At 53.1% G+C, this 69,659-nt stretch overlaps 2 protein-coding genes across 2 annotated transcripts; both read right to left on the bottom strand.

Annotated features, from left to right (window-relative positions):
• Positions 1 to 34,731: 34,731 nt before the first annotated feature.
• Positions 34,732 to 42,314, bottom strand: OPTC (opticin). Its single transcript, XM_015539418.2, has 7 exons — positions 42,047 to 42,314; positions 40,397 to 40,628; positions 39,534 to 39,672; positions 37,857 to 38,024; positions 36,776 to 36,978; positions 35,509 to 35,604; positions 34,732 to 35,066 (listed from the first exon to the last, which is right to left on the bottom strand). Exons 1-7 carry the CDS (start codon positions 42,238 to 42,240, stop codon positions 34,896 to 34,898), a joined length of 1,203 nt encoding a protein of 400 aa, XP_015394904.1. The 5' UTR covers positions 42,241 to 42,314; the 3' UTR covers positions 34,732 to 34,895.
• A 2,873-nt stretch (positions 42,315 to 45,187) lies between these two features.
• LOC102957408 (proline and arginine rich end leucine rich repeat protein) lies at positions 45,188 to 58,786 on the bottom strand. The gene is made up of 3 exons (XM_007086490.3): positions 58,643 to 58,786; positions 50,281 to 51,260; positions 45,188 to 47,752 (listed from the first exon to the last, which is right to left on the bottom strand). The coding sequence occupies exons 2-3, from the start codon at positions 51,242 to 51,244 to the stop codon at positions 47,577 to 47,579; spliced, it is 1,140 nt and encodes a 379-aa protein (XP_007086552.2). The 5' UTR covers positions 51,245 to 51,260; positions 58,643 to 58,786; the 3' UTR covers positions 45,188 to 47,576.
• Positions 58,787 to 69,659: the final 10,873 nt, after the last annotated feature.

Genomic DNA, 69,659 nt, shown 5'->3' with positions numbered 1-69,659 from the left:
ACTCAGGTCTTGATCTCAAGGTCTTGGTCTCAGGGTTGTATGTTTAAGCCCCGCGTTGGACTCCATGCTTGGTCTGAAGCCTACTTTAAAAAAAAAAAAAAGATGGCTGGGGTTTAAAAAACTGCTTAGGAGGCAGCCTCAATGTGGCAGATTCCTAAACTTTCATGGCAGAAAGATGGGTCAGTTGGTCTGCTCTGCCCACACCTGTCCTAACCATTTGTGTCTTCTTTTAACACTCTAAGAGGAGCTGGTGACGTACGAACCTCCCTGACCCTCGTCGTTGCCTTTTGGACCAGGCATGGCTAGAGCGGCCACCTGGCTCATGCTAGGTCAATTAGATTGCTTCCCTCAGGATTTTGAAACAGGGGGCTCAGAGATGCTAAACTTTCTGGAAGTGAGAAGTTATGTAAGTTGAGGTGTGAGGTAGATGTGTTTGGTGTAATAAGCAAGTGGAATAGAAAAGGTCTATTAGGGAGTAGGACTGGGAGAAAGAGAGAAGTTGCCAGTTCCCATCCTCTCTGAGGCCCACTTGTGTTTCCTGTTTTGTTTCCTTGGCTTTATGAAACTCCTCCATAGTCTTTCAATAAATTCCTCTTTTTTTTTTTTTTTGCTAAGTCTGAGTGAATTTTACTTCTTACAATCAAATGAATTTTTACAGTGCTTCTAGAACTTTACTGCGGATAGAAAACACTAATACCCATATGGCATACTCTTAGACCACGGTACAAGCACACTTGTACTGTTCATGGCACCACATCTGGGGACCTTTGCTTTACTAAGACATCAGGTAGTATAAGGAAGAGGGTTTGTAATCAATGGACTGACAAAGAAAACACAGAATGGCTGTGGAATTGAGGGGGATATGGGTTCATGCTGAAGTGCAATGGGGGTGTGAACATCCCTTCCTTCCAGGACAGGTGACCAATGGCCTTGAGTACTGTCACTGTTACTGTTTTGGGACCTAAATGTGATTTGGATCCCTGAGGTCAAAGCTTTGGAGGACTTCACAGCTGCAAACACTGGACTAACGGATCGTGCTGGGTCTTTCTTGCAGTCATGCACAGAGTGTAGCAAGAAAGGGACAAACTCCAGTCTAGGTTGTCCAGCTGAAAGCACGTGGGGCAATTATGTACTCACCCCCTTTATGGGATGCCCTTTCTGTTGTGCCAGTATCGAGAGTTCTGAGCTGCTAGGGGCCATATCAAGAAATTATTAATTTACTTTGCCAAATTGCAACAGTTGACTTCTCTGCCATGCCCTTTCTGTGCCTCAAGTCAGTGCCTTGATTAGAAAAAGAGAGGGATCCCGATAACTAGAAATGCATATAATTGAAAAGTAGGGGACTTGGGCCCCTCCAGAGAGCTTTCCACTGTATACCCTATAAACAAATGTTATGATGCATTCCATTGTAAAATGCATTCTTCTATTGGGACATCATAAACAAAATCAAAAGACAAGAAGCAAACTGGAAAAAAAATATTTGTAGCATGTAAAGCAGAGAATAGGTTACCATCCATTCTATGTAAAAAGTTTCTGTAATTAATAAGAAAAAGTCTAATTATTTAAAAAGATAATTTATGAAAGAATACAAACAACTTAGGAGTACCTGGGTGGCTCAGTCAGTTAAGCATCCAGCTCTTTTTTTTTTTTTTTAAGTTTATTTATTTATTTTGAGACAGAGAGAGAGAGACAGCATGTGTGGGAGGGGCAGCGAGAGAGGGAGAGAGAGAGAATCCCAAGCAGCCTCCGCATTGTCAGCACTGAGCCGGATGTGGGGCTCCATCTCATGAACCTTGAGATCATGATCTGAGCAGAAATCAAGAGTTGTATGTTTAACCAACTAAGGCACCCAGGCGCCCCAAGCACCTGACTCTTGATCTCAGCTCAGGTCTTGTTCTCAGGGTGGTGAGTTCAAATCCCTCACTGGGATCTGTGCTGGGTGTGAATCCTACTTAAAAGAAACAAAGAGAGCACACAAACAACTTGGAAACTCATCTCACCAGCAAACTAAACTAAGACTGACTTACTATTTTCTATTCATCACATTCACTAAAGTTAAAAAGCAAAATGGTTTATAATTAATGCTTTTGAAAAATGAGTGATTACATATATCATTGGTGGGAATGGAAATGTAAATAAATACCGAGTTTTGGGAAGGCAATACGTAATATCTGTTGCATTATAATTCCATTTCTAGGAATTTACACTATAGAAATACTTACCCATGTACAATCCTAAGTAATGGATGGGTACAGGATGTTTCCTTTGGCAGCTTATAAGGATAAAGAACCAAAACAAAACCAGGTCATTCCCTGTTTCTGTCACACTGTCTTTCTTTGAACAGGGTACAATTGATTAAGTTTACCCTCAACAAATTACAATTTTATTTTTCTGAAATTACGCCCAGTTTATGCTGATTAGAGTCCGGGGTGTTTCTAAACTCTTGAGTCACACTTTCCAGAAGCCATCTCAGTTTATTCCCACATTCACTGTGTATGAGTTTTACTATTTTCACTGTCAGAGGGCAATCTTATTTTCTAGTACCCTTGTAAGAGCAATCAGAAATTGGGTAAAATGCCCCATGAATTCAGCATAGTATTAACCCTCCTTTCACATTTTTGAGTCAAGAGGGCTGTTGCTCTAACAGACTCATTGTCTTGTTGCTGAGACAGAGGAATCCTGGGTGGAAGGTGTGGACGTGGGGGATCCAGAAGAGAAGGGAACCAAACCATATTCAGTTACTGCTAAGTGCTCGGCACCATAAAAAGCAGACAGTCACACTCATGGGTGATTTTACTCCGCAAGAGACATTTGGGGACATGTCCCCCACGTATGGGGACATTTTTAGTTGTCACAACCGGGAAGCTGTTACTGGCATCCTGTGAGTAGAGGCCAGGGATACTGCTCAACAGCCTACAATGCACAGGACGGGTCCCCACTACAAAGGATTATCCAGCCCAGAATATCAGTCACCCCAAGGTTTGCTATTGATATAAGGTGATATAAAGCATCTTACATGGATTATCTCATTAATATTCCCAACAACCCTATGAAATAGGAACAGTAGAAAGTCTCTTAGTAGATTGCACTAAATTAATTCGCTAACCCAATTAACTGTTGTTCTCTGTTTCCTCCATAAAACATAATGAGTGATGAGCATGGAACATAAAATGCTCAAGGCCGCCCACTGTCTACAATGCTCTACACTTCTGCTTTATCAATAGAGCTGTGCTTACCAAATTGCTTTTGTTACTGATGCTTGTAATTTTCTTATCATTGTAATTATGTCATTTAGTCACATATTACATAAATCAGAGTTTCTCAGTCTTGGCATTGACGAAAAAATCAGAATATGGGTGCAAAGATAGAAGGAGTTGTTTCTGTGATAGTGGATATGGCAGAGGTTGCCTAGCCCTTACAAACCTGTCTCCTCTGATTCCTGGGTAAAAGCTGGACTACATTTCCCAGATGCCTTTGCGTTGGATGGGGCCATATTTCTACTTCTCACCAATGGAACGTGAGCCAGGTGATACTCATCTCTTCTAGGCAGAGGTAGTTAAGGAGTAGGTGTGCCTTCATCACCCTTTCCCTGCTTCTCACTTGAGTCATCCCCAAAACAAGCCACGTGCTGAAGATTGCAGAGCCAAAAATGAAGGAGCTCGCATTCCTGAATCACGCTTGGAGGAGAGTCATTCACCAATTAGGAACAACTGTTTGGCCTTTATATGAATAAGAAATAAACTTCTATTGTTCTTGAACCATTATACATTTCTGGGTTTGATTGTTAGAGCCAATAGTGTTTCCTTAACTAATACAACTGGGTTGAAGACTTTGGAAATTCTTGTAAAAGTGAGTCCCTCAAAACTTACCATTAAATTAGGTGTGAGGGAGACAATGGTAAAATCTTAGAAATAAAGTCATAAGCATCTCAAAGAATTTTATAGTCATATTTCTTTCCAGGAGTCTTTGAGTTCTTGCCCCATTTTGAAGTAAACACTGATTATGCATTGCTAGCATGGTTCATGCAAGAAAATTATCTTGGAATCCAATCAGCAAACCCCAAAGGCCTGGTCTTACATCAAAAGATTGGCCTATACAAAAAAAGGGGGGGGTGGTGTATGGGTGGCTTAGTTAAGTGGCTGACTCTTGATTTCAGCTCAGGTCATGATTTCACCATCTATGAGATCGAGCCCCACACTGGGCTCTGTGCTGGTGGTATGGAGCCTGCTTGAGATTCTCTCTTTCCCTCTCTCTCTGCCCGTCCCTGACTCTCTCTCTCTCTCTCTCTCTCTCTGTCAAAATAAATAAACTTAAAAAAAAATTGACCTATACCAATCCTTAAAATAAACATTTAAAGTAACTATGTATTGTTTTTTTTTTTTTTTTTTTGATTTCTTGCTTAGGCTGACCACTTAAGATAACTTAATTACCACTAGTCTCAATGCCATCTAATGAGAGGACTTCTAGTGTTCTACCGTTTTACAAATGAGGCAAGTAGGGTTCAAGAGTCCCAGATCATATGGCTAGCAAGTGGCAGAGTAAGAATCCACTTCCGGACTCCCAACCGTCCACTGTTAGACATGTGGCTAACAGTGGCTTTCTTTCCTCTTGAGAGCTCTGAGATTGCTGAGCCAGACACAGGTAATGGTGACCTCTCTGTACAATGGAGAAGCCAGCTCTGGCTTCAGAAGCTTATTACACACCATGAGTAGCAAATGTTCCCATGGAGTTTGGTCATTTGACAAAAGCTTTAGCTATAGGGTATTTAACAGCATGGAAAATGGAGCCCAGAAGCACAGGCCCTGGCTCCATGTCAGAGCCCTCAGCCTCGGCTCCCCACAATGTGACTGGTACCCCTGTCCTTCCAATGCTATGGCTGTCAGTCCTCAGAAGATACTGAGTCTTGGGCTCCCTCTCACTGACACAAAGCTTTCTTTACAGTTTACATGTTACCTTGGTTAAGACTCTCAGCCTGTAAGGTAGGTGGGGGGCAGATTTAACTTCATTTTACCAAAGTTGAGCCTGAGGAGGGTTTAATAATTTCCTGAAATCCCATGGCTACTGAATGGCAGCGTTATAGCTGAGATACAAAGCCAGGCCTGCTCTTGCCAGTCCCATGATCGTTCTGCCATCACAACCCAATCCCATTGACCCAAACCCTGCGTCTCTTCAGTGGAGGCCACTTGGTGACAGTACACCTTGGGAGGCGGCCACGCCTGGATTGAGGCAGGGTTCTCTGGCTCTTATCAGCCTGAGCGGCATCTTTTCATCTTCTGCATGGGAATGGAGAATCTTATCAGCTCATACATGGCGTGGGGAGGGACGTGTGTACATTTGGTGAAGGCCACAGTTTTAGCGCCTGGCTCCCATTAGGTGTTCCGTCACTGCTCGCCCCTCACCCACATGCTCTCTACAGTTGTCCCGTGTTTGCCCATAACGGAATGTTGGGGTCTGCACTCTGTGCTTGCTTCCGGCATCCCACCCTCACAACCGGCTACCCGTGAGGCCTTCTATACCTGCCGGGAGGTTTCCTAAGAGCAGGGACCATGCACCCTCCACGACAAATGCTGTGAAGTGGCTCATGTCGTTGACCAGGAGCCAGGAGATTTCGCTTCCAGTCTTGGGTCACTTCCTCTGAGCTTCAATTTTCCCATTTGTAAAATGAGGGGGTTCGACTAGATGATCTCTCAGATCCTTTAGAATGAAGGTATTCTATGGTTTCTAGATCTCTCATACAGAATGGGAGCTCCTGAAGATAGAAGAACTGTGGCTCCCCACCCCCCCTCCCCATACTCTCTATACCCAGACAATTGATAAATGTTTGGGTGAGCTGAGCGTGGTGCTATAATCTTGAAAGAGACTTGAGGAAGACAGAACAGCTACGGCTCAGGAGTCTTCTCTCCCTCAGGAGTCCCATGCACCAGACACATTGAAGAGACCAAACAAATAGACATGGTAACACTAAGGACCCTTTGTTCAGGCCCTGGGCCTCTCTCCCTTGGGGGAATACAAAACAAACGATCTTCTAACAGACCTCCTTGCTTCCAGCGTCTCCCCTTGCTAACTCATCCCCCACATGGCTGCTAGGTATACAAAAGCCAAATCTGGTCAATCCACTCACCTGCTTTGAATCCTTCAGTGCTTCCTTTCTTTCTAGAGAAGTCTGAATTCATTACATGGTACCAAACCCTTTGCCATCTGATCCCTGCCTGCCTGGCAGGACTCCAGTTGTCATCGCTCCTCATTGGCACCCTTCACACTGGTCATTTGGAACCACCTGCTCCCATCACCTTCCCTGGCCCCTCCCCCAGCATGCTGGAAAACCCCTCAGCCACGGTGACTTGCTTGACCAGCTTGGGTACAATCCGATCACATTTCTTTCACTTATCTCAACATTTCAGCCTAAGATGCCCTTATCAACAGGAATTCCAGAATGTTCCTCTTAGGGCTTCTCCTCCCCCACTCCTCTGCACACAATTACCTAACAACCTGGCAGAGAGTCCAAAGAGATTAGTGTGTGAGAAAAAACAAAGTATAGGAAAGACCAGAGCCATGCAACATAAACCAAGACAGGTTTCCTGGAGAAAGAGAACTTTCATCAGGATTTAGAAATGGACCAGAACTCGGGCAGGTAGATTGTGTTGGCGACGGTGATGGGAGGGCCCTTGAAGTATAGCAGCAAGAGTGAAGAGGTGGAAAAAAAGCAGCATCCCTGGATCAGAATTCAGCGACTTGAAGTTGATAAATTCCAGTCTGGTAAGGCTTTCAGGAAATGGGTGCACTCATTCAATGCTGATATTGTTCCAAATTGGTGCAGTCCTTAAGAGCCATAAACATGTTCATGTCTTTGACAAGTAATCCTGCTCACGAAAATTTAATGCTTAAGGAAATAACTCAACAGAACACCAAAAGCTCTTTGAACAGTAGTGTTCCTAGAGGCATTCTTTACAGTAGAGAACATTTGAAAGCAATCAAAAGTTCAACAATGGGAGCTGGTTAAATAAAATATGAACCGTCCGTATAATGAAGTGGAAGGAAGACATTAAAAAAGATTATTTCAAATTTGTATTATTCGAAAACAATTCAGCGAGTGTTGATGGTGGGGGTACATATTGGTCCGCTAAGGCTGCCGTAACAAAATACCACAGACTGGATGGTTTAAACAACAGAGAGTTCTGGAGTCTAGAAGTCTGAGGTCAAGGTGTTTGCAGGCCTGGTTTCTTTGGAGACCTCTCTCCTTGGCTTACGGGTGGCCGTCTTCTCCCTGTGTCCTCACACGTTCTCCTTCCTGTATGTGTTTGTGTCCTGATTTCTTCTTCTTAGAATAACACCAGTCTTTAAAAAAAAAAATGAAACAAACAAAACAAGAACACCAGTTTTATTGGATTAGGACCCTCACTAATGGCTTCATTTTAACTTAATTACCTATTTAAAGATCCTATCTCCAAATACGGTGCATTCTGAAACATGATAGATTAGGACTTCAACCTATGAATTTGGGGAGTGCATAATTCAGCTCATAACAGGCTTATTCTGGGTCTGGGACTGTGCTATGGGTTTGGGGGACTGATGGGAAAAAGTCCTCGCCACCGGTTGCCAAACATCTGTGGAAAAGACTGGCTTTAATGGAAGGATAGAACTCCATCAAGGCAAGGGGGTGAGCTGGGCAGTTTCCACAGGGAACAATTAAGGCAAAGATCCAGAAGTAGAGCTCAGATCACATTTGGCCTCTATGAAGTGGGACCTGGATGTAGTATACACAGGACCCAAGGGCTATAATCACAAAGTGACTTTATTTTGTCTCCCCTTTCACATTCATTCAGCTGGGAAATTTCCTGCTTTGCTCCTGCACAAAAACTCTTATGACTTTCTGATCACTTTGAGGTAATAAGTCCTTTGGGTCATGTTATGTTATTGAACTCTGTCCCAATTTAGAAATTGATATAATAGTCAAGGCTTCTCCCTTAAGTTGCAGCTCCCCCCTCCCTGGCTGGGCCTGCTATCGGTGGGCTATCTGGGGCGGGGTGGGGGTTGGTAATGTTAACCTTTTCCCTCTACTCGTCCTCCCTCTCTGCCTCTGTTTCTGGCCCCTGCTAGCCTGGGGTTGAGGGAAGAGAAAAAGGATAGACCACTCCTGTGCACACATCATCTCCATGGATAGAGGAAGATTCGCAGGCTCTCATTTGGGGAGTGGTAACACTTACTGGGCTGTGGAGGACAGAGTGTCCTACAAGAGGGTTTCACCAGGTATGGACCAGTCTGCCAAGAGCAGGAAGCGTAGGGGGTCATCACGCAAGGTCTCTTGGCTCCTAAAGAGGTGACACAGCCTGGTCTGTGGTTTCTTAAATGGCCACCTGAAGTTCAATCTGCTCCAATCACTAATTATCTTATGACTGTAGCTAGCTCTCTGAGAGCCTTTCAGGGCAAGAAACAAAGTCACTCCAACAGAAACTGCAATGGAAATTGATTGGGCTTCTGGGACTATATATGGTTTTCCATTCTCCATGGAAGTGGTAGGAGAGGTCAGAGGTGGTGACACTCGTGGACGAGAAACAGGTTCAGACTTTGTTTGAGGTCTCACAGTGGATAGGAACCAGACCTACAGACCTCTGACCCCTAGAGTTGCATTAGTTGCTCAGATGAGACAGCGTGGTGTTAAGAGCGTAGGCTTTGGGGCCAGGCACCTAAATTCTTACCCCATCTCTATGTTAATTAGCTCTGTGGCCTTGAACGAGTCACTTGGCCTCTCAATCTTATTTTATCTAGTAGATAATAAGTTCTCACTGACAGAATTGTCATGAGGATTGCAACATATGAAATATACAAAAGCATCTACCCTGTACCTGGTCCGTGAAAAAACCAGAATTAACATTTTCTTCTCCTTCTCTGATGAAGGCTGACATGCAACCTTCTCCCTGGTCTAAATGAAAGACCACTGAGACGGGGCTGGGTTGATTCCCCAGGATGCCAGATCATATTTAGAGTTCCCAGGACCTCAAGTCACCCAGGTACTACCAGGGAGAAGGATGGATTAGGAGTTGTGTAGGTAGTGATGATGCTCAAGGAATCCCTATCGAGACGTCCCTGATGTCTCATCCCAGCCCTCTCTTACCCTGAGGAGCAAGGGTGTGACCCCCCCTGAAGAAGGGGCCGCGCATGAGTGCTGAGCCCCTCCTAGGTTCTGTCTCGAGATCCACACTCCGCGTTGCTGTCTCCTCTGTGGTGAATTTAGCAGAGCGTGTTCTGGCTCGTGCTGCTTGGGGGTGGAAGTGGGTCAAAGTACACTTTTCGGAAAAGTGAAGACATTACTTGCATGCAAATATAGAACGAATATGTGTCAAAGATCTGTTTAGCTCATTAAGGAGGAGACTTTAAAGTTGGTTCTTAAGATGAAAAGATTTACATAGCTTGGAAAGGAAGACTGAACGTTTATTAAATTAGATGCACAGCTGGTTAGTATCCTACGGAGGAAAAAACTGTGGCCCCTGCAGTTATCCTTCCCCCAAAGGAAACCATTTGCACCTCTGTTAGACAAGGATCTGCACACTGACATGTACTGTTAGTGACTGTTAATGAATCTGGGCCTTAAAACGTAGTCAACAGAAGTCAAGCAAAGACTCGTTTCTCCTAGAGAATTCAATAAATCTTGGTGGGGCTGTTAGACAACTGTCCAGTCTAACATTGGGAGGACAAAGCAGTCATGTTTTGCATTATTTTCAAGTTTTTTATGAGCCAGGGTAATTTTTGACAAGGGATAACTTCCGTACTGGGGGCGGGGTAGTAACAAGCATGTGTGAATATTTTGTTAAAATAGTGTTTTGCGCTCCCCATCTTTGGAAAGCCTGGGTCCATCTCTCCTCAGGCGTGTTAATTATCGGCCTCCCTGGTGGCCCAGACCTTGCTGTCCCACCCTCCCAGGCTAGGAGGCAACAAGGCTCATTCAACTTTCAGACTAGGGAGGCACAGGAGGAAACAGACTTACTCATTTTCGGCTATAAATTTGCGGAGATGCCAGTTTAATAAACAAAATAAATATCTCTTCCCAGCATTTTCTCCCCTTGTAAATATGCATGAGCTCTTAGAACTTAGGGAAGAGGCAGCCTTCTAGGGACAGCTCCTGGATTTAAACGTCCCTAGACAGAGAGTGGCAGAGGGCTTGGCTGCTTAACCTTCAACTCTCCACTCTTCCATTCACTTAGTAGGCCTCTGAAGATGCTGAGGAGGACACAAGAGGAGGTGAATGGCCATATTATATAATCAATCGCTAAACACCCAGTGAATGCCTACTATATGACAGTCACAGAGATAGGACCAAGATGCATAGTCCAAAATGACCAAGACGTATAGTGTCAGTACTTTGCAAGTTCATGGTCTCCCAGGAGGGAAACCCAGAGACAAGCAAATTGCAGGTGCAATGTGACAAATACAGCCACAGAAGCCTGTGTGTGGCAGAGGGATTTGTTTATAAGGTAACTCACCGTAGAGAGAAAACCTAGACTGTGTAAGCAGGCACACCTATTTTCAAATTTCAGCTTCATCACTTAGTTAAATGTTTTGGACAGCTCATTTATAAAAGGGGGTCGGTGCCTTCCTGTGTTTGTGATTATTGAAAGTAATGCATTTAAAGCACTAAATATAGTAAGCAGCACCTTGTTGGCACTCAGTAAATTATAGCTATTAATAAGAAGCATCGATCTTTTTCTTCCCCCCGTAGTTACAACAAACAGCTCACCAGAGAATTGCCCTTTGCAATGTATGAAACGCTTATCCATCACCTCAACACTGGGAAGGAGGTATTTGAGGCCCCATTTCACCAAGGAAGGATCTGGGGCTCAGAGAGGTGAGGTGTCTTGGTCAAGGCCCCAAAGTTAATGCAGAAATGCTAAGAAAGAATAATGCTTAGTGACAACAGAAACTAAGGGACCAGGTGTCACGCAGAGGGATAGGAACTGTTGTGCCTGAGCCGTCTTTTCAGGCCCAAGTGCCAAGAGGAGAGACTTACAGGGGACAGGGATCAGGGTGGTTTGGGCTAACGTAGGGATGGTCGGCTGGTGGTGGAGGTCACGTAGCCCACCTGGGGAAGTACAAGCAGAGGACAGAAGCAAGTGGGGCCCCTTTCTTTTCTTACTATCTTAGAAAAGAGCCTCAGACGGGAGAGGCCAGACTACCTAAATGCCCACAGGTTTTGGAAGCGTTGTCACTTTCCCTTGCTTGATAATTTCAGCTCCATCCTATTCCCATAAGAGATGAGCAGTAAAGTCCTAATAAGAGAAATCACTCTCTGCATAATTTGGGGGCAGCAAGGAAACAAGAACTAAGGAGACAGCATCCTATCCCATGGGAAAAGGGGAACCCCGAGGGATGCGTGGGTGGTGGCAGCTTTTCAGCGGAAAAGGAGGCAGCCTCTGTTCCAGAGGCTGGGAATGGGAGGTGAGCAAAACACCAGAGGTGGGGCCAAGAGGAGTCCTGGGGCAACACAGTGGAACAGCTGCCTGGACGTCCCCAAGGTCTTCAGATTCCAGACTTGTCATCACACCATCTGCCCCCATACAAATGCTCCATCTCAGCCATCACCACAGGAGGGAGGGGCTCAGAAGCAGAAGACCTCTGGGAGTTTCCAGAAAAGTTCCGGGAAGGGCGGCGTAGGGGCTGAAGAATGTTCCCTTCCTCCCTTCTAGGTTCTTGGGCTGGTCTAATAGTTAAATTGATATAAGACAGATTAACAGGAGAAAAAGAAATTTGATTTCATTCGTACGGGACCCCCAAAGTTATGAGAGTCCAGGAGAGTTGAGGCTCATATGCCGTCCTGAGCCAGGGAATGGGGCAGGAGACTGGGACTTCCAAGGGGAGGAGGGTCATTCAAAGGATGATAAGAAGTTCAGGTGCTTGGTAATGAGATATTTGCCTTTACAGACAGGTCCTTCAGATAAAGAAAAAGTTATATCTGCTAATAGCTCTCTTTCTGGGCCAGGCCCCCTATCTGAATCCTTTCAAGCAGTCAAGGGAGAGGTCAAAACTCTTCCAGGGTCTTTGGGGCCTTGATTGGCTTTAGATCAAGGTAATCCACGGGCCCAAGTGGCACATTTCAGGATGGCATAGTTTGCTCAGTGGAAAAGTGGGGTGTTGGCTGGATCTTCTGCTGGCCAAGAGAAGAGATGATGGCCCAGAGAAGATGACCCAGAGGTTCGCAGCTCAGAGACGCGGTGCCCAGTGGCAGGTGCCTATCTGGCTGCGAGACCTTGGGAAGAACAGTGGCGTCGGGAGCCTCCTGGGTCCTGGTGCCTCCACTGCCACTGACTAATCTATGCTGCTCATTTACACAGCTTCTCCAGCCTCAGTGTCTCCATCTGTAGATGGGGGACAAATATTTCCAGCCCTAACCATTCCATAGTACTGCTGAACAAGAACCGACGGAGGGGATGGGTATAAAAGAACACCGAAAATGGTCACCCAAGTGCCAAAGTGCCAGGGGAGAATTTTGTGTATCCAAGATTTTAATTAATTAGGTTTTTTTTTTTGCTCACTGTCTAACCCACCAGTGGGGTGTCTGCCATTTACTGCTGATTTGGATCTCGCTGATCCTCGGTGCTCCAGGTGTGTGTCTCCATCCAGAATGCACACGGGCAGAGAAGACCAAATGTCATACTTTTCCATTTTTCTCCCATCCCTGTCCCACCCCTGCCCCCGCCCCAGCAGCTCAGCAGGACAGCTGTGCCACGGTGGCTGCTGAGTGGCCGACTGATAGTTTGTCAGGAAGGACGCTGAGGCATCCAGTCACTGCCTCCTTGTATGTTTCCAGGCCTTGGTGGGGTGGGGTGGCCGGTGAGCAGTTTCCAGGCCAGCCATCGTCAAAACAGAATGGCACCTGCTTCCTCTGCAAGGGTATGGATTTAGGCTAGACTTTACATAGATTAAGGTAGCTAGAAGGTGTGATGACCGAAAAGGGAGAGACCATGGGTAGTTTTGAGGATTCTCATTGAAGACTTTTTTGGTCTTTTTGATTTTTTTCCCTTAAGCATCCTGGAGTAGATGACAGATATTACGATTTTTCATTTCTAGATGTTTCAGTTTGCACGTGTAAAAAATTAGGGCATTTTTGATGACGGTGATGTCGGTGGCGGTGGCGGTGGCGGAGTGTTTGTAAACGCAGGCAGCTCTTTGGGGGAGGATTTGGATACCGCTCTACTCGGAGGCAGGAGAATGGACCACATACGTTCTCTTTGCATCCTTCCTGGCTTTCGGAGGCTGCCATCTCATGCCTGGCCAGGGTGTCCCCACGCCCTCAAGGAGGCGGTGAGGGGAGCAAATGGGGGAGCCGACTCAAGGGAAAGGCCCCTGGTTCTTGGCCTCCTGGCACAGCCTCTCCCTGAGGCCCTTTGTACCCACTGCCACCAACACCACTTTGTCTCTCACTGAGAACCCTGAACCAAATCAAGTGCCAGAGTGTGGAACCCAAATTGCAAATCAATGAAGTCTGAATTAGATATTGATTTTCCCCCCTTTTCTTTCACGGAAGCTTCTTTAGAGTAATTGCCTTGCTGGTTTTGTTTCTTACTATTTAATTTTTCATCCTGATCTTTAAACACTGTAGTGCTGAGAGACTAATAATCCTGCAAGGCAGAGCTCAGTCCTCCCCACTCCCACCCCACCCTCCTCCCGACCCTCCTCCCTTCTCCTCTTGGTAACTTTCCTCTGTGAAGATGGAATGCTGGGAAGTGGGAGATACGGCTCATAAAGTATGAGTGTGTGCCATCAGCCCACGAGGCTGTGCTGGGCAAAGGGCAGCCGCCCCCACCCCCAGCGGCCCTTGGTGTGGATGTCTCTTCCCAGAAGGGAGGGCAAGGCTCCAGCCCAGGCCAGGGAAGAAATGCAGACTAAGCCTTGCAGGTGCTTGACTTCGCTGGGATCCACTAGGCTGCTCGCTTTATCTCCCACATCCCCGAGTCACAGAAAATGAAATATAAGATAAATGAAGAGCAAGGAACTCCTGAAGAGTTCTAATTTTCCCATAATGACGACGAGGACGTCAAGCAGGGAGTCACTTGGGTATGATTTGGGCGCGCTTGCTCTGCTGGGATTCCTTAAGCGTCTGGAACGCTGGGAGTGGCAGCAGGACAGGCCCACGTCTGAGGGGAGGCTGGAATCCAGGTGCCTGTTGCCTGGTGGCCTTTGGTCCTGGGGGCTCCTCTGACCTCCCTGGAGAAACTGTCAGTCCCGGGCTCCAGAGGACATGGAGAGCTTCCCCCAGCCCAGACCCCGCCATCTTGCCTGCTGTGTTCCAGCAGCTCCTGGGGCCTCCAGCGCTTCCAGTCAGCGGCTGGCTCCGTCAACCTAGCAAGAAAACAGCCAGGTCCCTATTCCCGGAGGAACCGTCTGGAGGGGAGGCTGTTCCAGGACGAGCTTGTTAGCAGAGAAATCTAATTACCCGCCTGCCGCCAGGCTGAAGGCTCTGTTTCTGTAGCATCTCCCTCCCGAGCACCCCAAAGTGCTTTGTGAGCTGGTCTGTGGGCCTCAAGGTGAAGGAGTGGAGAATGGAAAGATGGTGACTGGCCCAGGAGATTTCAGAGTCACCCCAGGGGGGAGAATCCAGCCGTGTGCTCCTCCGGCCCTGCCTCGTTCATTTTGCTAGAAATCCCTCGGCCTCAGGAATGGGCCAAGTCACAGTCTGAAAGGCAGACAAAGCCTTCATCCACGAAACACTTGTTGAGACCTACTGTGTGCAGCAGCGTTAACTAATATGAAGGGATACGGAGATAGAAAACACAGCGTGTAATCTTAAAGACCCTGGTCGGGGAGACAGACACCTAAGCAAATCCAATAATGTGTGCGGAGTGCTATGGAGGGTCCATCACGAAGGCGCATAAAAGGGACACCTAAACCCAGTGTGGGGTCAGGGGGTGGGTGCTGGGGGCCAGGGCCGATTTTGAGCTGACTGTTACAAACGGGTGAGCCAAGCCAGGAAAGGCTGGGGAGATAAGGAAGGGTGTTCCATGAAGAGGAAATAGCACAGAACAAAAAAGGGGGGCAGGGTGCTGTCTGGATTGGGGTACCTGGGGCCGTGAGAGATGATGGAGGTGTGCAGGTAGGCCTGGGAGTCAGACTGCCCGAATATGCACCCACGTCCCGTGATCTTGAAAAGTCCATAAATCGGGGCCAAATGGGACCAGCTTTAGGACATTTGGGGAGGTAGTGAGTAAATGAAATGATCTCTACGAAGTGCTTAACACAGTGCCTAGCATGTAGCTGGCAGTCTATGGTGCTAGTACCGGTGAATTGTATGACCTTGCAAGTTATCGAACGGCTCTTATCCTCAGTTTTCTCATCTGTAAAACGGATTTTTTAAAGGAGTCTATCCGGTCGCGAGCAGATCGAGGGCCTGTCTTACAGACTTTGACCCCCTGGCTCCTGGAGCGGTATACGAGTGCCGGTCTCTTTTCCTTCCCTTGCTCTTTCATTCTTCCAGCCCCACTTGAGGCTGAAATACTTGAAAAACAGTAGCGGCTACCTGTTTTCCTTTCAGTTCAGGGTACCTTATGCTTTATACTCACCTTCCAAAAATAGATCTGACTCCCTCCAAGTTCAGCCCTGATTCCACTAAACCCAAGTTGCCACAACATATTTTTAGTCTAACAGTGACGTATGGATTTTTGCCCAAGAAATTAGCAATGCGTTTAAAGAAAAATCCAGTGGTAGTAAGAATACAGAGCAATGGGCACATTTACGCATTGCTGGTGTCACGTGCTAGATGTAATATACAAACTGCTAAGCTCCTTTAGGTTAGATAACTGACAATATGTATCAAAACGCTAACTACGTCTGAGTTATGTTTTCCCCAGTAATTCTTGATTTTGACCATCAAACCCAAGGTAATAATCCTAAATACACATTAAAAAAAAAAAAAAAAGCTTGTTGCACAAATATATTTGTTGCTGCGTTACGGATGCTAAGAAGAAAATTGGAAATAACCTATTTGATCAATCCCGAGAGAACAATTAAGTAAAGTATGGTAGAGCCATCTACCCAAACTTAGGCAACTATGGGCTACCTAGAGTCACCAAATTCAGAGAGACCAGAAGTGGAGCGGTGGCTGCAGGGGCTGTGGGGGAGGAGGGAATGGGGAGCCGCTGGCTAATGGGGACAGGCTTTCAGTTTGGGAGGGTGAGAAGTTCCGGAGACGGATGGCAATGATGGCCACACAGCACGATGAATGTGCTCCAGGCCACTGAACAGTACACTTAAAAATGGTTATAACAGTAAATTTTATGTTATTTCTCACAATGAAAAAATGCATTGGGGGCACCGGGATGGCTCAGTCAGTTGAGTGCCCAACTTTGGCTCAGGTCAGGATCTCACGGTTCGTGAGTTCAAGCCCCACATTGAGCTCTCTGTCGTCAGCACGGAGTCCGCTTCGGATCCTCTGTCCCCCTCTCTCTCTGCCCCCTCCAGCTCTCTCTCGCGCTCTCTCAAAGGGAAAAATAAACGTTGAAAAAAAAGCCCTAAAAAAATGCATTGAAGAACACTAAAAAGACATCAAAAATTCTCTTTTCTAAGACCCAAATAGAACTTGTCTGGAGTCTGGAATAGGAGCCAATGAATGAGACCAAGGAGAACATTCGTTCATTCATTTGTATCGTGGAATAAACACATATGCACCGGGCACTGTGCTGGGTACGGGGCGCACAGTGAGGCACGACAGAGCTGGACCTGACCCCATGTGCTCCTCAATATTGATCTGAACTGGCGGAGTTGCAGTTCGAGGGAACCTAGAATTTAGTTAAGCTGAGATAGAATATCAACTCTGTCTTGCGTGCTTTGATTTTGCAGGTCGGGGCTGGGTTTCTCTGCCAGCTAGGCAGCTAGGTCTCAGGTAGGTAAGGTGGGCCAGGCCATTTCCAGTGAACCTCTCTGTGATGTCCCATCCCCAAGAAAACTCCTCTTGTTGAAGATGGCAGCTTCCGGCTCACTTAGGTTTAGGCTTTTGAGAGTGGGTGAGACACATGGGTTGGCTAGGCACGTAAATCCAAAGAGAAACACTCTGGGGGACTTCTGGGTTAGTGTCATGGACCCAAAGCCATGAGGAGGGCGTGGCCAGCATTCAGGACCTAGCCAGAATGCAGGAGGAGGGATGGGAGGGTGCTCTCCCACAGGCCAGGGCCTCCGGCTCACCGATGCTTGCTAGAAAAACATTTTAGAACATCCCCAGACTCTGGAGTCAGGGGCGAGATACGATAAAAGAGGGGATGCGTAGTGCTAAAGGTCATAGTTAGGAGGGACGGGGAGAGCACGTGGAAATAGGATCCCGGGGACCTTACTGCTCCAGACAGCCAATGACACGTGCGAGGCACAGGGGGCGGCAGAAGCCACACAGGAAAGGGGTTTAAGTGCAGAGAGTAACGTGGGGTCCAGTTCGAGTCCTTGATCTGCCACTTAGCATTTGGTCAGCTCGGGCCGATTCCTTAACCAGCTGTGACTCAGTTTCCGCATCTGCAAGAGGGGGCTAAGAATAACATCCACCTTGTGGCTTATTAGGAGGATGAACTGAATTTATATTTGCCAAATGCTCAAAGCAATGCTCGGCAGGCGGCAAGCACTACGTGGGTTTCTATGAAATGAGGTTCAGTAAGTTATTGACTCCACAGAGCTCACAGAGAAAGAAACTCTTACAGCCCAAACAGCAAGCCCCAGACTCAGACCTGGCCGTTGCCCCGCCCTTCTCCCTGTATCCTTTTTCTTTCCCTCTCCTTCTTCCCAATCCTCCTCCCTGCCACCACCCACCCCCCTCCCCCAGCCTCCTCAGAGATTCCCTTGGCCTCCTCCCAGCCCGGCAGGAAACTTTCATCCAGATCAGTGAAAGAAGGGGGTGTTGGGGGCTGAGGAGCCTGCAGAGGCTGGGAGCGGAGTGAAGCCAGGCTGCCCGTTTTGGCTGGCAGTCCCTGCCCCTCGTGGCGGGCTCCAGGGGAGGGCATGCCAAGAGCAGACGGATGCGGATCGAGATTAATATAATCACTATATTACCAGCCCCGCTCACTCCCCCACTCTTTCCCTTAATGGTGATGATTATACTTATTAGAGGCTCAGCTGCCAATGGTTACTGAGTCCCCCCGCTGCAGCATTTTAATCGGAGCTGTGCAGCTATTGCTGGCAACATAAGTCTCCGAGGACCCCAGGACAGGTGTGGAACTAGGCACCGGGACCTTTTCAGCCAAGGCAGGCGAGGTCCCTAGGGTTCCAGAGTCATGCAGAGCACTTAACTCAGAAACATCCAGCTTCAGCCTGGTGGCAGCAAAACGGGGGGGTTGGAAAGGGCAGCGGCCCCACCCTGGGCTTCTCTCCGCAGAGGCCGATCGGCAGTGTTTTCCAGCTGGGGCGTGGCTGGCGCTGGCTCTGCCGGGTGGACGGTCTCCTCCCCTGACGCATGGGCCTTCTCTTCCCTGCATCCCTTCTTGACCATCTCACTTGCTCATTCGCATCCCTCCCAGCTGGTGCAGAGGGGTGGGCTGAATGGAGCTCGGTCGACTGCAGAGCCAGTAAGGAGCAGTGATCGTGGTGAGGTGGGAGTGGTCATGACACCCTGGCCCGGTGTCTGGGGTTAGGGGTGAGGGTGAGAGAACGCACATTGGTTGAAGTCCTACTATGCGTTAGGCACGGTATTAGGAGCTTTGCCCCTGTTATTTTCTTCAGTCTTCACATCACCCTTCCCAATGGCACGTTACTAAACCCACTGTACAGAGGAAACTGAAGCTCAGAGTATCAAAGTGGCTTGCCCAAGGTCACTCTGCTAGAAGGGGCAAAGCTGGGCTTGGCCTCAGGTCTTCAACTTTGTAGGTGAAAAAAAAAATTTTTTTTTCGCAGATTGGTGGTGGTAGAATCTTCTAGATCTTGGTGGATGTCAGTTCTGCTCATCCCCACCCTGATCTGTGCAGGCACTGAAGACCTTTGACGAGCTTTAGACTCACCACACACTTGAGCCCAGGGGAACGGAACCTGTCCTGTGTGAGGGCCGCTGGCCTGGGCTCTGGGATTGGGCAATAGCCCTGGGTTGCCGAAAAGAGCTCGTGGGCCCCCCCACCCTGGGCTTCAGCTCTGGCTCCTGGTGTGCCCTCCAAGCCCCCTTCTGCACTGGTGTCTTGTGGCTGAAGCCCTTGTCCCTTACTGCCTGGGGGCCTCTCACGGTCCCAGGGTCCTGCTTCTGGCTGGCACCTATCGCTCCCCCACCGCTCAGGATGCCATCCTGTCTTCCGGCTGCCTCTGTGCAAACCATGGCCACGTGAAGCTCTTGAAGCAAATGCAGAAGGGGAGAGGGGCCAATAAATGTCAAGTGACAATTTGATAACTCAAAAATATTAAACAATATGAAAACGGATTTCATACACCCACAAACAAATGAATGTATAATGTGACCATTTTTCAGTTCAAGTGAAAATGTTAAGTGAATTAGGTGTTAACAGTTAAAAATGATTGCAGGCCTTTGTGGTTGGTGCTGGCGAATTCTGGGTCCTTCTGGGGGCCTGCCCAACCGCCGGCTTGTGCCTGAGGGGCCAGGACTAGGCAATGTCCCAGGCACAGTGTTGCTGAATGCTGGAACTGGAAATGTCACAGAAACCCCGTAGCGGGGATTTGTCCTGGCACACGGCTATGCTTTGGTGCTCTTTTGACACGGGGGCCTCCCTACTTTCTGAGAAGGCGGGATGGAGGAGGGAACATAAATGTCTCCAAGCCGTGCCCCTCCACCCCACCAGAGGGGTCCCTCTCTGAGCTCCTGCTTTCCTCCTTGTCTCCCTGCCCCTGCCCCCCTCGTCTCCTCTGAGAGTTGCCTCAGAGCCTGGTGCACTGGCGGGCCCACGCTGCTATCTCTGACCTCCCGCTGCAGGTGACTTCTGAGCCTCGGACAGGATGGCCCACGTCCAGGGCCCCTGCTCCACTGGGGGCGGCTGCGGCCTTGCAGCCGAGGCTGAGTCTCTTTGGCGCTGGGGCCCGCCCTGTTATTCTTGTTATTACTATTTTGATTGGTCTGTGCCCCTTTCTCTGCCCACCCCCCACCCCATCTCTCAGAACACTGCACACGCACCCTAGACCCAGCTCCCCACTCGAGGGGCCTGGGGTGCTGGTTGGCCCCGACACCCTCCTTTCCCCGCAGGGTGCGGCTCCAGGCCTCTGCCGTGCAGGCCCAAACGCCACCAGCTGGACCGGCCCACCGAGCTTCACCCTGCTCTTGTCCAGCGACCTCCATCGTTCCCCTGCCCGAACCCCCTCTATGCTCGTGGTGAAGGTGCATTCTTCCCGAGGAGGACGCAGCTGGGCGAGTAGAGGGGCAGGGCTGGAATCCCGTGGATCAGCTGTGGGTCATGCGGCAAAGCACATCAGCCTTCTGAGCCTTAGATCTGGTCAAGGGTATGGATCAAATAAGCACCTCGCCTGGCATCTGGTACACGGTGCCTGAGTCCGTCCTACCTCTCCAGTCCCCTTTCCTCTTCCGAGTTAATTTATGTCCTTCTGGCATCCAGTCGGGACGGGGATGTGCCAGGCCTGGGAGTCAGCAGCCGGGGCGAGGGGTGGGGGGCTGATAGTGGCCGGAGTGCCGTCACCTCGGCCTCACCTGCGTTACCTGAGCAGGCCTCAGTTCCTGCTCCTAAGAAGCGACGTTTCTGGAGCCACACAGCCCCGGTGGCTCCTGATGCGCCCTGAGACTTGGCGCGTGAGTCAGAGCAAGCTGATACCACAGAAATGAAAGGAGCCAGCCCTGTGATCTTGCTGTGATAATGAGCATTTTATGAGCTTCTCCCGTGGAACTTGGAAACGCATCAGAGAGGCAGGCTGCTCTCGGTCCCTGCGCTGGATGCTTGGGATTCCAGCACAAAGGGCCTTTGTGAATTTTCCTTCCCCTTCCACACACCTGCTGCTCCTAGGCTATTCTAGTGGCACCAGGGGGGAGGTAGGGGAGTCCTGCGAAAGCAGCCTTTCAGGGGAGGGGGATCTGGCCCCCCCCACCCCGTTCGAGAACTGTCTTGTGGTCTCGCAGAGGCCCCAGAGCAGCTCCTTGGGCACCACGACTGCTGGCTGGGTTCCTGGGGGGGGGGGGTCCCAGAGGGAGAGGTTAGAGCACGTCATATTTCTCTTACGGCACAATTAACGATGGCTTCTGTTCGTTGAGTCCCGCGTGCCAGATAACGGCAAGCACGGTGTGTGCATACATTAACTTAATCCTCGTTAAGAACCCTGAGAGGGAGCGGTGTCCCCATTTTACAGACGAAAGAAAGGAAACGCGAGAAGGGTAGCTTACCTGGGGGCAGAGCGACGATTCGAGCCCAGGTTCCCCTCCACGAGTTACCCAGACGGAACCTTGTCCCGGGGACTATATGTGGTCTAGGGTAACTTTTCTCCCTCTTTCCTCCTGCTGGTGAGGAGAGCGGGGCCTACTGTGTATGAGTTGGGGTGTGGTGGGAAGGAGCTGGTGTCTATAACCAGGCAGGGCGAAGGGAAACTGGCGAGGGGGTGTGTGGGTCAAAATCCCCTGAAGGGACGCAGAGAAGAGCCACGATAATCCTCGGGCCTGGCGGGAAGTGTGGAAAGTGGAGGGATAAGGACCCTCAGCCTTGTCCCCCCACAGCAGGTGTCCAGCAGCTGACCCCGCAGGGGGGCTGGAGGTCCAGGGAGCCGGGAAAGCAGATGGTGCTGGTTGGCCAGCAGGTTTCACCCGATGTCATGGGTAGGGTCCCAGAGAGTATGTCCTGGAGAGATGTCCTGGGTAGGGTCCCCGAGAGTCCTCGGGGAGGGTCCCAGAGGGGAAGAACAGAGGCCTGCCTGAATAGAGAGGGGAGCCCATGGAGAGGGGAGGAGTCGGAGAGAAGATGAGGGGAGGGAGAAGGAATGGAGAGAGGGAACAGCCAAGGCAAGCCCACCCAGGAGGAGGGCTTCCTGCTTTGCACAACTTCAGAAACACTGTCAACAGTCACTCTTTCTACAAATGTGCCCCGCACTCTGACAGCAAGGCGTTCCCTGCCATCCTCCTGGGCTGCCCGGCCCACGAGAGCTGGCTTCCTGCGTGAGCGAGGAGGAGGCGCTGCCTCTTCCAGGGAGTCTTCCGCTGGCTGACCACAGCCCGAGCCCTCCTGAGCGTCTGTGCTCACGCAGTTAGCAAGTTAGCATTGCTAACATTACTGACGTTACTAGTTAACGTTACTAACTAGCCTCTTCAGGCTGCAAACTCTCTAGAAGGGGGTACGTGTTTGATTCGTCAACATAACCCTCACGCCTGGGAGTAAGGAAGCCACAGGGGGTGGAACGCTTGGTTGAGAGATGTTCTGTGACCCTCCCCTTCACCTTCAGAAAAGAGAGCTCCGCTACCCAGCCAGTAAGGTAGGCCTCTTCTGTCTGCTGGCCAGGCGATCCCAATAGGGCCAGCTGCCTCCAGCCCCAGGCCCTCCTCCCCCAGAGCCCCGCATCTACCTGCTGCCGGCAAGGGTGGTCCCCATGACTGTTTCTTTGTTCCCCCTCGCCCCCAGCACAGCTGATGCCGAGTGGTGGGGTTGGGGGGGCAGTGGTAACCTGCTGGCATCCTTGCTGGCCTGTGCGTGCATGGATGGGATACCTTGCAGCCCGGAGGCCTGAACAAATGGCATGCGAGGCCTGGGGCTTCCCAGGCCTTCCCAGTTGGGGAAGCCTTACCCATCACCCCTATGGACCACCCCAGCCTGCCTGGCAGCTCAGCTTCCAGAGAGATCACTGCAGCTCTACTCTACCTGGGACCATAGAATGGAGTTCTGATCGGATCGACTTCCAGGAGATGCGTCTCTCCCTCTGCTAGCTGCTGGCCCCGGTGTCTTTTACGCCTAAAGGAGTGAGGTGGAACAGAGCCTGAATCCATGCCAGGAGAGCTGAGGGTTGGGCCCGTTTCTGGGGCACTGGCACAGGGAACAGTGCTCAGCCGCTGGGTAAGCCACTCCTCAAAGCACCCCAAGGCTTTCCAAATCGATGTCCTGGAAAAGAGGGAAGAGATGATCTTTTGGACCCTTGATGGCTCACCTTGCCCTCTCAGCTGTCCCCAATCTGTGTCACCTGTGTCACAGAACTTAGGACCTGGTTGGGGAGACAGGCCAGGGGAGATGGCTGAGAGAAGGAGCCAGTTCCCCACTGCCCCCATCCAGCCCCTGGGGGAACCTCTCTTGTGTCTGAGTTGCTCTGCTGTCATATTTCTCTCTGCTCGGCCCCACTGCCCTGGCTGCCCTGAGCAGCCCTTGCCTGCTCATCTCTCATCCTGGCTGCAGGGCCCCAAGTGCATCTTGCAGAGAAACCTTCCTGCCCTAGGCCTCCAAGGAGATGGAATTAGCTGTCAGAGAAGAGAGGGGTTTCCGAGGGGTCAGCGCGCCGGGCCCTGCAGGATTGATCCATTATGAATTATGGACGGCACATCCCACTCAGTCCCAGGGCTCCACAGCCAGAGAGGGGGTCCCTGCCTTCCTTCCCCGAGTCGGCCCCTTCTCTCTGGCGTCCCTTTAGCGTGAACTAATTTGACAGGTAGGTGCACTCCTTGTTCATATTACTTGGTTGCTTTTTTTACTGAATGGGGATTTTGTGCCCACCTCTCCCGTTAGAGAGCTCTCTGAGCAGGAGGGTCGTGCATTTTCCATCCGCTGGAGCCTGCCTAGAGGCCTGGACTGCCAAGTGATGCTCAGCGTGAAGGCGGCACTGTGACTGCTGATGGGTGGCGGAAGGAGGACCCAGGGGATGAGGGGAGAGGCGGTGCGAGCTCAGACTGCTCGCAGAGCACTTGGGCTGTGCGGTGCCCACACTGGCTCCACGGGAGGCCTGACCCCTCTCCTTCCCTTCTGGGTGGTTCGCCTCTGCTGTTGCTGCCTCTCTGGTGTCTCTTCTGCTTGAGCGCCCACCGGGCCGTCCCCGGGCCGGTCCCTGGCCAGGGGTGATCGGGAGTCTGTCCCATAGCCACTCCCGGATCCAGTTCGCCCCTCTGCCCAGAGCCCCACACCCGCAATCTATCCCAGGGCTCTGAATTCACACCCTCAGGCCGGCTCCCCGCCCTAGACCCCAGGCTCATCTCCTTCAAAACCACCTGGCACAGGACTTCCCAAATACCAACCCCCGCCCTTCAGATCCCCCGCCCCTGCTCAGCCCTGCACGCCCCACCCCTCCCCGCTCCAGCCTTGCCCAGCACCACATGCCCAGCCCACCGGTTGTGCCGAGCTAGAGCCAGCCATGGGCCTGCAGGACGTGTCGCCCGCCCACCCTTCATCCTGTGAGCACCCCCACTCAGCCACAGGTCTCGCCTCCAGCACCTTCCGGACCACCCTGCCTTCAGAGCGCCTTCCTTGCTCTCTGTCGCCCCGGGGCACCGTGAGTGGCTCCTGCCTTGGCTCTGTGCATCACCTCTGCAGCCATTACCACTCTGTATTTTGATGATTTGTTTGGGTACCCACGCACCCCTGCACGAGGCCTTCTCTTCCCGGCGCCTGAGGTCCCCCGGCACCTGAAAGAAATGACTCTGAATTACTGAAGGAGTAGAATGAGGACTGATTGGACGTGGGCGGGCCCCGCGGGCAAAGGCTCACAAGTGAGGGGCAAGAAGATGGAGCGGGGGAGGGGGTGGGTGGGGAGAGGGAAGGTGCAGGCAGGGCAGAGGAGCAGCGTTGGAGGGAAATGAGAAAATAGGGCCCGATTCAGCCACGGAGGTAATAATGCTTTGAATATACAATGCACCCTTTCCCTGGCTGTCCCGTCGGCAGGCACCTTCTCACAGTGAGGAAAATAAACCTGTTTTCCTTAGGCCAAAGCCTGATTTGTTGATAGACCTTCTCAGCTTCCCAGGAGGCGGCAGTGGCTGTGCTGGGTGGGGAGGAGGCAGGCAAAGTAAAGGGTAAGGGAGAGAAACAGAGAAGGGAGGAGAGAGACAGGAGCGGGGGAGGAGAGGAAGAGAAAGCTCTTGTTCTGTGCACTGATTACTAATGTGGTGGAAATCTCAGCAGGTTCTGTGGGGAAGCATTTATTGTGCATGAGAAAGCAGGCAGTGTATTAAAGGAGCTGTCCCCAGGCTCCTGCAGCCATCTAGAGGGAAGGGGCCAGGAAGGACAGGGCTGGCCAGGCTTTGGAGGCTGGCCCCGAAGCACCAAGGTGGAGAGGACAGAGGGCCTGAAATCTTGGCTCTGCCCTGGTCCCTGGTCACCCTAGGCCCTCTCACAAGGGGACAAGGCTCTTCTGCTCCCCAGGGGGCATTTCTCCCACTCAAGTCACAGACTCCTTCCTTGGGTGGGTGGTGGCGTTGACATGGTCACTGGGGCCCTTTCTCTGCCTTGCCGTGGAGGGAGGGGGCGGGGCGGCTGCATCCCACCCAGTCTTGGCATCAAAAGATGCCAAGAAGCTTCCGGGAGTTCCTGTCCCCGAGGGAGGGGCCATTCCTGGGAGGTGGTGGGTCTGGGCAGTGTGCAGATGTCGCGAGCGAGTGGGCCTGCCCCCGGAACTGTGCCCCGTCTGCACCAAGGGGAGCAGAGCAGCCCCCCCGCAGTGGGGGGCAGCTGTTCCCAGAATGTCATGGGGGGGGGGGCCTGAGACTCAGTAGCTGGCCTCATCTTTAAGCCCTATCTTCTCATGTCTTTGTCAAGAAAACAAAAGGACACGTGGCATCTCAGAGTCCCAGACTGTACCTTGGGGATCATCTAAACCAACCCTGTCATGGCCCAGAGAAGAGGAACAGAGAAGCGACTTGCCTGAGGCCACACAGCAGGGGAAGCTTCCTGTGGGGACCCTTCTCACCTGTGCTCCAGTCTCCTTGGTGCTCCCAGCACGAGTGCTTAGGTGACCTGACCTTACCCCTCTGGGAGCCTCTCAGTCCCTGCTCCTTAAGCCCTGGCCCTGAGGGCTTTCCTGCTGTCACTCCTCCCCCAGCTCCTGTCTCCCTTCTTCCTCCCCTTCACTTCCCCATTTCCACTCATCACCCTCTCCAAGCTACCGGGTTCTTCCCCCTTAAAAGGTTACACTGGCTCTGATCACTGTCACCTTCCAGTGGGTGAATCGCACTTTGTCTCTTTCCTTCCCTGTGTTTTAGCATCTCGAACAGGGACACAAGGGGGGTAGGGGGACTTGAGCTCCTTGCAGAAGGACCCATGGCACCCCGGGTGAAATCCCGCAGGACCTTCATGCTCAGAACGGCGCTACCTCCCACCCCTCCCACCACCTGGCACTGGCTGCTCCCCTCGGGCCTCCCCTGTGGACCCACTTGCCCTGCTTGCTTCTTTCCCTGCAGAGCCCGGTGGTTCCCTCGCTTCTTATGCTGCAGCTGCCTGCTGGTCATGAAGGCCGGGGCTCAACCGTCACCACCTCTGAGAGGCCCTCCTTGACTACATTTTCTTTCTTTTTTAAATTTATTATTTGAGAGAGAGAGAGAGAGAGAGAGAGAGAGAGAGAAAGAGAGCAAGTGAGGAAGGGGCAGAGAGAGAGTTGGGGGAGAGAGAGAATCCTAAGCAGGCTCCCCACCGTCAGTGCAGAGCCCAATGTGGGGCTCGAACCCATGAACTGTGAGATCATGACCTGGGCCAAAGTCTGATGCTTAACTGAGCCACCCAGGCGCCCCTTGACTACCTTTTCTAATGTCACTGGTCTCTACCATTAGTCTCTGTCACATCACCTTCATTCTGTTGCCTTCTAGCATCTGTCTTTGTCTGAATTATATTGTTTATCTGTTACTGTATGTTTATTCCATTACTGCCTGTCTCCCCCACTGAGAACAGGGACCTTGTCTGTCTTTATCATAATGTCCCTGGTGCTTGGCATTTAATAAAGGGTTGTTGTTCCAAGAGTCAACGGAGGGCACTGGAGACGGCCAACACTGAGGCAGGGGCTGGATCTATGTAAATATCGCTGGTGGGCCTCCGGGGTTCCTCCGCCACCCTGCCCAGAAGACTGAGTCTCGGGCTCCATGTGAGGCCAGATGGAGAGCTAGGGGATCCGCATCAGCCTGGGTGGTGGGGGAGTCGCGGCTGCTGGCTTCCCCAGTGGGGCGTGTCCCCTTTCTCCAGCGTGGCGTCTCTGCCGTATTTATTACTGCTTCTTTGCAGGCTGTCCTAGACGGTCCTAGACGGTACTCAGGAAGCAACAGACACCCACCCACCAGACCTTGCCCTGGGAATGGAGTGGTGGGAATTGGCTTGACAGTGGCTCAAAACAAACAAACAAACAAACAAACAAACAAACGCTTTCCCTCTTCCGGGATTCCAGGCACACGATGAACGAATGGTTCCTGAGCTCCAGAAAGGGCAGAAGCAGTCGCCCTAGTCTTCCAAAGCTGCGGTGTGCAAGAATGTGTGTGTGTGTGTGTGGGGGGGGGGTTGGGCAGAGAGGAAGAGAGGGGCCAGGCCACCTCTCCCGGGGTTCCTATCTGCACTAGGATGAGACCAAAGCTCACGGGGAGCTCAGTGCCCCTCCTGGACACCCCCACCCCCACCCCCCACCCCGGGGCTAGTTGGGATTCTGTTTACCAATAAGGGAAGGAGCCTATTGTACTCGGGGTGGAAGGAGCGGAAAGAAATCCGTGAATAGGAGCTCTGGAGCCAAGAAGCCGGGCTCTGAGACAATAGATAGGAAGGGAGGGGGTGTGACAAGATCTGCGTTGGAAAGGCTCGGAGGAGAAATCCAGGTGTGCCTGGGCCCCCATCTGGGGGAGTGGGGGGGGTGGGCTAGGAGGGGGAAGGGGCAGAAAATGAGCCATTTACAGTCCTATTTCTATAGCAGGTCTGCCTCCCCCGCGGCCCCGGAGCGCGCCCAGCATGTGTTTATTACGTGTGTTGTATGTGCAAGGCTCCCGGAGGAAGTGTGAGGTGATGGTGTTTTAGCAGCTGTGCTAGACCCCCAGCACCGATCCAGGAGGGCCGAGGGCTTTGCAGTCATTTCCATTCTGCCCTACTTGTGTGACCTTGAACAAGGAACTTAACGCCTCTGAGCTCTTCTATAAAATGGGCAGTGCCCCACCTCATGGCCGCACTATGGGGACTGGATGTGGTAATCCATGCAACGCAGAGGGCTCGCACAGTTTCCTGCTGACGGGGGCGGGCTAGCTTGCATTTCTCGGACCTCTGGCTGTTCCTTAAAACCAGAGGAGATGGCCTTCTGCACCAGGTAAAATCCTGCCTGGACACAGGGGCTTGGACCAAAGGACGCTGGGGAATCTTGGGGCCTGTGGAATATTGGATTTTTCTCACTTTCTCCTCTTTCTCTACCTTCCAGAATCTCTGCAGGGATGATGTCTTGATACACTGACTTTAAGAAAGACCTGATTTTCAGACCACCTTGTTCGAAAGGAGCAGCATCCACGTCGGCAAGCTGATTTTAACCAAGTACATGGATGCTCTGAAAGACTTGAATCCCAGAAGACTACATTGTTTTTTTCTTCCTCTGCAGGGTGCCTTAGCTTGAAACATCTGAGTAACTGCTTAATACCTTCCTACTCTGCAGAATATTCCCAGCTTGGGGGCTGTTTGCATCTTTCTGGCCTGGTATTTTTCAGGACTACCCAGAGCCACTTCTAGGAGTCCCACCTCTCCTCTGCCCACCCCACTCCTCACTGCCCCCACCCCACCCTATAGCACTCCTCCAAAGGCCAAAGAGTCACCTGCCATTGCTTGTTTCTAAGGTTCAAACGTACCTTCCCACCTGTCTCCCAGGACACAGTCTCCTGGGGACTCCTTAGATTCCCCCAAAGAGGTGCCGGGCCCCAGGAGCCTGTCCTGGGATGCAGGGGCCCTTCTGGGGGAGACAGTGCCCCTCCTGAGCAGGCATGTTGGTGATCCTTTGGTGGGGGTATGCTGATTACATGCCACGTGTGGCTCAAGGCCTGTAGCATCTTGTCAAGATGGGTCAGGACAGGTGTCCCTGTCAAAGGTTCCTCGGCCTGAGCGGGAGAGTCTGGATTGTTCCCTCGTCTGCAGGGATCAGAGGAGGGGCTCAGGAGGGCTTGCAGCTAAGTCAGCTTTTGGGGTCAGAGTGCAATTGACTTCGGATCAGAACTTGGGAGACGGGACATGTCCTGTGCTGCCTGTTTTCCGTCCTTGCTTCCCTTTCTTCTCATTCACCATTGGTACCTCCTCGTCGGTGCTGGTCGGTGCTGCAGCCAACAGCAGGGAAGGGTCTGGTCTTTGTTCTTGGACTAGGAATGGGATGGGGCTGTGGATACATACGAAACCCCTCGGGCTTGGCTATGCTTTGAGCAAGGGAGCTGGGGCCCAGGGAGTTCCCAGGGGAAGGTGGACAGAGTGGGGTGCTGGTGTGACCCACCACACGTCACACAGCTAGTCAGGGCCTGGGGCTGTGGACTCTCCTTCTAGTGTTCACTCCCTTGTACCACGGTCCCTTTGCAGGTGGCTGCAGCGGGAAACACTGCCCTTCCTCCTGTGTATGAACCGTGTGTTAGACATACAGCAAAGGCAAGGATTCTGGAAGGCAGGGCTGGGACCGCCAGGCCAGGAGAACACTAGAAGCTATTTGCTCTGGTGCCTGGGGCACAGAAGGGGACAAAGGGAAAGGAGACAGAGGGCTTGCAGGGGGAGGAGAGGAGGGGGAGAGTGTTGTGGGTGCATGCTTAGGGAGGTGTTTGCGGGGGGGGGGGGCGGGAGGTGTTCATGGGTGACCAGGGCCACAGGGTTGGCCAAGTCGGGGAGGGGTGCACAGGGTGGTCTAAAGACAAGGAGGCCTGAGTTTGGAGAATTTATTTTAGTGCAGCAGGAAGAAGGTGGTCCCTTGGCGGCTGTGTCACCCCTGGAAGAGGAGGGAGACACGGGAGGGGTGGGGGGAAAAGCCACGTCCTCCCTCCATAGGGAGACCCTGGTTCAGGCTGGCAGCAACGGAGGGAGGGAGAGAGTGGCTGCTGGACAAGGTGCAGCTGGGCCAGCTGGAGAGACAACCTTGAGAGAGAGGAGGGGCAAACCTGAGCTGGCGTGGAGCGTGGGGAGAGGGGAGGGGCGGACGGAGGAAGGAGAGGATGAGAGAGTTCCAGACGGCAGAGGGGGCGGGGCACAGCCCGGTCCACCTCCCGTCTGTCTGCCTCCCTCCTTCTGGCCAGAAGCAACAAGGGCGCAGACACGCAGACACGGGCATGTGGGTGCTGGGCCGCCCACGCGCCTGCGGGGTGGGGGCAGAGATGGGGGGGCAGTGTGTCCTTGAGCCTTAGGGCTTCCCTGAGCTCAGATCCTCAGAGGCCACCGCCACCCCCTTACCTCGTGTGCTGCATCAGGGTTCCGGCCGGACTGCCTCGAGGCGGGCTCAGAACTCAGGCTCTGTGAGCGACTCCCATGTTTTCAGCCTGGGCAATGCTCTCCCGGTTCCTGCTTTTCAAGGAGCCCTTGGGGGCTGCTGAGCGAGGGGACCAATCCTTTGCTCCTGCAGCTGGGGATGAGATTTCGCGTTTCTCCTCCCGGGATTCCCAAGAAATGATGGCGATCCTTCCTCCTCACCCTCAGTCTTGTTTTTCCTTTTCCTTTTCTTTTTTCAAGTTTTATTTAGTTAAGTAATCTCTGCACCCTCCGTGGCGCTCGAACTCGCAACCCCGAGATTAACAGTCGCGTGCTCTTTGGTCTGAGCCAGCCAGGCGCCCCTGGTCTTGTGTTTTCTATATGTTGAGTCATCTTTCTCTTAAATCACTCAGCCTCCCATATTCTATCTGGAAACCAGAGATAATAATACCTTCCTCACAGAGTTGGTGGGACTGTAAATGAGATCCCATATATGAAAGAGCTCAGTAGAGTGCAAATTCACAGCGGAAGCATAAGAGATTATGATTCCCAGAGGGGACTAAAGGAAAAGGCAGGAGGAAGCAAGTCCAGGCGGGGTCAGGGGAGGAAGCCCTTCCTGGCGCCCTCCGTCAGTCCCTCCACCAGTCCCCTCTGGCCCTGACCTTGCCGTGGATCTGAGGGCGGGCAAGTGGAGGGGCGGTCACTGCAAACTCCCACTGCTGGGGTTCCCTGCCTGCCCCCCCATCCCCGCCTCCTCACAGGACAGGGCAGGACAGAAGTCTGAAGAGTGGGGGGGGGGGGGGGGCGGGGGCGGGGCTTCTTCCTACAGCGCTGGCTGGATGGCCACCGAGGAGTCACCCGAGAGCAAGGGCCCTCACCAAGGTGGCCAAGGTTGAGCACAGGTGCCGATGGCCACTAACGACCCGGATGAGTGAGCCTTGGAAAGTCCTGCTCTTAGAAGACGTGGATTGGAAGCCAACCTCGGTCTGCTCATCAACAGTCGGTCCGGCAGTCAACGTGCCTCGGCCTCACTCTGCATAAAGAGGTGCTCTCTGCTCCCCTGCCGGGAGCCTGACCCTAACGCCTGTGGGTCCCTGAGAAGCCAGAGCCCCAGCTCCTTCTTGTTAAGATGTAACAGCTGCTGGGAGCCGGCTTGGATTTCTCTCCCTGCCCATCCCCTCTCCGGATTCCAGAGAGGCCTGGGGACAGATGCACCGTTTAGAATTTCTTCAGGGGGGTGGCCAGCAAGGGCATTCTTCCTATTCCTGGGGCTTCCCTTGCCCAAAATGGGAGATGAGCTGGGGGACAGCTGCACAGGCAGCAGGTCCCTGGGGAGATCCTTCCTGCCCAGGGTAGTAACACAGCCTCAGGAAAGAAACCCTCGAGAGCCGCCGCCTCCTTTGGCCTGGAGAGAGGTGCCTGCGCCGAAGGGAGGTACAAGAGCGGGACTTGGGACCCCGTGTCGGGAGGGACGCGGTTTTGAATCCCGGCCCCGCCACGTGCTGCTCTGTTCATTTGGGCCACCGCCTGTTGCCCTGTCCCCAGTGTGGAGATAAACATCCCTACTGTCTAGGGTTGTTGCTGGGGTTCAGTGATGTGCCTAATAGCTTCTATTACAGCATCTGGCCAATTCCGGAGCGCGGGGACTACTAGGCCCCTTCTCTGCCACAGAGCGGGGGTCAGATGACTTTCTTTACTCAGCACAGATTAACCTTGGGGCATGTGGGTATGATGTGGCTTCTAGCACAGAGGGGCCCCAGTTCTGGAAAGTTCTCTTTGGTTTTTTTTTTTTTTTTTTTTTGGTGTTTTTTTTCCCACACAGGGTTTCTTGCAGTTGGGGTCTTGAAGCTTTCAGGTGCGGTATGCCTAGGCCTTGTTGTAACCAAACAGAGAAGGACATGGAAGAGGATAGAACTGATGGATGAGAGAGAGAGAGAGAGCCCTCCCACTGTATCGAGCTCCTTAGAAGACAGAAGAGGAAGAGCCAGACTTCACTGTTCTGAAATTCCGCTGTTCTCTGCCGTTTTGAAAGGCAGGGAGCGATTGGCTGTTTTCCCAGCCTCAGTTGTGCCGGAATCCCTGGATCTCTAGGAGAGTGGGAGCCGGCAGCACAGGAAGCACGAGGGCACCCTCTCACCTTTAAGACTTCCCACTCCAAGGGGCGCCTGGGTGGCTCCGTCCGTTAAGCCTCCGTCTTCGGCGTGGGCCGTGATCTCGTGGTTCACGAGTTCGAGCCCTGCGTCGGGCTCTGGGCTGACAGCTCTGAGCCTGGAGCCTGCTTCGGACTCTGTGTCTCCCTCTCTTTCTCTCTCTCTGCCCCTTCCCCCACTCGTGCTCTGTCTCTCTCTCTCTGTCAAAAATACAATACAAAATATACGTTAAAAAAAAAACAAACTTCCCACTCCATTTGCAGCCCGTGAAATGTATCGAGTCTTGGTTCAGGCCTCAGCTAGCTACGTGAGCTCCAGTAAGCACTTTATCTTCTGGAGTTCTTGATTTCTTCATCTGAAGAATGTGGCTAATAACCCCTGACTTGTCTGTGTACGGGACTGTCCTGAGGACCCAAAGAACTTGGAGAACTTTGAGCAGGTTCCCTTCCACGCAGGCCACAGACACATACCTGCCCAGCCGGACTCGGGGACCGTCCCCCCACCGCCACCTCGAGTGATTGCCGTGGCAACTGAGTGCCCGGCTAACTCCCGCTCCTTGGTCTAGTTTCAGCTTAGATGTTGTTTCTTAAAGGTCTTCGGGCCTCAGACTGGGTCTCCCTCCTGTAAGCTCTCATAGCATTCTGCAGAATCCTCTTATCACGTGTGTCAGGAGTTGCATAGTGTGGTTGTGTGACCGTTTAGCATGCATCTTCGGTGCCAGACTCTAAGCTCCAGGAGGAAAAGGAGTACGTCTGTTGCACATCATCAGATCACCAGCATGTAACACAGTGCCTGGCACCGGGCAGGTAGGTGCTCGATAAAATCCTTGCTGGATGAAGGAGTCAATTGCCTGCCTCGACCCCCTTTTATCCTTCAGTCAACACCTGCTGCCAAGCGCCCATCTATTACGTCCCTCTTGCCCAACATCTCCTTATAAGGAGAAGGGCGACATCTCTCCTGTCTTCATGATTCAAGGAACAAGTCAGCTAGATCATAGTTGGCCTTCTTCCCATCTCCCATCACAGCAGACCTCGCCCAGAACCCAAGGCTGCAGGTGAGTAATTGCTAGTTATTTATTTATTTATCCTTGCGCAAGGCTGCCCTCTGGTGGTTAAACACGGAAGCGAGCACGGGAAGGATTGAACCGCCCCGGCTGAGCCGGGCTCAGAGGGTCCCCAGTGTGCCAGGAACAGGTAAGCGTTACAAGGAGGGCATCCAGGTGAAGATTCTTGTCAGTCTCTGTCCTTATTTTTTTTATTAAACATTTTTTTAATGTTTTATTTATTTTTGAGACAGAGAGAGACAGAGCATGAGGAGGGGAGGGGCAGAGAGAGGGGGAGACACAGAATCCAAAGAGGCTCCAGGTTCTGAGCCGGCAGCACAGAGCCCGACACGGGGCTCGAACTCACGAACCGCGAGATCATGACCTGAGCTGACGTCGGACGCTCCACCGACTGAACCACCCAGGCGCCCCTAGTCTCCATCCTTATGAATGTCCCCCTCCAAATCTAACAGGAAGCCCTTGGCCTAGGAAGAGCAAGAAAATAAAGCAAGCCTCATAGAAACCCCACCCTACCCTGGTGGGCGACATAGCTATTCTGTCCTCAGTGGTGAGCTGGCAAATGTTTAACAACCATCTCTCTCTCTCTCTCTCTCTCTCTCAGAGAATCCCGATGGGTCGCGTTTACTGATTTCCATGGTAGAACTCTCACCATGGCCGATTTCAAACTACCCATGTGACATCACTTGGAAGTGTTGTCGGGAAAAACAAGCACTAAGGGGCCCGTCACTGGATACTACATCACGGATGCGAGTAAGTTCAAGAACTTATTGCTTACTAGTAAAATAATTGGGAAGTCATGAGTTTGAGTATTTATTACATGCGCTTTCAACATCATATATCTAAATGCGAGCTTATAATGTAATCCTGAATGAAAGCCCTGTTCGGCCACTGGCTTACAAAAGTCTGGGAAGTGTAATAATTGGTTCTGTAAGCCTCGTAGTAAGAGCTGGCTCCCGCATGCCATTGCTTCTCCCACTTCCCCCTTCTTTCTCTCCTCCTCCTCCTCCTCTTCCTCGTACATGACTTCCCGGCATTCTGTGTGGGTAGGACGGATGGCGAATATGGGAGTGAGCTTTGCTCCAGACGCTGCTATTTTCTGAGTCAGGAGCCATAAGGTGCTAAGGAAAGAGAATGAGAAAATGCAAATTTGGCTACTGCGGGACGCTTTCGCGTGTGTGTCTGTGTGCGTGTCTGTGTCCGTGTGCCCGCGTGTGTGTCCGTGTGTCTGTGTGTATGTCTATGTTTCCGCGTGCACGTCTATATGTCTGTGTGTGTGTGTGTGTGTATCTATGTGTGCATGCATGTGTGTGTGTGTGCGTGCGCGTGTGCAGCCCGTGGGGGCAGGGGGCGAGGGTGAGTTTTGCAACTGGATCAGGGGGCCGATTCCGGCCTGGATGACAGACCACCGCGTGGAGGCGAGGCCTGCACCCTTCCCGCCGCACGGGGAGCGGTGAGCTAGCAGCAGCGGCCGGTGGGGAGGCGAGGCAGGCAGAAGTAGGCGCTGGGGAAGAAGCCCAGGTTGATGGGATTGCCGTCTAGGCGGATGTCTTCCAGCTGCCTCCGGCTGTGTTTGTGCTCCTCAGTGTCACAGAAGGCGTCTTTCTGCATGGTCTCTATCATGTTATTCTGGAAAGAACACATTGACAGCTGCCAAACCTCCCCCTGGAGAGTCTGCCCCCAGGCAGCGCCGAAGGCACAGATCAATCCGCTCTCCCCACCAGCTCCCCTCTTGGGAGTGGAGAAACCGAGGCACATGAGGCCGAGGCCATGCAGCAAGGGGTGAGGAGAGAAGGCCTGTGGAGGATGGATGTGGAGAGCAGGGAGGGAGGAGGAGGAGGAGGAGACAGAGGAAGGAACCAGCCGCTGGCGAGGTGGGGTGAAGGATGCTGAGGGACAGGAAGCATCTTCGGAAGGAAAGGAAGGCAGTCGCTCCGAGGCTGTGGGCGATGGCCTGGGCAAGACCTCTGCTCCAAGCCTCCAGTAAGCTCCCTGGGAAGGAGACCCCACCGCATTCTCAGGATGCCCTTGGGCTCTCTGCAATGCTCTTGGTCTTGGGGAGGCTGCTTACCTGCAGGTGCAGTGAGCGCAGGCTGGGGGGCAGGGGCCCGGGGATGGAGTCCAGCAAGTTGTCAGCCAGGTAGAGGAACTGCAGCTTCTCTAGCCCCTGGGGAGGAGGCAGAGGGCATGGGAGGCTGGCAGGGGTCGTGGGACCTGGCAGTGACAGGTGCCCAGCGGGGCCCCAGTGTTCACTGAGGGCCTCCTGAGCCTCAGCCACGTGTCAGGCTCAGGCCTGGGTGCTGCACGGGATGCCCAGTCTCTCGGGAGCTCACAGGCACTAACTCTCACCAGGGGCAGCAGGAGAGCTGCTGTCATTGAGGTCTGGCAGCTGGGGGAGCCTGCCGGAGCTGGTAATGAGGAGCAGCGAGGGGTAGGCGGGGGAGAGGGGGCGCGGACGGGGTGGGAGGGAGGACAAGGGGCCATCCCAGTTCAGCCTCAACTTTTCCCAAATGAGAAGTCTCCAAATCTTGTCCTGGAGTGGCTGTGAAGAGAATGTTCTGGAAACGTCTGGAGCGGCAGAGTGAGAGCCCAAAGCACACGTGAGGCAGGCTGAGCGGGTGCGTGTGGCAGAGCTGGGCGTGAGCCCCTCCTCGCGGCCTCCCTGGCACCACTCCTGGAGCTCTCAGAGCCCCATTGAGGGGACAGTCGCAGGGGCCACGTTTGTGCCTCGGGTTTAGCCTTTCCCAGCACGAGTGGCCAGCCAGAGATCCATCAGATGGTCTCTCGCAAGCACTTGGTCAGAGAAAATCAGTTAGTAGTGGGCTTTTTTCCAAAGCCCACTTTTTTCCAAATTTTAGGTAGGTTAGGGTTGGAGCCAGCACGATCTCAAGCCACAGCACAGCCTAAGTATTAGGGGCGCAGGTGCTGCGGGGGCCAAGAGGTGAATGGGACAGACGTGCCGAGAGGCCATGTGCCGGAAGAGGCGGAGGGAGAGCTGCTGACTCTCATTTCTGGTGCCACCCCCCCCTCCCCCATTTCCAGTAACAAGCCCATGAGGCCTGCATTTCCTTTTCCTGGAAGTTCTTGGGATGGCGTGTCGTAAGACACCCTCTTCTGGAGTCAGAATCAGTTTCTTGAAACCAAAAAAAAAAAAAAAAAGTTTAATAAATGGGAACAGATGAAGAAAATGGGGTTCGATTTTCATACCCAGGATAGCGTTGGAGCAGGGACTTCCCATGAGGGCAAGGGTGTGTGTGTGTGTGTGTGTGTGTGTGTGTGCGTGTGGTTGTGGGCATGCGTGGAGAGTGGTAAATGGAGGACTTTAGGCCCTGGCTCACCCTGAAGGCTTCGGGCTGTATTCCGGAGCTCTGGAGCCGGTTCAGGCGGACGTCCAGGACCTCGATGCCAGCGGGCAGCACGGGCAGAGCCGCCAGCTGGTTCTCTGGGAGGATCAGGTCCCGCAGGGCAGGCAGCAGGCGGAGGGCGTCATCATCAATGGAGGAGATGGAATTGCTGGAAAGGTCGATCTTCTTCAGTTTTGCTATGGGGTACGGGGGAGGATACAGAAAGTCACGAGACGCGCTATCCTTCCTGGCCCTTGCTGGACCTACCTGTACCCTGCCCCATCCTTTTAAAGATAGGCAATGCCAGCCAGTTCTCCACCCGTGTGAGGTCCAAGCCAGAAGAAATGACGTGATAAACCAGGGCCTCCTGGGAAAGCCCTCAGATTCGGCCATACTTTCTTATGGAGTTCTGTCCTGTGGGGTGGCTGCCCATGGATATGGGTTTGGTAGAAACCTTTGTAGGGCAAGACCCAATAGGCCCACCAATCCTTAGACCCATCCCACCCCCACCCTTCACCATTAGTTGACGCGAAAGGACGCCATGGCCCAGAAGGCTATGGGATTTAGTGCTAGCATCTGGATTTGAGCCCAGGTTTCCTATCTGAGGCAGGGTATAAGGCATAGGAATAACATGCCTTAGGAATGTTAGCAATAGGAATAGGAATAAGTATAAGGCAGAAGGAAAACACGACAAACAAAAAATGGATAAATGGCGTCAGTGCTGTGGAGAATCGACGTAGCCTGGTCTTGTCCAGAGGCCAGGAGGGCACAGAGCTGTAGTGGCTGGGAATCCTGAAAATGGAGGCCTGATCCTATCTTCCCCTTCCCCGCTTTCCAGAGCTTTGGGGAGAACAAAGGTGGGCGGGTCACTTCTGTTATCCAACATCTTCAAGGAAAGGAATCAGGGAGACTTGGGGCTATTTCCATTTGGTAGCTGGGGAGACTGGAAACGAACAGGGAAAGGCTAACACAGGTGGGACGCTGTGTGACAGCTCGTGTGGCTGGGGCCCAGGGGAGGGCCCGTGGGGTTCCCTCCGCCAGTCCTGCCCTCCTGCTGTGCCAGAGCATTACATACTCAGCCCTTTGAAGTCTCCAGCTCGGATCCGGCTGATGCGGTTGAAGCGGGCGTACAGGTAAGTGGTTGTCTTGGGGAGAGGCGGGATGCTCTCCAGGTCAGCATCGTCGCAGTACACGGAGGAACCAAGGCACACGCATACCAGACAGGTAGGCAGGCCTGGCTCAGCTGCAAGGCAGAACACAGGGAGACCCTTCTCAGACTGCCTTCAGCCTCCGGGACCGGCGGCCCTTGCCCCAGGGAGTGTCTGAGCCACGGTTAGAACTCAATGTCGCAATGCGCCGAGGCAGTGCCGTGGGCTGCCCCCGGCCCGGCCCTCAGCCCCCAACCTAAGAGGAGCAGATCCTCACCCCGTTGTCACCCAGTCTCGGCCCACTGGTCCTCTTATCAGGCCCCAATCCGATGCAGGTTTTCCCGGGCCCGTGTGGGTGTTTCTAGGACATCCATTGGTCTTTTTTCCATAGGGGCTCCTCTCTGGTCCCCAAAGGCACAATGAAGATAAAGTAAAGGCAGAACTAGGCGAAATGGCTAATGGTTGCTGGTCCTGCCATCTGCCTTGTGGGCGAGGAGTTAGACACGTTCTGTCTGGCTCCGAGAAGCAGAATGAAGCCACGACGGAGTGGACAGTGCTTGCCTAGGATTCATTTCCCGTTCTTATGATGTCAGCATCCCAGGAAATAGCTCTCTCCTGTTCTCATGCCATGACCGGTGGTCATTAGACATAAGTCAGGCCTTCAAGCCCAAACTGGCTTTGAAAAGTTGGGACGGCTTTGCTGGCTCATACAACCGACTGGTGCAGGTAGTTTCCGTTACTTGCCACTACAAGAGATTACGGGAGACCACCGCTCATCCAACTCAAGGGCGAAATCTGTTAGCAGGGACACAGCCCCGAGATTAAGAGGCAGCTTTTCTTTGCAGGCAGTGACCACTATGGGTGGAGCAGAGAGGACCTCAGGGCCCTTCTTAGCCCAAGGCCTTGAATGGCACATCAAGCTGAGGGCTTTTATGGTCTTTTTAAGCCCGGGATGCTACAGCTCCGAGAGGTCATGGGTTCCTACTGATGCCCGGATACACTAGATCCATCCAAGGCAAATATCTCAGGAGAACAGGGACCAGGGACAAGCAAGTCAGGAATTAACCGCATCCCTCCCCTGCTTCAGTTTGATCCCCAAAGAGTGCCAACCCCTTATTGTCAGACGTGCCGGTGTCCCAGTCTCCAGGAGGGCATCAGGGAGGGGAAGAGAGCTGCTAAGGGGGAATTTAGAGCCGAAAAGCAGTATGACTGCTTCATCTGCCCCCATGCCAAGTGACAGCCACAAAGTTATTTATTCTCCTCTGCAGGCTTTTAATTGTCTCTAATCTAATTACCACTCAACCCGCTCCCCTAGTGATGCTGTTAATTAAGGTAGGGTGGCTTTGCTAGGAAGAGCAGAGTTCTTGCTTTTCTTTTTTCTTTTTCTTTTTCTTTTTGGCCTCCTATCCAGCAAAAAGCAGTAGGGACAGCTTACAGTAAAGGTTACAGTAAAGGTTAGCTTTTAACTCTCCCTTACAGTAAAGGTTAGCTCCCGACCCTTCCCTCCCTACCCCAACCACACTTTACTGTAGTAGCCCCAGGGCTGGGTCACGGCTACATGGCCTGTGACCTATGCGTACTGAGACCTGTGACCGTGAACTCACCGTGGCTGCTTGGGGAGCCTGGGAGGCCCAGCATAGTAGGCTTGGCCACGGTGGGCTTTGACGAGAGTGCCCTTGGATCCACCGTGCTCTGAGTGGAACCGATCCTGGCTGGAGGATCCAGGCTGGATCCTGCTTTGACCTGGAGACATAGCACGTAGCACACAGTAGGCCAGTTATTGACTTTGGACTCTACGGACCTCAGTGCCCGATTTCAAACTTACAAAGAGTCACTGTGGAGAAAAGGGGGAGGGAGGAAGGGAACTTCTTAAAGAGCATCTGGTCCAGTATCTTCCTTACATGGAGGAGGAAATGGGCCCAGAGAGGAGAGCACCAGGGATCAAGGAGGCGGCTGGTGGCCAAGCTGTCCAGAGCTGGAATCCGTGTCTCTGGGTCGCCCGGGCCGCCACGCTTCCTCTTGCTCAGCACTGACTGAGCTCACGCAGCCAACGGGTGCGGGCTGCAGATCAGCCCCTGCAAAGGCCAGGAAGCGCTGAGAAAGAACTTCAGACTAGAAGACAGAGCAGATGGGGTTTGGAGCTTCTTTTTCTAGCGAGAATATGAAGACGTCGCTGACTCCCACCCAGTGAGACATGGCTTATGGTCTTATGTGACGGCAGGCTACAGATGACTTCTATGGGGGATCCCGTCAGGTTTACTAGAAGCCGACGAAGAAATTGAACTTTTGCTGTCCTCTTTCTTAGCATTATCTACGTGATAAGTTCCTATGGAGGGACAAGAATTTCCACCTCCTGGAGAAAGACGTGGAGGCTTGAGATGCCTGCACTGCGGGCAGCTGGAGAGGGGCCGGGCCCCGACACCCAGTTCTTACAGGGAACACAGTTGGTCTGCTGTGTGCTCCTTACCTCAGGGAGCTGGTCCTCATAGTCCATGAGCCCTTCATAGTCGCTCAGGTCAATGACCTCATCGTAGTTGTCCAGGTCAGGGACGTAGTTCCCCAGATTGAGGACCTCGTAAGAATCTCCTTCCTCGTTCGTCGGGTCTCTCCTCTTCCTCCCCTTTGGGGGAGAAGCTGTCCCTGCTTCTAGCAGCACCAGGGCCAGCAGGCTCAGGAAAGCCAGGAGCTTCATGGGGACCCTGGGAGGCAGTGGCAGCAGAAATGAGGAGGAGGTTAAATCACGTCGGAGCCCAGTCCTGGGGGACGGGCAGGAGGAGGGGCAGCCGCCCAAGAGGCAGGGTTCTCTCGGGAACGACTCACTTCCCACCCCCACACCTGCCGACTCCCTGTCATTATACACTCAGTGTATCTATCGCGTGTGCAAGCCCCCTAACGGCTGGGGCTCTGTCTAGGGGGCTTCTCCTGCCAGCCCCTCCCACCGCCACCCAACTTCAGTGCCAGTGGGCTCTCACACACGCTGAGTTTCGCTCACACAGGCACGTGTAGACACCTGGCAAAGGCTCGTTTACTCATCTCATGCAAGGCTCCCTGTCTGCACACCTCCCTACTAATTAGGCATACACTCGTGCATTTATACAAATGTCCTAACGACCACACGCGCAGAGTACCATCATTAGTCACCAAGCTAGGTTTAGAGAAATCTCATCATCAAGGAGCCTTGCGGCTTTTTAAAAGATCATGCATCCATCACACATTTGCTCAACAAACATTTATGGGGTGTCCGTTATGTTCCGGGCACTGGACTCCTCTCTGGAGGTGCAGAGATAACTAAGGCACACCTAGCACGCTCAGAGTTCATGCTTTTAAAAACTGACATATAATGTAAAAAGAACGTTAGTTATAAAATATACTTCCTAAATGCAGCTTTTTTTTTTTTTTTTTTAATGCAGCTTTAAAAAAGAAAAACCTTTACTTGTTTGGAGAGAAAGAGAGAGAACATAAGTGGTGGCGGAGCAGAGAGAAAGGGGGCCAGGGGACCCGAAGCAGGCTCCCCTCTGACAGCAGTGAGCTCGACCTCAAGAACTGTGAGATCATGACCTGAGCCGAAGTCGAAGTCGGAAGCTCAACCGACTGAGCCTCCCCGGGGGCACCCCTAAATACAGCTTTTTAGAAACAAATGATCACGGGAACAGAAAGTGTTCCTTGCATGTAGCTGGGGGGGCATGTACACATCTAGAGAGTTCCCTAGATGTCTGCGTGTGTGCACCAGTGATTACGTGCGTGCGTGATGAGCACGTAAGCAGAAGCGTCTGCGCGAGTTCCTGCACAGAGGCACAGACGGGTCAGGGAATGTGTGTGGTGCGGGTGTGAGGGAGCGGGCGTGTTTCTGATAGTGCAGCTGCAGAAGTATCTAGCACGTTCGTCTCCTTTGTTCATTTCAGCTGGGCCCAGGGTAAGCCCTCTGCAGTGGCAAGAATGATTTTTTTCATCAGAGCTTTTGCCCCCCCGAACCCCAACGCCCAGCAGCCCCTTCCAACTTCTCTTGCCCAGAGGCTGAAACTCCCTCCATCCCCCTGCCCCCCCACCCCAGTCCCTCCCAGCCTGCACCACAGCCCCTCATTTGCATACCAATCTCACCTCAAACCTTGAACCTTACCCCACACAATGCTGTTTCCGAAGGAACAGAGCCTCGCAGCCTCCCGAGAAGTAGGGACTCTGCTGGAAAGGTCGTCTGCAGTGGGCCAGGGTAGACAGCGGGGCGCTGGCTGAGGCCAGCGTGTGGCCAATCAGACTTCTCTTCTTGCTGGTCTCCAGCTGTTCCCCCTTCTCTTTGCTCAGCGGGTCCCCCATCCTATTCCTTTGCTCGGTGGCTGGGAATTTCTCTCTCTCCCTCTACCTCCTCCACTGCCACCCCCACATGTACCGCCCCCCCCCACCTCCCACTCTCTTCTCTCCTCTTTCTTTGTCTGCTGCTTTTCTCCTTTCCAGGCCGCTCTGAGGGGGCTGGCAGTTCCGACTCCCTAAGGGAACAGACAGCAGGTGGGGGGAGCATTCAGAAGGATGGGGCTTGACTTTCTTGCTTTTTTCCAGATGGAACCCGAAGATTCAAAGAGGCTGAGTTAAGGCACTCTGACCACACCACCACCCACCACCTGGAGCCCCAACATGGGGCTATAACTGCCCAAAAGTCACCAGAGGGAGGCAGTTCAAAGAGAAGGTGAACGGGGTTGGGGCAGGATTTGAAGACCCGGCTTCAAGTTCTCCAGTGATGATGACGATGATGACGGCAAGGAGGACACAAGGAATTCTCTCAGTCCACTGAGGGTGGACCCTAGAAAGGAATTCCTGATCATGAACACCAGGAGGCATTGTGTGGGGTCCTCAGGGGGCCGAGAAGAATCCTCTCCCCCCACCCCCACCAAAGATGTATGTATCAGGAGAGGGGATCTTTTCCTTGGTGCCTCAGGCTAAGGGGTTCCCCTGTATTCTGCCAGCCTGCGTGCTTGCCTGGGGATGGGGGGTTCTTCCTTGCTGCCCCTTGCTCCCTACTCCCTCCCACCGACCACATACTGACTCCTGGCTGTGAAGCTCCCCGACGATCATCTAGTCCAAACCACTTACCCAACAGATAAGAAACCGAGGTCCAGCTAAGTGCAGTGACTTACCCAAGGTCACACCGAGCCAGGACCAGGGCTTAGATTTCTGACTCTCAGGCCAGAGAGTTGTCGTTTGTTCATATGACCCTGCCTCTTTTCACCTCATCCCCCATCCCCCACCCCAGTTCTGAGATCATGTGCCTCGATGCCCTCAGAACAGATGGCCTTGGCAGGACGCATCTCTGCCCTGGCATACCAGGTGAAGGGGCAGATCGAAGAGCCTGGCCCAAGGGCCAGTGCTTGGCCTGCAATGTTCCCGGGCACCAGCTGGTGTGGAGGAGGCATCCCCCAGCCCGAGGACCCGGTCACCGAAGATACGCATGTTCCTGTGGCCCTGGTAGCCCACCATCTGGAGACAGTCACCAACGGGGGCTCTGCTGGTGGAGGGAGAGATAGCCCTGGAGCCAGCAGGGTGCCCAGGAAGCAGATGGCACATTTGGCATGCTGTCCTCCCCCACTTTCTCTCCACAGCTTTGCAGGCGGAGACTAACTCTCCCCCACCCCAGACCCCAGTCAGGCTGGGCTCTGCCCCGCCCCCCCCAACCCACGCCATTAATTCCCTGCAAGCAAGGCAAATGCGAATGTTCATTCATTCCCCTTGCCGCCTGCTCCCACTCTCCCTCCCCACTTTCTCCGTGACGACTCTGGCCCACGACTGTTCCTCCCACACGCTCTGCCAACTCGGAGGAGGAGGCGGCGGCGGCGAGGCCCGCAGCCTGAGCCAGTCTCCTAGGGCGCATGCGCAGGTCCCCCACATCCCGGCAAAGAGCGCCCTTCGGACTCAGGAGTCCCATCCTAGACCGCGTCCCAGCTTCTACTCCCGCTTTTACAAGCTCTCCCTCCATACGCTCTAGTTTCCGTGCATGTGTGTGATCTGTGGGAGCCCGCTCACCATCATGCGGTTGTGGCACACGGGGAGGGCAGTGCAGAGGCCCTCCTAATCCCCATGTCTCATTAGGAGAAGCACAAGGCATGCTGATGGAAAGGAGGTGGCAGGCAGTGGGGACAGGAGTCTGGCCAGTTGACCCCGTTGCTGCCCCTTGCATGGGCGGGGGTGGAAATTTCAGGAACCCTCCTGGTTTTTTGGACAATGGGTATATATTCCCTGCTGAGGCAGGCCACTCTGTGACCCTAAACACATTCCTCTTCCTTTCTCGGGCATGCACACACACACACACACACACACTCTGCAGGTTTTATATACTCCATGCCTTCCTACCTTTTGGCTTTTCTCTCCTGGTTATGTGATTCCCCACCCCACCCCCCACCCCCCCGCCCTTTCCCCCACCACGCAAAATCTGATTCATCCCTTAAGATCCAGCTCGAAAGATAGGAGTCCTTCTGGCGTCCCTCCACAGAGGTAGAGGCCCTCCCCACCATGCTCTTTGTACAATGCCTTGCTACGAACACTTAGGACATGGAATTACTCCAAGGGTTTTCCCCTTTACCAAGCTAAGAATTCCTCAAGGGCATGGACAAGGATATGGCCTACCCTTAATTCTGAGCTGGGAACCTTGCACATAGTCGATGTCCACTGAACTAAGGCAGGTATTAGAGGGTGAGGCAGTATCTGGCAGTTTTCGGCCTAAAGAAAATGGCGTAGGCCGGGAGGATCCCGAACCCACTTCTGAAATCAACCTTCTGTCTGAAGGCAGATTTCTGGGCACCCGGTTCTTGCCCTTCTGCGAGGCCTGTAGAATCTCTCTTCTCGGCCCTTGATATAGCTTTGCCACTCTTTCGTGTTTGTTAACTACATCTCCGCAACTAAACCGTAAGTTTTCCTTGGTCAGGAACGGTGACTGTTTTGTGTCTTTCGGTATCTGGCTCAGTAATGAGCCTGTGGGAGACCCCCAACAATTTGATATCTGTGGGTTGAAAGAATCCAAGCCTTTGGGCTTCAAATGTAACTCTCAGATTGCCGATCTGACTTTAGGAATAGTTTTTTATGACCGTTGTGAGTTTGGGAGAAATTTGCCGAGGAAAGGCGTTGGAATGGTTTTCTTAGAGTTTCTTAGGAATCGGATCCTTTCTCCACCCATCATCTCCTTAGAGCAGGTAAGAGGTGGGCGGTGGGAGGAGAAGGGTGGCAAGATAGCTCCAAGGCGCTCTTGACTTGTTCACACTGTCAAGTTCAAGCAGGATATTTTTCATATCACTTTATTTCCTCTGCTGTGAAGCGTGTTGGAATGTAGAAGTTGTTTCACAAAGTTAACATGGTTTTGAAGAAAGAACAGATCTATGTAGAGTAACCTACACACCTACTTACACACCTGGACGCGTAGATGTCAATGGCACTGAAAGAATGAACTTGTGCGTGGAGGAGGGGCTTCCTCAAATCCTAGGGAAATCCCCTCTGGCTTACAGCTGCAGGGAGCAACGGAGGAAGCAGACAATCTAGACGGGCCGATGGGATGATGCTGATTGTGTTGCTGCTGGAGCGAAACAGTTTAGGTTTGCAGGACCAGAAATGACCCCTGCCCTCAGGGGAACCACAGGAGCTGTGCTCCCCCTGAGGGCCCCATGTGAGGGGCTGAGGCTTGCAAGGTGTGGGTAAGGTGCAGAAGGGGGGCTTATCCAGGCTTAGCACCAGCTTGCTTATAGCCACAGTGATATACTGACTTTAAGCAGGAGCCTTGGAGAAACCAGCTGCAGCTACGAAGAATGAGGCAGTTACATGGCAGCACAGCAGGGGTGGGGGGCACGGCGGGGGGAGGCTATGATGAAACGGGCCCCGTTTTCCGTAAATGAGCAAGAGAGAAAGACGAGATCAAGTACAGTGGGAATTTCTTGAAGTTAAGGACCCGGCTTGATCCAATTTCTGAAACATCTCTGGAACTTTTCTCCACCTAACGAGGGTGGGCACGGTGTCTTACTTATTTCTAGAACATTCACCTCCACCAACATACACACTAGGGAGCTGTAGAGGGGCCGCGTCCCCTGGAGGGCAGAAGGGACAGGGGATGGGAGCAGGTCCTGTGGGGCCCAGGCTCTGCTTGGAGGCCTGTCAAGCTCCTCACTTGGCCCAGGCAGGGAGGGTGGGGAACTGTGAGGGGAGAGACAGTCCAGGTAGGGAATAAATTACTGCAAGGGAAAGGGATAATATTAGATAATTAGAGCATGGTTTAAAGAGTGGAGCTGCAGACTAGAGCATGAATGCTGGAGAGGCCCCGGCGCACAGATGTGGGGACCGAGGGCAGAAGGGGCCGGCGAGGTCAGACAGCAAACAGGAACGAGCCATATCCTCACCTGCGTTCCTGAAGGTTCCCACTTGTGCTCACCCACGATAGGAATCAGCCCCTGGCCTCAAGGCCTCTGTACCTTCGCGCCCTTTGCATCCCAGAGGAGAGGGAGACTGTGTACTTCCCCCCCTGGCTCTTCAAGTTGGAACCTGAGGCCGGCTCCTTGACTTCGTGAAACCACCCCAGAGGGAGGCGAGGGGGAAGACGGGAGCCAGCTGTGACCTGTAGCAGCCACCAGGTGTCACTGATGCGTCTGCCTTAGAGGGGGAAGCCAATCTGAACTGGTGGAGGAGGCTTCTGGGAGATTTCCAGGTGCTCCGCCTCTTCCAGAACACTTTCTCGTGAACTGCTTCCGGGCTTTGGAGAGGCTTGGGCCGTCCACACTGATCGAGAACAGATGGCGGGGCAGGGCTAGTGGCTCTGCACCCTTCCCTGTGGACACTGTGTTGCCCGAGGCCTAGCCTCTCGTCTAGACGGGCAAGGGGCTGTGGGACCATCTGCACCCACAAGGGCCCAACCCCAGGGCTCTTGACTCCCTCCCCTCGCCCGCTGGCCGATTACTAGTTCTTAAAGCTACTTTCCTGGGCTGTTCCTCCCTGTCCTTCCTCTGGAAAGAGCGAGGCCCAGCCAGAAGGGTGTGTGCTGAGGAGAGCCCCAGCTATCCCTGTGAAGAGACTGCCAGAAGCGGATCCTTGCAGGAACCCCGACCCTCTGCCCTCCTTCGGCCATTCCCTTGCATTTCCTTGCTGGAGAACACAGGCGGTAAAGAGCCAGCACGATGTGTGTGGTGCCAGTGGGCAGGGAGGTGGGGTGGCAGTGTTAGAAGGCGGGATCCTTGGCTAAGGGGCCTTCTGGGGCCGGAGCTGTCCATCATGGCGGCGTCTCCAGCAGGACTTGCCGAACCTCACCTCTGGGCTCCTCCCGACCGTCTTCGGCTTGCTTTGGTCAGGACCAAGTTCCGACGTCAGTCCGTGGCCCGGACTTACCCAGCAGTGACAGGGAGGAGGAGGAGGACAGAAGAGGATGTGAAGTCTTTAGCTCCTGGGGCTAGAGGTTTGGGTGTGCTGTGGGTGTCTGTGAGCGGGGTGAACCCCATCTAGCCCTTAGACGTCTTGCTCTAGAAGCCGCGGGTGCGGCGGCGTGTGTGGCTAGGCCCTGCCTCAGGAAGGTGGGACGAGAAAGGCAAAGCTGGGAGCAAGAAACAAAGACAGAGAAAACGAATGGTGGGCACCGGCACGTGGGCCACTAGCATTCAAGTGCGCTCAGAGGAGACCCAGGGGCAGCGTAAGGCCTAAATGACCACGGATTGCAGCAGGCGGAAGCACATCATGAGGTCCAGTGGGATGGGCGGCTTCAGGTGGTTCCCGTCCAGCCTCAGGTAGCGCAGGTGGGGCACGTTCTCCAGATCCGAGGAGAAGTCATGGAAGGCGACTAGATTGTTGGGGCAAATCTGGGTCCCATTGATCTCTGTGGAGGAAGAAGGGAGAAGTCAGCCAGCGAGGTGGGTGGGGGGTCGGGACACACGGGGCTGGAGGCAAACACGAGGAAGGAAGAGGGGAAGGACGGCTGAGCATAAGAACCCCGGGCTGGCCGCTGTCAGCGTGGGGAGTCTGCTTCAGATCTGTCCATCTCTCCCCGCCCCTCCCTCTCCACCCCCTCCCCCCACTCTCAAAAATAAAAAGAATAAAATAAAATAAATAAAAAAGAAATTGAGTTCTCTTCTCTGGGATTGGCCGACCTTGGGGAGCCGTGACCTTGGGTGCATGGGTTTACTCTATTCATTTGCAGAACGAACTAAGTCAGAATCGATCAACCACTGTTAGCGGAAGTTCACTCTGCAGCGTCCTGGAGGAAGTAAGCTGCGAGCTGGACCTTCACACGTGGGTGGGACCACCGCAGGTGGAGACCTGGGGGGTGGTGTTCTGAGAGAGTGACCTATTCTGATAGAGTTGCAGAGGCCGCAAAGCTCCCGGCGACATCCGACATCCGGGAGTAATAAATAGCACGATGAGATGCACCAGGGTGATAAGCTGGGCAGGTAAGCAGTGGCCACGCTGTGGTCGGCTTTCCAATGGAAAACGAGATTCCACCTCTGCTCAGATGACATCGGATATGTCACCTTCCAAATGAATTTCTTATTCTCCCTAAACCTTGCCTCTTTCATCATCATCTGTGGGGGTCAGCATCATTGTTGCTGATGTTGGTTTCCTTCTTCCTCTCAATTCCTCATCAGAGTAGCAGAAAGAGCCCCGACAGAGGTGGGTTTTCTTCCTATGACCGCTGTGACTTTGGCCTGTCACCTTACCACCCTGACATTTCGTTCAAATCCGCAAAATGGGGACAGTGGTACCTGCCCCTCACCTCTGATGAGAGAATGTCGGTGAAGGCATTTTGCAAACTGGAAAGGACGGGGCAGGTGGCAGCATTAAGATCATTGCTGAGAACGTGGTTATCACACTGACCCAGGGCTCACTCCGCCCATTCTGTCTGTCAGCGACACGGGAGACAGGCTGGGGGTAAGGGGTACCTGTGGAAGGGGTGTGATTTTTCGGACTTCAGCCTCAAAAGGCTGGTTATCTGCTAGCAGCCTGCTCTTCCGTAACCCGATCGAAACCTGTGAGCCCTTTATTGAAGTATTCTTTCTGCCTGTTTTCCCGACCCATCTAGCTTTCTGGGGGTAATGCATGCCATCAGCTTACTACCTGCAGGATAAAATTAGAGTTTCCCCTTTTCCTGAATTTGTTTTTTTGCAAGCTTTGAAAAAGCCCTCCCCTAGCGGTACCTGGGTGGTTCAGTCGGGTGAGCGGCAGACTTCGGCTCAGGCCGTGACCTCATGGTTCATGAGCCTGCCTGGGATTCTCTCTCTCCCCCTCGCTCTGCCTCTCCCTCACTTGTGTTCACTCTCTTTCTCTCTCAAAATAAATAAACTTAAAAAAGAAAGCCCTCCCCCACTTTCTGTAATTATTCCAGATGAGTGAACGAGACTTGTCTCCCATTCATTTGTTTCAAGATTGTCGAAATTCAACAATCTCCCTCTCATTCTTTGGCTCGGAAACTAAGGATTGCTGATATGATTTCGGGGCTACGTCCCTTTTCCCTCGGTCCCCTTCATCCTATAGCGGCTGCGTTCCTGGTATGGATGTAGCCTGGCTTTATTCAAGGACCAGATGGGATTCTCCCTTGTTCTTAAAGCTTTCTGTTGATGGCTCTACTCAGACCTGACATTTTTGATCGAAGCAAAACTGGGACTTCCAGCCTCTTCTTCTGGGCTGTGATTTTTATCCAAAGCCCAGGATCCTAGAAGTGCAGCTGAGGCAAATTCTGCCTGAAATGTACTATCTTATATGACTAAATAGTCTAGCCTTCCAGATAGATTCAGAAAGAGCCTTCACACTGACATGTTTCTCTGGCTGCCACTTTTTTTTTTTGCCAGCTGCCTATCCTGAGTATGCGGCTGCCAGTCTGTGTACATCTTCAAGAGATTCTTCTAAACCTCGTTTCAGTCTTGCTATCACAGCTTCTGCGGCAGACAGGCCCAGGACATTTCAGGGCAGGCATTTAAATGTCACCGTTCCGCTTTCATGAGAATGTCCATGACTCTATTCTGTGTCAACCCTACCACCTGTAGATCGGAGGGCAGAGGAGCTGGGGCTAACGAGAAGGGACAGAGGAAGACAATCTGTTACCCTCCGAGCGTGGAACTCTAGGCACGTGATGTTAACCTACCAAATCCTCATATCGACTTTGTGACAGAAGGTACTATTCCCATTCTCACTTTACAGATGAGAAAACTTCTGTAGAGCTGACCTCTCTCTTCAAGGTCATACAGATAGTAAGTGACATGGTCAAGATTTGAAGTCCAGTGCCAAGTCGGATGCTTTTTGGCTCCACCTCCTCCCCCCAGTGCTCCCAAGAAAGGGTTGAGGCAATAAGAACCTCCCCTTCCCTGGCTGTGGCCGTGGCCGTGGCCGCGGCCCTGCCCCACCCCCACTCACTCTCTATGCTGTTGTTGTTGAGGTACAGGTGCTCCAGATTGTTGCTGATGGCGGGCACGCTGCTGATCTTGTTGTGGGACAGGTGGAGCACGAGCAGATTGGAGATGTTGAAGGAGTTCTTGGGCAGCCCTCTGTCTGACAGCCTGTTGTAGTTAAGGCGAATGAAGGCGAGGTTGGGGAAGCCCTTGAAGTACCCATTAGGGATGGTCTCGATCCTGTTGCTGTCCAGGTAGAGCTGGTGGATGGCCGGGGGGACCTTGGGTGGCATCTTTCTCAGGATGTTGTGGGCCAGGTTGAGTTGCATGAGGTTCTTGAGGCCCTGGAAGGTGTCGGGCTTGAAGACGCCATCACTCAGCTTGTTGTGTTGGAGATCCAGGAGCAGCAGGCTCTCTAGCTTGCTGAAGACGCCGGGTGGGATTCTGGAGATCTGGTTCTGGCTCAGCCTCAGCTGCTCCAGGTTCCGGGGCAGGGCTGACGGCACCTCTTCGAGCTGGTTCTTCTCCATGTAGAGGAAAACCAGACTGGGTAGTTTCTCCAGTACCTTCTGGTCTATCTTGCGAATTCGGTTGTTATCCAGGTTGATCCACCTCAGGCCCGTGGCGTTCTGGAAGGACTCCACTGGGAGCTCAGTTATGAAGTTGTTCTGGAGATAGAGGTAATGGATGCGGGGTGGGATGACGGGGACCTTTCGAAGGTTGCGGCTGTCACAGTAGAGGGCAGAAGGGAAGTCAGAGGGGCAGTAGCATTCCCGGGGGCAGTCAGGGAAGATAGATGGAGGGCCTGGTGGGAGGGGAGGGGGCAGGTCTGTAGGCTCTGATGGCTCATGGGGCTGAACAAAGCCGGGTGTGGGCCTGGGTCTGGGCCTGGGCCTGGGCCTAGGTCTCGGGCGTCTTGTCAGCTGGCCTTGGGCCACTGAGGCCAAGATGAGGAGAAGTGGGAGGATCCAGCAGAGGGATGACCTCATGATCCAGGTGATGTACCTGCAGGGAGGAGACACATGAGATCATTAGCCATCTGGGCCTCCATAGTCAGGGGCCCTGTGTTGGTGGCTAGAGTTGGCCAGGATGGGTGCCAGGGGGCTGTGGGAGGGACCTGTAGAAGCACTCTTCATTTGCCCGTATCCAGCAGATGGGAAAATAACAAGGGCTTGAGGGTCCAGGCCCCCGGCCCAGAGGCCTAGCTGCTCAGTGTGTTAAGCCTGCTCTGGCAAGGGTGAGCCATCCTTACAGAAAGCACGTTGGCTGTGAATCGGGAGCTCTGGGGCTTGCTGGAGAAGACCCTAACCCTAACCTACCCCTAACCCCTAACCTTAACCCTAACCCTAACCTCTCTAGCACTCGGTCTCCCTATCAGCAGCAGGAGAAAATCATCCTTGTTCCTGTAAGAGGGATGTTAGGAAACAGAGTCCTAAGTGTTCCATCTGGAAGGGTCCTTAGAGATCCCGTAATCCAGTGGTGTTCAAACTGTGCCTCTATTCCTGTGGAGCACCCCCAAGGGAGGGAGACCGAGTGGGCGGATCTGAGGCACCCCACCTCACCCCCGTGCCAACCCGAGCAGTCCCTTTGTTTTCAAATCTGTTATGTATAGAGGACTGGCCAAAGCGCGTATTTGAAAGAAGAGTGGCGTTGCTAAAAATGGTTTGAAATCCACCAATCAAGCCCAGACTCCACTGTTTACAAAAATTAAGCACTGGAGGGAAGAAGCGGCTTGCCAAGCAAGGGCAGGAAGCTGTTTAACAGCAAGCCCAGGACAAAGACCCAGGTCTCCTGCCTTCCAGAGCAGGGCTCGTGGAGGTCCTGGAAAGGAAGGAAAGTGCTGTACACACGCTTGTCTCTTGTGTCTGCCCCTGCTCACTCCTTACCCCTGTGCTCAGCACTGGTCTTTGCCAGCAGGAGGCATACCAAGAATTTCTCCCCAGATGTGGAGGCTCCTATGAAAATAAACAGGGAAGGGATCAAAAGCTGTGGGGAAATCACTTTCATTTCTTCGGACATGATACTGCTGCCCCCATATCCACTGGAGTTGGTGGTTTTGAGACAGGGTATGAAGAAGAACTTCCCGCTAGCCTCTGTGACATAGCGGAGTAGGTCACTGAAGGATATTTGGGGGTTGTGCTCCCAGTGGCTCTGATGACCCTTCAGAGGGAGTCACGTGGTTTGAGTTGACTTAAGCTGGAGAAAAAGCAATAGACCCGGGCTGCAGACAGAAAGTGGCAGCTCCCACGGGCTTCCTCCCCTCCCCTGGCTGGGAAGGGGGCAGGGAGGGGTTTCCTGTTCCCTCCCCTCCACAGGGCCATCAGCCGTAGGACACTCCCCTCTGGTCTGCAGCCAGGGTCCCGGTTCCCACACTGCTTCCCCAGGCCCTCCTTGCTGATTCCTCACAACGTGGTGGTCTGTCCCTCCCCTCTTGGGGTCTGGGGCACGGGGGACAGGCTTGCTGGGGTCCTCTGAGCTAGAGCGGGCCGCAGAGTGTCCCCAGCTGCATCTGGACCCTGGGATCCCTGCATCTGTTCCAGGCCTCTTGCTGTCTTTCCTCTGAGCCCACATCAGCTTAGACTCCTCCCTTGCATGCTTCTTGCTGGCTTTGCTCAAAGGAAGATGATAGAAGCCTGGCACCAGCTGCTTCGTCCTGGGCCAGGTGCTCAGGAGGCACCGAGTGTGACAAGAAATAGGAGAGAGGGAGAGAGGGCAGAGCTCAACCCTGAGGGGTGGAGGGTGTCTCCCTTCACCTTTCACACACACACACACACACACACAGGACACCTAGTCTGCTCTCTCTCTCATGCACACACGCACACACACTCCCCTCTCTGCACCATACACCTATGTGTATGGTTCACATGCCATGTGCGTGCGCGCGTGTCCTTACATAGTACACTGAGAATGGGAGAGGGGGAAAGGGAGGGGGAAGGAAGGAGGACAGGAAGGGAATGAGGGAGGGAGGGAAGACAGATGAGCAGGAAGGAGGCAAGAGATTGCCCTGCAGCCTCTGTTGCCCTCCTCCTCCGTCCAGAGGGGTCTCTCCCCAGGCAGGCTCCTCCAAGGGGGTCCACGGGGGCCATTTCCCCGGGCCTCCTACCACAAAGAACCCTACAGTTAGATTCTTGACGTTAGCTCCAGCTGAGGATCCAACAGTCCCCAAAGGACTGGAAAGAGAAGACATTCATTGTAAACTGAACATGAGTCTTGCTGCCGGGGTCCGTACCCCTTATTGACTGATGATTTATGAATTAACAGTTTACTAGCCCTGTGCTTTTCTTGAAAATAGCACAGTCATATGCATTTCAAGGGTCCATATGCTAAAAACAAACATTTTTTAAAGCCCCCAATTTCGTGACCCTTTTTGTTTTGACACGTCTTTATTTTCCAATTACCTGGAAGCTGGAAATGAGCAAAAGGCTTCCCAGCACTGGCGGTGTGGGGCTCCCTATTTCCCCTCCTTGCCCTTGTCACCCAAAGCGTCTACCAGGTACTGGGCCCCGAGTCATGCAAATAAAGCTGGTCCAGAGCTTCCAGCAAAGATCGCTCTTCTCAGAGCCATTAGGAGGTTTTAGAGGAAAAGTTCTCTGTGCCTGTTCCGTGGAGAAACACTGGATCTGTTCAGCAACCCTTCTCTTAGCCCCACGGCTCAACCACTCTGTGTGTGTGTGTGTATGTGTGTGTGTGCGTGCGTGTGTGTGTGTGTGTGTGTGTGCGCGCGTGCGCGCGCGCGCGCCCATGCTTCTTTCTTGAGAAAACAGAGCTCATTTCTAAGGCTTTTCTCTTTAGGCAACGCCTCTTCCTGCTGGAGCCTAACTGTCCAGAGGGGAGGTCCCGACGGCTCAGCCATTGCCCCGGCAATACACAGCGATGTCCTACGTCCCCCAAAGCAGAATCTGTGTGACACGGTGGAGGTCCCCGGACTCCAAGAGAGTCATAACCTGCCCCCCCAACCCCCAACAAAGCCCGAAGTCACACTTTCTTATGTTCCTGCCTTCCAGAGCCTTCTGTCCAATCAAAAACTCCCTTAGGGTGGGTCACAAGTGTGCGTGATTTTTAAATTTTGCAAGCACACCGCCCCAGCGTTCTGGGCGTCTCGCAGCGTTCTGCTGGGCTGTGTTCACTGCTTAGTCAATGGGCGCCTGTTAACCAGCTGTAAGCACTAACCTCCCGCTGTTCTGGCCACGGGCTCTCAGAGACCTGCTGCTTCACGGGGGCAAAGCCCAGCCCAACATTCACTGTCTCCAGTTAAGAACATTTCCTACGAGAGTTCTCATTTGGAATTTCAGTTCCAAGTATTGGAGTTCTGGGCTTGACTCCTGGCTCGGACCCTCCTCCCCAGGCCCCAGGCTCCTCATGTGTGTGGGGATGAAATGAAATCACACACACGCAGGCATGTCGTAGAACACTAAAGTCTCTACAAGTGGCAGGGGTTTCACGTATTCATCTGTTTGCTTATAAAAGAGCAGGTTCTCTAGGGAAACTCTGATTTTTAAAGTGAGATAGCCCGCATCCCTACCTAGCTCCTGAATTCATTCATTTAAGGCTTGAAACCCAGGACTAATGTTGAGACGCAGGGCAGGGCTGGGTTGAGGTTCGCGTGGGTTTGCCAAGTCAGTAAGAGCAAGTTTAAGGGTAGTTGCCTTTGCGTGGAGAGTGTGGGACTGGGGTCAGCCTGGAAGTCAGGTTGGCCTGACAGAAGAAGGTCGCTACAACCGTAGCGACCACGCTACGGTCGACCCTTGAGCAACACGGGTTTGGATTGTGCGGGTCTGCTGATGCGCAGATGTTTTTCAATATATATATGTACAGCCCTGTAAATGTATTTTCTCTTCCTTCTGATGTTTTAAAATAGCATGGTCTTTTCTCTAGCTTACTTCATCATCGGAATGCAGCATATAATACATACAGCATACAAAGCATGTGTTTATCCACTGTTGGTTGATGTTATCGGTGAAGCTCCTGGTCAACAGTAGGCTATCAGTAGTTAAGTTTTGGGGGAATCAAAAGCTATATGCCGATTTTCAACTGTGCAGCGGCGGGGGAGAGACTGGCACCCCTAACCTTGAGTTTTTCTAAGGGTCAACTGTACTCATTGGTAGTTTTTTTTCTTGTCAGATTTCCTGCCTAGCTGGTCACCTCTAAGCCTCCATGGCTTAACCCAGCCAGCATCCCTGCCGTGGAGAATGGGGGTGCCCCCTGCCCCAGGGCTGTGCCCATTGGGATGACCCTCTTTCTTCGCTTCCTTCTTTCCGTTCTAAACTCAGACATTTGAAAGCTATCCTGCTCCCCTTTTCTCTTTCCGAAGCCCAGAAGGACGAAGTCAAGAGAATCAGGTGATCATTTGTGAACAGACGAGTGAGACAGCCTCAGGCTGCCTGTACCCCTTTTAAGGCCTCCAAGTAGGGCTGTGTGGACTTGTGTGGTCGTCAGGTAAGGAAAAGGCTGTGGAGGCATGATGAATTCAACACACTATTGATGCACTGGGGGTGAATCAGAATACAGGGGAGCCTGACTGGGGCGCTGGGGAGGGAGATTTGTGAATTCTCAGCCCATCTTCTGCTACTTAGTTACGCGGCCCTGTCCTCAGCCTCAGTTTTCTTATCTGTAAAGTGGGGATAACAAGTCTTCCCTATCCCTCTATTCCTCACTCAGCTGTTGTCGGAAACAAGTGTGATAAGCGACTTTAAAATGAACCACAGATCAACAAATACTAAAAATAAATATAACACTACTATGGAGAGACCATCTGTCTCCCCAGCGTCTACCACAAGGCAAAGTGTAAACAGAATGAAGTTGTTTTGGTCTGAGGCCACTAGTCCAGAAGAGCAAGTTTTCCATTCCAACGGACTAAGGACAAAATGGGACGGGATGACGGTCCTCCTCTGACAGCCTGTCGCCTCACCGTATCCTTCGTTCTGCCTCCCTCTCCCGGTATCTCCACCCCCTGAAGAAAGCCTAGAAGAATCTGTCCGATGCCTTCAGCACTTCTATCTAGATCTGGGTCTCAACCCTGCAACTCTTCGGTTGCTCAGCTGGTTACTGTGGGCAAACCTCCCACCTCTACTAAGCTTCAGTGTCCTCATCTGTAACGTGGGCACATTAACTCCTTCTTAGCAGATTGCTTTGAGGGTTAAATAAGTAAATGTGTTTAAATTGAGTGCTCAGTGAATGTTAAGCTGTTGTTGACATTTTTTCAAAGCAATGGGGTCTCTTTAACTTGGCCAGAGGGCAACCCTGCCCTCTACTCAAAGGTAGGGATTCTCCCAGGTGGGTACTGGCTGGTGGCTTTCCCCCAGCTCTTATACACCCAGCAACCTCCTCCCTTGGGGCCTGTGAGACCACACTTGGGCCTTAGAATCAACTATTTGGAGACCGTAGAAGCTCCCCAGCCGCCCGGGGGAAGGTTCACTTTGTCTTTCCAATTCACTAACCCCACCTGAAGTCTTTCTAGAGCAGGTGAAGGGATGCTGGCCACGTAAGGCACAGGCTCACTTCTTCAGCAGGCCCTGGAGCCCCCTGTGATCCATGACTTCCCCTCCCAACCTCTTGCACCTGGCTTTTTTTGGCCTCTTCCAGCCTGGATGTGCTTCCTTCACATGCCCCATAAGTGGGGCTGCCCACTGGGGAGGTGAAGGGGGAGTGCAGAGCTTGGTGTTCAGCCCATCCTCTGAGCACATCGGAACAGACAGCTGTTGGGCAGGAGGAGAGGGGATCTAGAAGGGATGGGGAAGGGCCCAGTGCAGTGCTCAAGCAGATTAGCAAGTGAGAGGACACATAAGCTCTTTGGAGCTATTTTGGGGGGGGAACTCTCTTTCTGGAAGGTTCCCTATGATATGGTTGCCGGTGCTTGCAAGGAAGAGGCCCACAGCAGATCTTCCCTGTCCCTTCAGGTGCACGTTCCCACTCCCCGGAAGAGGGTGGCCCATTCGGGACACCCTGGAGGTCCTCCACTGGCGGTCCTCATCCAGGAAACCACACAGCCCTTCTGCCCAGCTAACACTGCCCAGGCATGGGTCTCTCTCAGGCCCCTCATTCAGGTGCTCAAACCCTAGCTGACCATCAGGATCCCCTCGAGTATTAAACAACAGTAGATTCCTGGGTTCCATCCCATAGGTCTATATTTTTAGTAGGCTCCCCCTCCCCCACAGGTAATTTTGAAGACCGACCACATTTGGCAACCCTGATCTGCCCACCGCTACCTGTCCTGGGACAGCACTCTCTCTGCTTTTGTAGAGGCATAAGGTGGGGGGGGGGGGGAGGTTGTGGAGGAGGGGATCCAGCCTACTAGGAAATGAGACCCATTGAATTATCCACTTCAGCCTCCCCCTCCCTGACTGATGGAGGAATTACCGTCTTTTTGCCCTCTGCCACAAGGACCCCTCGCCAACCTGGGATGATTTTGAAATTGCTTTAAAGAGAAATCTTCTCTGGCTGCCCACAGGGGGCAAAAAAAAAAAAAAAAAATCAATGAACTGTCCCCAGAGCTGGGAAGTAGGACCTCCAAGGCTTAGAAGCTGGGTTGCTTTCTTCCCTTTCTTTCCAAAAGCCAAGTGGTTTGGACCAGAGAGGGAAATTCAGAGCTACTGGGAAGACACTGTGCAAGTTGGAAAGGCACTTTTTTTTTCTCCCTCCTACCCAATTAATTTCTAAAGAACGAAGAAACCCTTCCAGCGCCTGCCCTGGTTCATCTCCTCCCTGCTCGGCCTCACTCAGGACACATGATTTTCTTTTGGCTCTGCTATCTCAGTGGGAGACCCACTTTCTCTTTGCTCTTACAGCTGGGGAGGCATGTGAGAGGGTGAGAGACAAGATGGAGAGACCGAGAGAGACAGAGACTGTGTGTGTGTGTGTGTGTGTGTGTGTGTGTGCTGGCACCCAGTCACTATGTGGTTTAGCTCTGCACGTCGGATGCAGTCAGAGGGGACGGACAGGACACCTTCATATTGTGTGTGTATTTACGTGAGTGTGCAGGGAAAGTGCTGTCTCCCTGGGACGTGTGTGTGCCTGTGATGGCCCGTGACAGCATGCGAAAGGTGCAAAGAAATGGGTTCTAGAGTCGGGTTTCCATAGAAACACCTGAGGTGTAGGAACACTGTGTGCAGCCTAACTCCCTGCGCGACGGCAAACATCGGCGCCCAGAAGGTGTGACTTTTGCATCAGGCAAATACGTAGGCACGGAATGAGGGAGAGAAGGTAGTGGAGGAGGGCGCAGAAGAAATGGGGAAGGCTAACTGGAGCTCATGTGAAAGGCAAAAAGGTGGGAGGAAGGAAGGAGGCAAGGAGGACGTAGAGACCAGATCAGTAACGTCAGCTGGACAGAGCAGGAGGAAACCTGCTGGAGGAAGGGGTCTTTCCCCCCCGCATCTCCCCACTGGGCTTACCTGCACACACCTGCCTCTCCTCTGAGCTGTGGGTTTATTCCCCAGGCAAGGCTCCCCCTCTTCCTCCCCCACCCTTCGGTGGAGCTGTGGCAGCAGAGAGCCAGCTAGAAGTTCTGATCTCCCGGTGGTGCCTGCCCGCTTGTGTTTGCCTGACTTTGCTTCTACCAGATCCTAGTGGGGTGGGGAGGTTAGGTTAGGGGGAGGGATGGGCAGATTGCAGGGAGGGAGGAGAAGGAGGAGGGAGGGGAGGGAGGGAGGAGGAAGGGGGGGGAGGGAGGGAGCTTGGGAAAGGAGGAATGACAACAATAAAGTCTTTATTTGGCAGCCAAAACTCCCAAAGACTTCATCCACACACCATGCCCACTAACGGACTCGTTTTTAATAACATTTCCTTCTGTTGCTGCTGCTTCTGGGGGGGAGATTGTTTGACCCATGTTTGGAAAACAAGCCAAATGAACAGAGGAAACAGGCATGAAAAGCAACCTCTGTACAGGCCACAGCTGCATAGCTGGGTCCAGCCCCAGCCTGTTTCATGCCTCCTCCGAACAATCGCCCTGCCTCTGCTGCCCGTTGCTCCCCCGGTGTTAAATTCCCGAACCAGTGAGGGGCGTGGGGTGTTTCCTCCGAGCAGCGAGCAGCGAGCAGCGGTCATCCTGCCCTTTCCCACCTTCTCTAGGAGGGTTGCGAAGGGAGTGGGGTCTTGCCATACAGTGAGCTGGCAGGAAGATGGCCTTGGTTTGCCTGCTGGAGGGATGCTCTGAGGACCAGAGAGGGCAAAGTCCGGCCTGGGGTCACACAGCAAAGGCGGGCAGAAGTAAGATTTGATGTAAGACCTAAAGTCACGGTCCCTTGCTCCTGGTTTACTTTTTCTATCACAGTAGAGAGAGCCGTGGCGCCTAGTGACAAGGAACTCCCTCCACCCACCTCCCATCGGGGGGTAGAGGGAGGAACGCTGACATTAGGATCAGTAGCCCTGGGCTCTGCCACTCTCGAGCTGTGCTATGGCGGGCAAGTCCCTCAGTTTCACGTGGAGCCTCAGTTTCCTCATCTGTGCAGTGGGGATAATACCTGCCTCACGGGGTTGGCAGGATTAAATGAAATCACGGATGTGAGGGCACTTGATAAACTGGGAAGATGTTCGAGTTTAGGAGCGAGATTATGGTGCCTGGTGGTCAGCCTAAGCCGTGGAGGAGGGAAAGGAAACCCACTCCTTCTTTCCCCACCCCCTTTCCACCCTAAACCTTGTGCCTTCCACGCCCTGCTGGGGAGGTGTTGCTGGAAGCCAGCAGAACTCTAGGTTCACCTTAACCCTGGATGTGCCAGGCCACGTGTGCCTTTTTATTTTTCACCCAGGTGGCGTATGTCCCCTCCTGCAGGCTGAGCACAGCAGACCCTAGACTTGCTCGTTTCCCTTGCTTGTGGTGGGTGGTACGTCGAGTCCCAGAAAGACGAGCAAGACACATGAGGCACAGGAAGGATGGGCAGGGGGGTGGGAGGAGGGCTTAGACAGGATATGGGGCAGGGTTGTGACTTGTATCCATTTTTCATGGGGGTCCATCCAATCCCAGAGTCTTTGCTCCCTGATGGTGACCAACCCCAAGCCGTGACAAGCACGTGCGTCTCCCCCGCTCCCTCCTTCGTCTGCCTTATCCTGGGCTCAGCAGAGAGAATTGGGGTGAAGCATACAGACGGCCAGGAGGATATTCAGGAGCGTCTAGAGTTTGCTCACGGGTGGCCCGTGGATCTAACGTGGCTTGAGGACCCAACGTGTTTTTTGCGTTTCTCTTGGCAAAAACCTGTTTCTCGTGGCAAAGTTAAAACCTATACACATTTACGCAGAATAGTATTAATAACCCGATAGGCCCAGCACCCAGCTTCAACACTCACCAACTCGCGGCCCACCTTGTTCCCTCCGTGTTCCCCCCTCCCCCAAACCCCACTGGAATATGATTTTTTAAATTTTTTAAAAAAGTATATTTTTGAGAGACAGACAGAGTGTGAGCAGGGGAGGGGCAGAGAGAGAAAGAGAGACACAGAATCGGAAGCAGGCTCCAGGCTCTGAGCTGTCAGCACGTGGGGCCTGAACCCATAAACTGAGAGATCGTGACCTGAGCTGCAGTCTGATACTGAACTGACTGAACCACCCACGTGCCCCCCTCACTGGAAGGCTTTTAAGCAGTAATATTTTTTTAAAACTGGATTTGAAGCTTTTAGGGAGAGAAAGCACTTCCCCGTGCAACATAATCAGCACCCTTTGTGCCATCTCGTCTTAGACTGGACGGGCTCGATGGCCCCGTTCAGTTCCTTACCTGCCTGCTCTCCAAGACCTTTTCGTCCACAAGCAGTGGTCTAGGGGCAGCGACTGAGAAATGAGGTGAATTGGGCCAAATCAGGGATGCTATAAGGGAGAAGGGTCACCTCAACCAACCTGCCTTTCTCATCCCCTTGACGGAGGACATATCCGCCTCCACAGCGGCAGACAGGGGGCTAGGTTCTCGAGAACAGGCTTTGCCTCTCATTCGCTGTGTGACCTTAGAGATGTCTCTCGCCCTCTCTGGCCTCAGTTCATCCTTTGGAAATGTGAGGTTGTACTAAGGTTGTACTAAGCGTTCTCCTCCAGTGAGTGTGAAGAGAGCCTGAGATCTGGGGTCAGGACCCTGGGCTAACGTCTCAGTTCCGCTACTCTAGCTACTTGGAGAGCAGGTCTTGAACATATCTTCGTCTAAGGCAATAACCCACGTCCTGCCCAGGCCACACCCGGGATAACTCGGGGCTCATTGGAAACATCAGCTGGGAGAGCATGTTGTGGTTCACTGGCTTCGTACGGCCAGACCTTGAGACTCCTCTAGAAAGATGTGGCTCCTCCAGAAAGAGCTTCCTGTCCCGGAGTCCTGGGGGACCCCGGTTGGTGCAGCTTCCCCCCGGTGTGTTAAGGACAACGTGAGGTCAATGCTGGGGAGAGCGGTGGAAAGTCCGGAGATGCTGGCTCCCGCTTGCTTCCTCCTAGGATGGGGCTGGGGGATGATGTGGGGCAGAAAATGCAGGGGGAGAGGCAGGGGAGGGAGGCAGCTCTCCGATGTGGTGGACTACACCAGGTCCCTCTCGCTCTTCTCACCCGGGTTGAAACTCTATCTCGGAGGCTCACTGCTTATTTGACCCACACAGGGAACGCTTGCAGCCCAGGGAGAAAGGGCATGACTGTATATGATCCTTTCCGTAGAAATACAGAAGGGAGGCCTCTCAGGCTCCCCACCTCCCCACTGCCCTGCCCCAACCCCTGCTGGGAAGGAGCAGTGTGGCCTGGAGGAGCTTTGGCTCAGACCGCCCCGTGGTCACCAGGCGCACAGAGGCTGGCCCTGGGACGGACCCTCACGCCTCGCCAGTCGCGGCTCACGGCGTAGGGTGGCTGGGGGTCTGGGCATGTGAGCCACAGGGAGAAGCTGTGGGCGTCCTGTGGCCACTTACCCCACCCCCCCCTCCAGCCTGGGGGGCCGGGGTTGCCTGGGGTAAGTGGGCTCCTGGCGGTTGGAGGCAGCATCCCGTGTATCACGGCATAAACCCACAGCCCCCACCAGGGGCTTGGCCCATGCCGGGTGCTCAGTAGGAGTCTGTCTCATCACATTTAAGAGGGTTGAACAAGGAGATTCTCTGTCACTCGCTTTAAAAAAAAAAAAAAATGTTTGTTTTTGAACATGAATGGGTAATACAGTCTCTTGATTCGAAATCCAAAAGATACACGAGGGTGAACAAGGACCAGGCTTCTTCCCCTGCCTGTCTCCCCATCGTCCAGTCTCCTCCAGGAGACAATCATCGTACCAGTTTCTTGGGTCTTGCCGGGTTTATTTAACGCGCACACAGGCAGAAAGTACAAGCAAGCGTGCATTTTATTTTTCCTTAGTGGTGTATTTTGATGATCACTCCATAGTGGGGCACACGGCTCTCTCTCTCTTTCTCTCTGGCCCGTATCTTTCTGACCAGTCCTTCCTGATAGCTGTTGGGTCCTCCTGCCCCATGTGTAAGGTAGGCAGTGCTGAGCCTGGAGCCTTACAAGCTTGGGTCCCCTCCTGGCTCTGCCTCCTCTCCATGTGGCCTGGGTGGCCTGGAGCTACTCGTTGGTCCTCTCCGAGCCTCCGTGTTCTCGGCTTCTCTGGGACAGGTATCCATGGCAGTACATCGACTCAGCAGCGAAACGATCCTGTAATTTAACTTCCTTCTACAATTGGACTTTACTTCTGAATCTGAGCACTCATTTCAGTGGCCCGGTGGAAAACTCTCGGTCCTTCGTCGTGGCCCTCCCCCTGGGAATATACAGCAGCTGGGGTGAGTTTGTGGGGCGCCAGGGCCTGGATGGGAGGGTGTCCGGGTGGGGCGCGCCCACGGTTCCCTGCCGACGTTTCAGCCGGGATGCACGTTCTTCATCACCGAGGCCCCCAGGCGGGCAGGCCTCTGCCACCTTCTGAGGCTGTGTACAGAGAGGACAGAAACCTTCTCCGGGACTGCCATTTCCTCCTGGAGACGTGCTGGCTGCCTGGCTCTCTACCAGGGCCTTACACTCCACAGAGCCCCACATTCTCCCCCCACCTGGCCCCGACCGGGGGCCATTTCTTCTCTGGGGGAGGAAGCTTCCTTGTCCCCCTTACTTCTAGGCAAGACACTATATCTATGCTCAGAAGACCCCAAGGGCGCAGGCTTGTGGAAAATGAAGCCAGTGACCCTTGTAGGCTGCTTCCGTCTCCTGGGTGCCCTGAGGCAGGGAGCACAGAGCTGGTCTCCTTGTTTTAACCAGAGGGAAGGGGGGGTGGGGTGCAAAGGCAGGGAAGGAAGAAACGGATTGTCTGTCGGCCACGTGGTGAGCGTACTGAGACAGGTGGACCCTGAAATCCCTTTCCACTCGATGTCCACGATCCTGTCCATGGGTGTCGGCTTGTGGGCCAGCTGAGCAGTCCCGGTACACCGTCAGCTGGTGTGACAGCACACGCTGACCTGGGGACGCTCGGTCAGCGTTGCTTCTGGAGCCCCTCGGGTGCTGGAGGAGCCAGGCTCAAGGGAGTGGTGATCGCGTTCTGCCTTCCAAGGTGACGTCGCCCAGATTCCGGGATGCCTCTTTTGTCCTGCGATCGCACCATCCTGGAGCTCTGGTCTAACTTAATTTTATGTTGTAAACGTTGCGTTTCACAAGTCGCAGCACCTGGATCTGACTTTCAGCTTCCGGGTATAATCTGAGAAGTCGCTAGTGCAACCCTGCTCCATGTCACAGACTGTTAATGACACTGCCTCGCGGGGGCACGGCCGTGCAGCAGCCATGTGACAATGACCAGCCTACAGACCTGCATGGTCAGTTATGCCTCGTGTCATGAGATCTAGGAGGGCAGGAGCAAGGCAGCCACCCTACATGACCTCGGGGGTCCTCACATCCACGTGGGCACCAAGCATCATCTTTCAACTGAATAACAGCGGGGCACCTGGGTGGCTCAGTTGGTTAAGCGACCAGCTTGATCTTGTGGTTTGTGGGTTCTAGCCCCACATCGGGCTCTCTGAAATGGCACGGAGCCTGCTTTGGATCCTCTCTCTCCCTCTCTTTCTGCCCCTCCCCTGCTGGCACTCTCTCTCTCTCAAAAATAAATAAACATTAAAAAATAAACTGAATAATAGTGAAAGTAATATCTAAAGCTTGTGGAGGCTTACAGGTGCCGGGCGTTCTTTTATACGTACAACTCTGGTCCTCATTCGGCTCCGTGAGTCAGGTACTGCTGTCTTGGCCATTTTACACGTGAGAGACTGAGGCGCTACAGTGCCCAAGGTCACACATCTAGTAATGACAGAGGAAGGATTTGCACCCAGGTTGTTCTGCCTCCAACGTTCTTGTTTGTGTACATTTGTGCTGTTGTGAAAGATAAAAATGCAAATCCTTTCAAATCATCCCCAGCTCCGGGGCACCTGGGTGGCTCAGTCAGTTAAATGTCTGACTTGGGCTCAGGTCATGATCTCACAGTCTGTGAGTTTGAGCCCCACGTCAGGCTCTGTGCTGACAGCTCAGAGCCTGGAGCCTGCTCTGGATTCTGTGTCTCTCTCTCTCTCTGACCCTCCCCCACTTGTGCTCTGTCTCTGCCTCTCAAAAATGAATAAATATAAAAAAAATTAAAAAAAAATCATCTCCAGATCTATGCAGCTTGGTGTCATTACGTGTTTTCTATTCATAGAAGTTTAACTATCCTCGGATATTTTTGTTTTTGTTTTTGATGTCGAAAAGAAATCCTCACACTTGAAACTGTTGAGAGCCACTGATCTAGGACTCAGTTTCTCAATTTCTAAAACAGTCTCAATTCCTGTCTTTCTTACCCCCCATATGGGCTCCCCAAGATCAAGTCTATTTCCTTAATGGCTTTTGTTTTTAAAGTGTATTTATTTTGAGAGGGAGAGAGTGTGTGCGAGCAGGGGAGAGGCAGAGAAAGAGAGAGGGAGAGAGAGAAAGAGAGAGAGAATCCCATGCAGGCTCCACGTTCTCAGAGTAGAGCCCGACGGGGGGCTCAGTCCCACCAACCATGAGACCTCTTGAAATCAAGAGTCAAATGCTTAACCGACTGAGCCCCCCAGGTGCCCCTCTTTAATAGCTTTTATGCCCACCCCCCACTTTTCCTGCCACGTGCCTGGACCACTACTGGAGTTTCCTTCCGGGTCTCCCTGCCTTGCCCCTCCTTCCTGGCTCCTGCTAAGCACAGATCTCACCAGGTCACCCTTCAGTGGCTCCCTGTCTCCACAGCCACGGTTCGGACCCCCATAGTGCATGTCAGAGTCACCTGAGGGCTCTTAAAAATGCCTAAAGGCCCCAGCCTCTGATTCAGGCCGATCTGTATTTTTAAAGGCTGTCACCATGAGTGATCGAGGCCCACGCCCTTGGCTGACAGTTACAGGCACACAGGATGCAGCCCCGTCTCCATGCTCTGACCTCTGCTTACTTCCCCAGCCCCATTTCTCAAACTCTGAGGCTGTGTCACAGCGCCCGGAATACGCCAAGCTATTTCATACCTACACCTCCTTGCTCACCGCTCCTTCTGTCTAGGAACCACCCCTTTCCCCAGGTGTTCCACCTTCTAGAATCCTCTCCTGACAGTGCTTTCCTCTCCCACCGTGTGTAGGGATGACCACTCTGTCCATGTGCTGCAGCTGTCCCCTAGTATGTGTCCTTCCCAGGACCTGCACCACTTCCCCGCCCTCCTCTCTTCTCCTCTCTGCCTGGTTTACCAGCTCCCCAGGCACCTGTGCCTGACCGGATCCCTTCTTGGAGCCCCAGGACCTGGTAGCGTTCTGACACACGGCAGGTCTCCAGTGTCCTGTGCCCTGGCCCCAGTGTGATCCGGCAGTGCGCCTGGAAGCACTAAGAATACTTTCTCCTCCTCTGTGTTTGCTGAGTCATTGCAAAGCCCTCCTGCGTGTTTCTGCAGCCTTCTGACTTCCTAATCTATTTTCCGGGACCCACGAGGCGTGTTATTTCCCAAAACACAGACCTGATCATGCAATTCCCTTGCTTAGGCGTCTGCAGTGTCTGTCGCCTGTTTACAGGATGGAATTCAAACGTTTTAGCATGACACTTGGGGCCCCCCGTCGTCTGATCCCGCTTTCTTGCCATTTTCATTTCCTTCCATAGTTCTTCTAGCACCTGAGAACCAGATTGGTGAGATCAGGTTTTCCTGGTTTTTGCGTCTCTAGGCCTTTGCTCAGCCTGGCTTCAGATGTCCTTCTTCCCTTATTCTCCATTTGGGGGAACTCCTATTCACCCTGCAAGGCCCAGATCATATACTGCCTTCTATATGGCACTCTCCCTGATCCCTACAGGCAGAGTGCTCCCACCAGTGCTCCCCCAGGCCACAGCTCTGGTACTGTGCTTACTCTGTTCCTGCAGTTACCGCTCTCTTCCCTGTCTACCCCCTCTGTGGGACTGAGGGTCTCCAAGGCAGAAAACTAGATCCTGATGGGGCGCCTGGGTGGCTCAGTCGGTTGAGCGTCCGACTTCGGCTCAGGTCGTGATCTCACGGCTCGTGAGTTCGAGCCCCGCGTCGGGCTCTGTGCTGACGGCTCGGAGCCTGGAGTCCGCTTCGGAGTCTGTGTGTCCCTCTCTCTCTGCCTCTAACCCACCTGCCTTCTGTCTCTGTCAAAAATAAACATTAAAAAAAAATTAAAAAAAAAAAAAGAAAAGAAAAGAAAACCAGATCCTGGCAAAGGACCTGACAGATACATAAGGATCAGAACAGCTAACGCTTACCAAGAGCTTGCTATGCACCAGGCATGCACTTTGCATTGGCTTGTGAAATCCACATAACCACCCCAGGAATGGGTACTATCATCCCTTTACAGAACATTATACAGTCACTAAATGTTGAAGCCAGGATTTGAACCCAGGCAGCCTGGCTCCAAGGTCCTTGCTGTCTACACTATACTGACAGTACTCACAGAATGAATGGTAATCTGCAGTGTGTGTGTGTGTGTGGGGGGGGGGGGTATTAGTTAATAAAACATGATATGACTCAGTTTCTGCCCACGCCATTCCTGGTGTCAAACTAGGTTGGAACCCTGGTCTCTGGAGGCCTGGTCTGTGGTTTTTACTGAAATAACAGAACTCCCATCTCTTCTCTAGCAGGTGACACGGACGCTCGCCCACCTCTTCCATTGCCGCACAAGCCTCAGCCTTCTTTCTTCTTATGTCTCCTTTATTCTGTTTTGCAAAGTCTGAGAAAAATGACTGGTTGGCCTGCGGCTCGAGGAGCATGTCCCATCTCCCCCCTGGCCCCCTGGGCCCCCTCCTTCCACCTTCGATGCACAGCCCTGGCCTTATTCAGAGGCAAATCACAGCCTTATTCAGGGGCTGAGCCACAAGGCTGCCCAACCCGGGCTCCCTTCTGAGTCCCTGAGCCTCCTGACTCCGGGCCCTGTGAAGGGAAAGGACCCAGCCAGAGGCAAAGATGGAGGCCAGAATGTTCTCCGGCCCCCAGCTTCCTGCTTTCTCAGCCTGCTGGGTCAGAAGTGCTCCCGGAGGATGTCTCAAGCCATGTGCAAATGAAATCCCACCCACTGCCCCGGGCTTCTGTAGCCTCCTGGGGCTGGTGACACACAGCAGTAGGCTGAAGCAGAAAGGAGGGGGAGCCCTACCCCTGTGTAGCTGTCTTGCCTGTGCCCTGGCTTGATTCTCCAGAGAGTGAAGCCACCACCCAGCTTGTGTGCAAGTAAGCAGCATCCCTTCGCCAAGGAAAGGGGCCCCCTGAGCAGGCCCTCCGCTCCTACACTCACCCTGCCTTCCACCCACATTCATCTGCCTGTGGTTTGTTCTTGGGTCTCCTATGTCCACTCTTCCTGTGGCATTGCTCGGCCCTTAGGCTATCAGCTTGACCGTGTCCCCAGACAGAGGCCGCGTCTCCCCCATCAGACTGGCACTTCCGAAAGCAGTGTGAGAAGGGATTTTCTCGGGTGATGGCGTGGGAAAGAGCTAAGAGCAGCCATGCTTGGCTACCTCCTTGTTCTCCCTCCCCGCAGTCGGTACCCTGCGAGGGTGGCAGGGGGCCTTGGGGTCCATTCAAAGGGCTCCATGGGGCAAGCGAGGAGACTTGCTCTCTTCTACTCTGAGAGCTGACTCACAGTCTAAAACGGGCAATACACACATAGACAGGATACCAAGGTACATCAAGACCCATAACGGCTGTCTGACCCCAAAGATACACAGTAAAGGATACTTTTTTATGGCCGTGGCTCAGAAAACAGTATTATGGAAGGATCCAGAGCATTGTTATGAAGTGTCTTCGCCAAGAGACACTGTGTTTCCTTCGTGTGTTTACGCTGGCCTTGGCATCCATCAACAGAGGATTTAGCCAAGGGAGCTCCAGCCTGAAGGCCGGGAGCTGGGAAGTAATTTACTGGGCACAGCTGTTGCCCCATCGATCCAGTCACCTCTGCAGTGAGCTCATGTGGCCACTCTGGCCAGGTCTTAGACAACCATCCTGGATGCCCTTTTTTGGGAGGCATTCTGGGAATGGGACAAGGGATTGTGCAGCAAGAACCCCCACCCCCAACCCAGGCTCCGAGTCGTGGCCTCCTGTGATGCCCCCCACCCATGCCTCGCCCCCCGTCACGCGGCCCTGGAAGTTGCTCTTTGCTAATCTGAGGGCCTCAGACCCGCTGTCCCATCCCATAAGGCGGTTCTGAGGACAGAGCAGGGCTTTCGGGCTGGAAACAGTGATGTTAGCCATGGAGCGGCCCATCTTGGCCCACCTCAGGTGTGGGGAATTTTCGGGCCCAGCTGAGCCAAGCCACAGAACGAAGGCAAAAAGGCAAAACATGTTTTGGAAGGTGGTTGGCAGCCCCATCTGTCTGCTCCGTGGGCCAGGGCTCGACGAGAGGCTGTGGGCTTGGCAAAGTGCTGTGGGGGCTGGGGAAGACAGCAGGACAGTGGTGGCTCTGCTTTCCCTAGAGACCCCCAGGAAGGAAGGCCGTTCACCCCACCGCGCTTCCTTCCCCCAGTCTTCGGTGGCCTGGCACTTCAGCCTGAAATGTTCTTGTCGGGAAATTCTTCCTCTCGCCGACCTTGCCTCTCTCCTGCTGGATTTCAGGCTCCTTTCTTGTATGTAGAACCTTATTGGGAAACAGGGAGGCCCCCTCCTGCCTAAAGCGGAACTTGGATTTGCAGAGCTTTGGGCTCCTTGGAGACAGGTGCCGGGTAACCGGCGGCGTTGTCATTGGCCCTGCTCTAGCATTAGTGTTACTCATCCTTAGGCCCTTCTGAACTCAGTAGCTCTCCGGCAGGCGGCCACTGCTCCCTCCTGTCTGTTCTGGAGACAGGGGTGCGGGAGGCCAGGCAGAGGGGAGCCGGCCACCTCCAGGATCTCGCTGGTGGCAGGGCTGAGGCGGGGCGGGTGTGATGTGGGCGAGCTGGCCCATGAGGCTGTCACACTCTGACTCCGGGGCCTGGAGACCCTTTTCCTCCCGACCGTCTCCTGCCTTCTCTGCCCCCTTGGCCCCCTTCACCTGTGCT

The sequence above is a fragment of the Panthera tigris genome, chromosome F3, assembly GCF_018350195.1.
Source record: "Panthera tigris isolate Pti1 chromosome F3, P.tigris_Pti1_mat1.1, whole genome shotgun sequence".
In the NCBI taxonomy this organism is placed as follows: Eukaryota; Metazoa; Chordata; class Mammalia; order Carnivora; family Felidae; genus Panthera; species Panthera tigris.
The sequence above is the reverse complement of the archived record's forward strand: the minus strand, read 5'-3'. Positions and strand labels throughout refer to the sequence as shown.

Bases quoted from the DNA above. Each gene is read 5' to 3' on its own strand.
- LOC102957408 (XM_007086490.3), bottom strand. From the start codon at position 51,244: ATGAGGTCATCCCTCTGCTGGATCCTCCCACTTCTCCTCATCTTGGCC. The intron at 47,753-50,280 runs GTGAGTGGGGGT...CTTCCTCCACAG, and splicing joins CAACAACAACAGCATAGAGA to AGATCAATGGGACCCAGATT.
- OPTC (XM_015539418.2), bottom strand. From the start codon at position 42,240: ATGGGGGACCCGCTGAGCAAAGAGAAGGGGGAACAGCTGGAGACCAGC. The intron at 40,629-42,046 runs GTAAGGTTCAAG...ACTGCCTCCCAG, and splicing joins CGGAAACAGCATTGTGTGGG to GGTCCCCATGAAGCTCCTGG. The intron at 39,673-40,396 runs GTAAGGAGCACA...CTATGTCTCCAG, and splicing joins ATGAGGACCAGCTCCCTGAG to GTCAAAGCAGGATCCAGCCT.